At 39.1% G+C, this 72,089-nt stretch overlaps 1 protein-coding gene across 2 annotated transcripts; it reads right to left on the bottom strand.

The window, feature by feature from the left end:
• Positions 1-18,684: 18,684 nt before the first annotated feature.
• LOC109911061 (LIM/homeobox protein Lhx2) lies at positions 18,685-46,840 on the bottom strand. 2 transcript variants are annotated; one of them, XM_020510304.2, is made up of 5 exons: positions 46,709-46,840; positions 44,970-45,172; positions 42,031-42,389; positions 26,628-26,833; positions 18,685-19,029 (listed from the first exon to the last, which is right to left on the bottom strand). In XM_020510304.2, the coding sequence occupies exons 1-5, from the start codon at positions 46,823-46,825 to the stop codon at positions 18,739-18,741; spliced, it is 1,176 nt and encodes a 391-aa protein (XP_020365893.2). In that variant the 5' UTR covers positions 46,826-46,840; the 3' UTR covers positions 18,685-18,738. The 2 variants fall into 2 exon arrangements, with proteins under 2 accessions (XP_020365893.2, XP_048469652.1); XM_048613695.1 differs by having other exon boundaries at positions 18,685-18,978.
• Positions 46,841-72,089: the final 25,249 nt, after the last annotated feature.

Here is a 72,089-nt window from a genome sequence, read left to right as displayed (position 1 = left end):
CCCACCTGGACCCTGACCCAATCCACTCCCGTCCCCACCCCTGCTCCCTGATTCAACCTGCTTCCTCCCCCGCCACTCTGTCCCCGAGGACACATCACCCTTGTCACCCTCCAACCCCTGGACCCGAGTCAAACCGTCTCTTCCCCAGACTGACCTGACATTGCCCCCGGGAACTGACCCCCAACCCACCACTGCACTTGGCCTGTCCACCTGGACCTTGGATCCGAAACCTACCCTCCATACCCCACCTCTGATAGACCCAACCAGACAAACCTCCCCCTTCTCCACCAGGCCTGAGCCTCTCTGCATCCCCACCCCGACTCCCTACCTATGGTTCCCTACCCTCTACGCATTTGACAACATACTCACCTGACACCTTACTCAGTGCCAGCTCCACTTCCTGGTACTTGGGCACCCTACCCACATGGCACCATACCTACTTGGTACACTGCTTACCTGGCACCTTATCTCCCTACCTATCTGGCACCGTACCCTCCCAACACCCAAACATCATATTTATCCTGTGTATTTACAATTTGACAGCGGCTTACTTGGACGGTTCTGCGCTACAAAACAATTGTCAGAATGGAAGTACAGCATCACAGTTCTGAAGGTGTCCCGAGTGGAATCTCCTCTCAGGAATGCAGAACTTTCTTTCCTTCAAAAAAAAATAGATCTGTTTATGTGATTCCCACTCCTAGTAAAGTCTGGCCCATAATCTTTATTGAAATACAGAGAACGAAACTGGAAACAGTTTAGCTGCAAGTCTAGACTCCCCATAGCCATATTCAGTTGTGGGGGGACATCCTTACTCATGTGCTTCAAGTGCCTTGCAACGATGATTAATGTTTTATTTCCTTTCCTAATAGCTTGCTGTACCTACGTGTTAATTCTCTGAATTTCTTCTACAAATCCTATTGATAACCAAAATTCAACAGTTTCTCACCAATTGAAAAGTGTTGTCTTTTGCTCTTTCTACCAAACTGAATAATCCCAAATTTTCCCACATTACGCTCCATCTACTACCTTTTTCCACTTTCCCTTCTTTATTCCTCAATCTTACCTGATAAAGAGAGCTCTTCGGCAGGAGCAGCTTCGATCGGTTCCGGAGCAGTGGTGATATCTTCAGAGGTGGCCTGGCTACAGAGTCAGTCAGTCAGCCTGTGAGGCCTGGAGTGGGACTATCACTTCCTCATGAAGTGGAACTCTGGAGGCAGCACAGCATGGGCTGGGAAGCCAGAGTGGGACATTCTCAACAGCATGCTGTGGGCTGGGAAGCCCAGAGAGGGACTCTGGTGGGGGCATGCTGTAGCAGAGGAGGAGGGAAAGTTGGACTCTCTTCAAGTTACCATTTTTATTTTGTTGTAAGTTAATGCGAATGATGCCTATGTATGGTGATGGCACACACTTTTCACTGCATCTTATATTGAATACACGTGACAATAAAGGATATTCTATATTCTATTCTTTATTCTCTTTTCTATCTCACAGCAGACTCTCCATGGCCTATTTGCTAATTGAAAGGAAGGTCTGCATTTCTATAGCTCCCTTCATGGTTTCAGGTGAGCCCAAAACATGTTATTACTGATGAAGTACATATATTGCTGCAGGGTAGGAAATGTAGCAGCCAATTTACGAGTAGCAAAGCCCCACACAGAACTATATGACGATGACCAGATTTTTAAAGGTTTTTTTTGAAGGATAATATTGGTCAGGATCAACGTTTAAAGGAGCCAGTTCTCCTATACTACCTTTCCTGCCTCCTGCCTTTAGAACTCTGCCACTATACATGGAGATCTGGAAGGACATTCCGCTTCTGTTACAGTTGACTGCATCTTACTGTTGTGTAATTTGAAACCTCAAAACTGTCATCTGAGAAAAGAATTCACACCCAGTCCTCTCACCAGGGTGACTGCCTCTAATGATGATTCTTGTATTGCATCACTGCATCTATTGAGTGGCTGTCGTCCTGTATTGCATTCAGACAGAGACTGGGGAATGGGTCCCTGATGTAGTCTCTTAAACTATTCTGAGCATAAAGGTGTTCTGCCATGAAATGGATGTTTCCTTGGAGCCTCATATCTGTAACCCTGTCAGATACGACTTGCCTCAAGTAACATAATAGGAATTTCTGTCATACCTTTCTGGCTTTATTTATCTTTCGAGAGCACATTTCCCCTCAACCTTTCTCAAAATAAAATTCATATTCTGACAAGCAAGCTGGCAATATTATTTAAATGCAATCTCTGATCATTTTACCAGGTATATGCCAAGGATCCGAGCTAGTGAGAGGCAAGAACAATCAGGTCACAATCTGGAAGCACCAAATTGTCATATGTTCTCTGTAAGGAACACTGCAATCCTTTGCCAAATTGGAGACTCTAAATAACATACAATCAATAGGCTCTACTGTTTTGTGCTGGGTAACAGTTTTCTAAAGCACTAAATATTGTGTTGTTTATGAAGGTACAGTCTTTACCTGTCAGCATGCAATTCAACTTCCATTACTTATTCAAACAAATGGCAAGTTGGTTACCCATGGAGGAACCCTTATTTATATTTGAACTTGAATTAAGGCTGTGATCTCCACAGTGCTGGCCACTGGTTCTGCTAAAGTTCACACAAGGTTCACTGTACACGGGCTTCTGGACACAGCAGGAATTGTTTTACGGAGACAGCCTGCAACATGCTCCTGCAACACAGCTACAAGGGGAGGTGATGGCCTGGTGGCACTATCATTGGACTACTAATCCAGAGACCCAGGTAATGTTCTGGGGACCTGAGTTTGAATTCTGCCATGGAATTTGAATTCAATAAAAAAAAAATCTGGTATTAATAATCTAATGATTACCATGTTTCTGTTATAGATTGTTAGGAAAAAAAAAACGTTTGGTTCACTAATGTCCTTTAGGGAGGGGAAACCGGCATCCTTACCTGGTCTGGTCTATATGTGACTCCAGATGCACAACACTGTGGTTGACTCTTAACTGCCCCCTGGGTAATTAGGGATGGGCAATAAATGCTGGACCAGCAGGCAATTTGCGAACCAATAAAAAAAACTAATGTTTGATCAAACCTGTTCCATGAGACTGTACTTGTCATTTGTTTTTTTCCTCCTCTGTCGTAGCAGCTGGAATATCAGAGTGAGAACGTGAGGCCTACATAAGAACAGGTTCATCAAATAAAATTTGCTAGAGGTCCACCAGGGTGTATTCAATATTCTGTTGACCTCTGGGGCACTTGAATCTGTTACCTTCTTTCTCATCCAGGTGGAGGTCCATCATATCCTGTACTGTTGCAAAATATAAAGTTCAATTAGATAGCCACAGGGCATCGACAAAAGTGGCTACAAGTATACATAATAATTTCTTATATATCTTATGAAAGCAAATATCTACCTTTCTCCTACCAGCTCATAATGTAACCAATTTTGGCAACTGAACATATAGGAAGAGGAGTTCACCTGTTCCACCATTTAATAAGATAATGGCTGATCTGTAGCCTAACTTCATATACCTGCCTTATGGCGGTATCCCCTAATAGCACTAGATAGCACATGAAACATCACAGCTGGAAAGGCTTGCATTTACACCGTAAGAAATCCCAAAATGCTCCTCAACCAATAACATTCTTTTGAAGTGTAGTCACTGTTGCAGTGTATGAAACTGAGCATTGTTCAATAAAATGATAAATCTTTTAGTCTTGCATTCATCAGGAAAGACAAGAATACCCAATCTCAAAGGGAACAACAATTTTGATTTAGAGATAGTAGGAACTGCAGATGCTGGAGAATCCGAGACAACAAGGTGCAGGGCTGGATGAACATAGCAGGCCAAGCAGCATCATAGCAGCAGAAAGGCTGACGTTTCGGGCCTATTTGATTTGATTTATTACTGTCATATGTACCAAGGTACAGTGAAATATGTTGTCTCATGTGCTTTGCAGGTATATTGTACCATACAAGCATATCAGGGTAACAGAACAGAGTGCAGAACACAGTGTTACAACTGCCGAGAAGGTCCAGAGAAAGATCAACCTTAATATGTAAGAGGTCCGTTCAACAGCGGGCGGGACTCTGTTCTTTTATATTGCTTGTGAATGGGGTTCCAATTGGACGGTAAGTCACCTCTGATTTTCCCCAGAGAATGCACCAGGAAACTATCATCCCTCACATTTTCATTTAATTCAAAAAAGTTGTAATTCCTGGACTTGTTCCTATTGACTGCAGGGGACAGACCCTTGCATTTGAATGTATCTAGCCTCTGGCAAATGTAAGTGAGCCACGTCACAAGCTTGACTGATAATTTTAGATCTATTTTATATGCATTTCTTAGCATGTTCTGGATTGTGCAGTAAGTGTTTTCCAATTGCAGAAACACATCTAAATTTAGACATTATGTTCTGAGATTTGCAAGCAGACGATGCCCAGTACAGTCAGTAATCTGTGTATTGCGAGCACCTGCAGAGGCATGCCTTTTGACATGATCAACCATTGCTTGAGATGTATGAACTAGATAACTGGTATCAGTTGGCAGTGAAATTCATATGCCACAGGTTTTTGTGAAGGTTCATCCCGAGCAGCTCTGTAACGCAGAAGTCTATGCTCTACGGTCTGTTCCCCAGGACAGACACCGACACAGACATCAACTGCCCCTGCAGGACCATCAGTTTGTTGAAAGATGCTCTTTGGTCTGCCTGAAACTTCCAGAACAAGAAGTTGACCTCAACCTAGTGTTGCAGACTGGCACATTCCAAGGTCCAGAACTATGTGCTGAGGAATGCACTAAAGCTGCCACCAAGGCGGAGTGGGGAAAGGCCACTGTCTGAAGTCTTCCTGCTGAAGGTAAATGGGGATCTGTTCAGATGTCAGACCCTCCTAGTGCCTCAATGCATGTAAATATAGTATTGTGTGTGCATGAGAGGCCTTTGGTTTGTTGGGATAGAGTCAAATTCAAACGCTTGTTTGTTTACTTGATATGCAACTGTACAGAACTGAATTGCATTTGTGGCAATGTATATATAGAAAGAGTTTTTTTATGAATAACTTATATTTTTGAAATCTAAAAAAAATTATTCATTGGTGTGGTAGGCCAAACATCCTATTGGCTTCACAACGGCATCCTCAGCCTCAGCTGCATGTTGTGTGGCAGCAGCCATCACCTTCTGGGTGGCACTGCCACTCAATAGAACTGCCCATCCATGTTTGGCTGGCAACTATCAGTGAGATCTATGAACTTAGCCATGATGGCACTCCTGTTAAAGTGCCCTAAAAGGATCTGAGGCAAGATCCTCTTCTTCCTGGCTGGAAAATTTCTTATGAAGATGCATCTAATTGAATTTTCCTCATTGAACTGTTCATTTTTGCAATGACTTAAGGAAGCATGTCACTGGAATAGAATAGTATATCTGCTTGCACATTCAATTCTACATCTATCCACTATATCACCATGGTTTCCAGAGCTATACAGCTACGTCATTAACAACCACACAACAGAACTTGTCTTCTGGATGGAACAAAATATTTAAATTCAGAAATGTGTTGTGGAAATAGCTGGGAAAAAAATATATAAAGTGTTTAGAGAAGTAAAGTACTATATTCTTTTTGGTTTTGGCCTAAACTACTGATAAAATAATACACTGTTTCATTTTAAAAACCCAAGTCGAAATACAATAATCTCCTTCAGGATGTTACATCATGGACTAAATGTTTAGATTCACAGTGAAATTTCAGCAGTTCTTAATTTTGCAATGCAACACAAATACAAAACAGAGGACACTGAGCATCATATGAAAATGACTTTTATTCGTTTCTTCATAGCATAAAGATACAGCAACTTGTTCCCATGTCAAATGTATATAGTCTTTAGTTTCTTCATATCTGCATGACTGGAAAAGCACATACTCTCTCTTCCTCTCCCTCTCCCTCTCCCTCTCCCACTCACTCACTCACTTACTCTCACACACACACACAAAACCAACAAATAGCACAGTTGAGATATTATTTTCCATATTATTCACTGCAATATCAGCTGTGATTTACAGTATGTTAACAATTCACAAAAATACTCAATGTTCAACAAACAAGGAAAATTCATACACTGCACACAGCACGGGAGCATCATTTTTTATGTTGTGACTGTAATCAAGCAATTTTCCTAATTTATGTATTAAACTGATAAATAAAAAAGGGCAGATGGCTGATTTATTTAATTCTTAAAATAAAACAAATAAATACTATTTCTCAAATCAACATGTTGAAATTAAATTCATTTTGTGAGCTGCTGTGCATCAATATTCTCACTGTATGAACTTGACAAGAGTTGGTCATTGTATTTTTCACCTTATACAGTCTCAGCTCAAAACATTAATCAAAGTAAGTTTTCTGTAAACTTCATTGTCTCTGCCATTGTGTTAAGTTTCTGTTCGTTTTTTATTTTGAATGCCTCTAATAAATCTTCTGAAAGTCAATATATTGACATTTTCTTCAAATATTTGAATAGTAGAAATAAGTTGGATAAATTATGTAACTATGCTTTGGAGTTGGAATATCAGCAGAGCAATATGAAATGACCAAAACATTCCAAGATGAAAATCTCTAAATATGAAAAGTTTTTTTTCTAAAATACCTCTCTCATTGTGTTCTAGTTGTCACTGTTCTGAAGCATTTCTTACAAATCCACTCACTAATTATTGCACCATAGATTTTATTCGCAGTCTGCTTTGTTATGCAAACTAGTAGAAATCTAGACATTCTGTCAGACACATGCACTGGTCATATTTTAACGGCTTTGACACAATCTATAGTAGTAACATGGTGCCATAATATTGGGATAACCACCAACTAGTCCAATGAATATCATTCACATTTTCATTGCTTTCAAATTCCATCAGTCAAACCAGTGCAAAATACTTGAAGTGATACATTTTCATATAATCCTGTTTGGATTTTATCGTCATTAACAGTCCTGCTCTTTTCATTGCTGTCCTTAGATTCACTTGCTTCTAATTAAGCTTGTTAAAATCACCATTAAATCAACGTGCTGTCGTTAGTGTGCCAGTTATGAGGTGGTGGTAACACCTTCAGGGCTAGTAATGGCCACAATGTCTGAACAAAATGACATAATCACCATAATTATCAATCCACAAGACTAACTTCAATATCTACACTTTATGCCTTGAATTCATGGTGTTCTTCTATTGACCCTCAATTTTCCACAATCTGTCTGTGCTGCTGAAATACTAATCCTTGCTTTCTCTCTACACATTATTTTCTGCAGCAAGTCAGTGTCATTCTCTTTATCCAGAAGTTTCTAATGTTTAGAAGATCAGAATATGATCAGGTACAGTGTTATCATAATGTGTAAACCTCATTAGTACAGTCACCAAGAATATTCCATTTGGAGTCTTTCATGCTAGTATAGATGTACCTCTGTGGATAGGCATTGCAGATTTATTAAAATTTGTTTTTACAACAGAAAACAAAGAAACAAAATCTAATGGCAATAATAAACAGCAACATTCCATATGGCAGGATTTTTACCATAATGGTAAGAATTTGAATTGTCAGCTTCATGTCTTACCAATGTAATGCATGCTACAGTAAACATTCTGGCATTTGCACAAAGTCTTCTTTCACAAATAGATCTGTGAAATTTCTCAAGATAGCTCACCAGCAGACCTATTTGTTATGTGTAACTAAACCTGGATTTTAAAAAGATTGAATTTTCCTAGGTTGTCTCAGAGAGCAGCATTAAAAATTCTTCCAGTCAACAGAAAGAGGCAGAGTACAAAAAGGGAGTAATCCAACTGACCACAGGTTAAACAAAGCATTTCCCTTAAATACATGAAAACAAAGCTCTTTTTGAAACAAGTTCTGATGATTTAAGTCAAAGATCAGGCAAATTCTGCATTGGTTCAGGGCCAGTGCTCACTGTCTGAATTATTTTTAAACTCTGCCTCCTAGTATAAAAACCACTGAGCTATTCACTATACCGTTAAAAAGCATAGTTCAGGTTACCATTTAGCCTTGCTTATAAATTCAGCTCATCACAGGGAATTACCACTTTATGTCAGCTTCACCCACTATCTTCCAGAACAAACATGAAAACTGATCAACCATGTCACTGAATTAAATAAAGTCTTCTGTCATCCCAATGCCTTCACTATCAGAACATTTAAGGTTGTAAGAAGATACTGCATTATTGGAGTTTTATCTGAACTAATTTGACAAATGTGGAAGGAATGATATTGTACCATTAAATATCTGCAATGGACTTTTTGCATAATTATATGTGAGTTCTGTTGATGCGATAAAACTTGAATGACTGCTGCCAATTCACTAATAATGGCAATATAGTGAATTCAATCAGTATTTTGTTTACATTATTTCTGAATCCTTCAAATTTTATTCCATGTCAATGAATAATAATGTTTGTAGTTAATGAAATTAGTAGCTCCCATGGAACAATCTGCAAAATCCTTGACAAAGCAGCAAAACAAAAGATTAACCAACTCAAAGCTGTAACAATTTACCAAATTAAGATCACTGAAGGTGATTATCTATCAAAACACACACTTGGTGACTTCCTAAGTAAGAGAGTCAACTGAAAGCAACTAATGTGTTTGCTGTGTTATTTTCAATTGATTGTTTAGGATTGTAAAAATTAGCACTTTCAAAAAGGATCTATTTTAGAAAGCAATCAGAATATGAAGTTCACTACCACACAAAGTAATTGAGGTGAATAACAGATGTATTCAAGGGAAAGCTAGATAACAATATGATGGGTTTTGATGGATTGAAGTGGAACGAAATACATGAGGAGCATAAACAATACGTGGACATTGGTTCCAAATTAAATATTAGTAATACTTTGCAACGTCAGCCACCAAATTGTCTATCTATCCATGAAACTTTTACAAACAAGACTTGAGGCACAGTTTTACTTTCCATGAAAGTGAGAAGAGAAAATGATTTGGCAGTTGACTGTGGAGAAATACTGACCCCAATTCTCAATTAAGTGCTGGGAGGATATTTTCACAACCAAATTGTTCAGAGATGTTATTACACAGCTCAGGAGTAAGTGGGATATGAACCTCCTGGCTTAGAGATAGGGACACTAGAACTATGCCACAAGAGCCCTCAACTGCTAGGAAAAAGGTCTATTGGCACCTTTTCAACTTGCCCAGAATGAAGATCCTTAAATGGTAAATAGTAGCCGCTTCCAGGTTTCACTTTACCGCTGGTTCAATTAGCTGCCTTCTTGGGAGAAGTGGCTCCTCTACAAGAGCCACCTGCCTGCCAAAGGAGATGGGCAAACCTCCATTTTCCTTAATCAGAGACAAGTTCGTGGGCAAGGGACTGATTGCTGAAAGCCACTAAACCTTACCAGTGATCTCCTGAGCATCTCTCCCCACAGACCCAAAACCCATGAGACCTGAAAGAAAAAGTCACCAGTGGATCAGTGGAAGTCTAGACCATCCCCCTGTAATGATCTCTAGGACTAAGAAACTATTGGATTCTGATTGGTCAGTAGTTTCCAATAAGACTCGATTGTTGTTGAGGATGGAGAATCCGTCACCACTGAACACTCCCTCGCGCACTCTCAGGCTGTGAAATGTAGAATCTTGGCCTTAGGAATGAATCAATGGAGGTAGCTTTCAAAATGGAATAGAATCTATAATGAAGTGGGCAGTCCAGTTAATTAGCTTACCACCCAAGCTGTGAATAAAATCATTGGCCGGAACCCATTTCTCTATTCCATATAATTCAAACTCACGGCCAAGCATGATTACATTCATTACTCTATAATTGGTTTCATTCCCAGATTTGAGGTAAGTTCAAAATGTCAGATTGCCAATTATCCAATAACTTCCTTTTTGCACTGGGGACCAATGGTGTTCTGTCTGATGTGACAGATAAATGTGTGTTTCACTGTGCTTACAGCTCAATACAAGTAAAAATACAAACCCACAATACACATTTCAGTCTTAAAATACATCTTAAAACAGATCTTTACGTGTTGGTTATTTTAAAACTTCCTCTAAAACTCCAAGTTTATTTATTTTATCTTTTTATTGGCCTCTTATTCAATGCTGCATCCTATCTACATCCCTATTAAAATTCCCCATATCTTACACCATTCCCTGTTTGGAAATATGAACATCTGGTTTACTCCATGATCTCTATCAACGCCACACTGTAACTGGGCAAAGAATTTTGATTCATTTTGTACTCCTAGTTTGGGCAGTATCTTGTGTCTGTTGACTGACCCACACCCATCCCTCTCCCCAACAACAAACCAAGTGAATATGTGGTTTGAACAAAAAAAAGAAGAAAGTAAGAAAGATTTGCATTCATAAAGGACAGTTTATGACTCCAGAATGTCCCAGTGTTTTATACAGCCAATGAGCCATTCCTTTGAAGTGTATACATTTTTTCAATGTAGATAACAGACAGAAAGCTGTTGCATATGGGTCTGAGAGGGTCAATACTTAATTGAGTGCAAAAAGCACCACCCACTGTGATGATGTTAGGGAGGCTTGGTGTAAGAGGTCTTGTGGGAGACAGACCTAAGGCTAGCTCCTGCCAACAGTCTTTGTAATAATGTAAAGCCTACCTTTATAAGCCATAAATAATTGCTGAGATGGACTAGTCCATATCTTATTTACTCCACAAGACTTTTGTTAAATCAGAGAGCAGCAACCCTTGCACACAGCAGGTCATGAAAACCCCTAAAGAACTCACATACTATAAAGATATGACTGGCAGTACACACCTAATCTGTTCACAGACATGTCTCACACATAGCAATTTAATAACGGACACATAATCTGCTTGCTAGTGACGGCAGTTGCGGAAACTATATTGGAGCGAAAGAACTTCCATGCCCAGCTTTGAAATAGTGCCTTGGGATCTCTAACATCCAGAGAGAGGATGGCAGCTAATGTCTTATTTGAAAAGTGGTCCCTAATACTGCATAGACTATCAACATGGATTATACGCTGGGGACAATGGATTGGGGCTTCAACCCCATAACTCCCCCAAATGTATTACCATTCAGCATCAGACAACATTAATCAGATGAAAGGCCATGGAAAAAATAAGATTCTGAAAGCATAGAGTCTGGGTCCCTAAAGTTCAGAAAATGCTGTGAAGGTGGGGCAGAGGCTGATGAAATTCTAACCTCCCATGACACCAGGAGATGGTCAGAAGGGGAGGGTGTTGAAATTTCAAAAATGGGAAAGGCAATCTGGCCAATCCCAAATGCCACCACTTTCACTTTTGACAAAGCGGTTTGGAGGAAGAGTAACTAACATGCTCTTGAGAAGCTAAATATGCTAATATGGCTTAAATTTCACCTCAAATTTTAGCAGGTGTTTAGACTTAATAGTTATGGATCAAGTCTCCCAGGAATTGGGAAACCTGGCACCTGAAGGAATGTGGGAATGATAGCATCTAACAAGAAAGTGTTTTTCCAGCACAGTTTGAATGCCAATTCCTCTCCAGCCAAAACAAAAGCAAACTTGCTTCCTCCATCAACAATCTTCCAACCTGTGATATGTTCAACCCTTTCATGTTCTCACTCTCACCGACAAACTATCCAGAACACTCTATTCCAGCACACGCTTTCCCATCTGACAGTCTGGCTGCCACCCATAACAAAGAAAATGAAAAAACATAGAAACAAATTAGAAATTGCTGGAAAAAATCAGTAGGTCTGGCAGCATCTGTGGAGAGAAAGCAGAGTTAATGTGACCCTTCTTGAGAAAGGTTATGAAAAAAACTAAGCTGGTTGGACAACAACCTCCACTCCCCTCCCACCCAGTTTCCCTCCTTACAAAACAAAACATTCCAAATCAAAAGCAAAAATTAGACACAAAAAAGTTCCTTCTGAGCTATATCATGCATGGTGACTTACTACATACAAGTCACCCCTTTAACATATTGTGCTTGCAGTAGAGCACAAAACAACACAATTCTTGAGAATTTTTTAATGAGTTAATAATTGCAATTTTGCACTCATGTAGACTTTCTGCAGGATTTTTACAGTCCAACGTCTTTGAAGAACTCTCTGCTTCTACTTGTGGTAAGGGAATACCCGAGTAAAAGTTATCAATCACAGTTATGCATTGCACTTAATAAAGGACATAATTGGCAAGTTCCAGTTCAGCTCAGAATCAGTGTTAATCCTCTAACAGCCAAGCCCCACCACATTTCCAGCTGACCATGAAACAGTATCTCACAAAGGTTATGAAGATCCTTGTAGTGAACCTGTCTTGCTCAATCCCATTCCCTAGAGTTTCATTCGAAATCCAGGGACATGACATTGAATAATATGCAGTGTAGAAAGTAGACAGCAAATACAACCAAAATACAACTATTCAAGTAACGCATCGCTGCAATTAATATATACATTTCTGTTCTTTGATATAAAAACAGGTCAAATATATTAAATTACACAGTTCATTCATGTTGACTTGGTGTCTTCTGCTGATGCTACAATTGAGTCTGCTTCCATTAGGTATACATGAGAGAAAAAAAGTACATTTCTAATAACTGAACTACACCAGAATATTATACATCAAAAATATCCAGTGGCGTATTGATGCACGAGTATCTTATGTTGTAGTCAAGAGGGAAGATTTAAGCAATACAAATACAAAGCTTGTGTTTTTCTTGTTTTCTTCATTTCTTGCAGATTTAAGTTTCTCTAAATATTTAATCATTTTGTTCACATTATCTAAGCACGGAAAGTTAAAGTACCATAAAAATAAAATTATTTTTTAAAGTTGTAAATAGACATCTTTTATATAATTGTGTAACCTCAGCAAAAATGTCTTCATCTTCCAGTGTAAAATAATATTACAAAAGTGGAATTATAGAAACACACAAAATGAACTATAGCTTAATGTTCACTTCCCTTTCCCAGTTCTGCAGCCTCAATAACATCCTTCTATTCCTCTAAATTTATCATCTTTTGGTTTCTGTTTCCACTACTTCATGCGATGCAGTTATTCTAACACAGCAACTGGGCATGTAAACTGTTCCCAATGTGCAACCAACCGACAGCAGATAGAGAAAAGCTGCTTGTTGACCTGCCCATGAGATTGTGACAACCTATGAGCAAGCACTTTGCTGTCAGATTGTTTCTATAGATGATACTATTCAGATACCGAGCTCTCTGTTGAGGAATTTCCAAAAAGGGACCCCAAAACCAGTTGCTTCATAGCTCTGGGCTCTAGCACACTAGGAATCTCGCCAACTGACCCAGTTTCAGAAACTCTTACTGGGACTTTGGTTCAAATAAGATACTTCTGTTCTCAACGGTTCGGTTGGCTATGAATTCAATGCTCTTGGGCTCTTTAGACCGCTTTAAGTTACACAGTTTTGACTGATAGATAAAATAATTAATAATAATAAATCATTACATCTCATGGGGGAAAGAAAGCAGCATCACATGTCATTTAAAAATGTGTTTTATGTTGGCTAACCACGGAATGCCATTAGCTGCAGTCATGGAGGGCCACTAGTTAAGGCCGGGGTGGGAACCTATAGATTGGAGCACACTGTTCCAATGGGTGGAGCATGTATGAAGGGAAGGATGTGGAGGCACAAATTGAGAAAACATTAATTTGTAAAATGCACCATATCTGCAAAGATTAATTATCCCTTCATCTAATACCTACCAAAACACTGACAATGAAGAATTTATCTACCAATGCTGTTTCCAGCCATACTAAACAAAGCTTTTATTAACTGAAGTCAGATCAATATCTATTTCAGTGTTGTACTTTAGTATCAAGGGACCAACCTATATGCATTTCTTTCATGACTTATTGGAGCTTTCCCGAAACAGTGTAATAAATTACATGATTTACACAAGTGCAAAATTCTAGTCAGTTCTTCAATGCAGCTAGAAATCTAAAAATACTAAAGCCAACTGAATTCAGACAATAAGAACTCTTTCATCACAAACATGTGTGAAGACTTTGATTTATTAATCAAAAAGCTGCCTGAGTATATTTACCTCATTCACTGAAGATTGGACCTGTTTTAATGAGGACAAATTGAAAACCAGGTATCTTTCAGAAGAACTGAGAAAAGCATGCCCCAGTATTTAGATAAAGAACAATAGCTGAGCTCTGTCATGGGTAGTTTATTGTATTATGCCACTGGTTGGATCTAACTGCAGAAGACTGTGAAAGAACCTACCGTATTATTATTCATGAATTCATTGTTGTTATTCTCTGATAGCACATTTCCCATTTGGGAGCATTGTTTGCCTTCTACTTTGCAGCAAGAGCAAGTATTGTACCTTTGTAGCAGTCTTTCTTTTAATTGAAAAAATGCCCAGCAAGCATTTTACATTTTTTCAACATCAATATAGTAAACTAATATAAGCAGCTCACTTTTCAAATGACCTCTGTCTTGAAGTCACCTAGTTTCCAGTCTTAAAATTTTCATTCTTTTAACGATAGGACATTTCAAACTTCGGGAATGGCAGTCTCAATTGGCCCAAATACTTGCTCTACCTGCAAAAAAATCATATTTACAAATTGGTTAACCCCTAAATAATGTCTAATCTTTTGCTTTAATCTAAGTGCTTTCATATCTCAAGAAAGAAAGAATGCAATGACTCTAATTGAATGGGACTTATGTTCTTTTTTCATCTTGTAATTATATCACATATGTCATGTTGGGTTTATAGCTTCAATCTTTTAGCCAGGGGTGCCTTTCTGCCATAGGAAACATGCCCACCATTTTTTCTTTGTATGAATTACATGAATTTGTAGGCAAAATTCATTGCCAAGAAAACACTTGAAAAATGTGAATTACGTTATGCTAATTTACACGTGTCAACAAAAATGGAGACTGTTTAATACATCACATTCAACTGTACAAGAATGTGTACAGGACAGTACAATTGGTATAATAGAAAATGTACAGCATTCAAAGCCAGCGTGCTTCTCATAATCAGACAAGACCAAGCATCAAAACAATAAAAAGGGTCAGCAAATTCAGTAAAGTGTATGTTTGAAATTCCATAGTATCTTCGTAAACCTCTGATCACATCTCTTGTGTAACTTGCTGCTATAAATGTATTTCCAGCTCCCTCACATAAGTGAGTCAAATATCTTCTCAATCATTACTTTACCTGGTTCATCCAATTTTTTTTCATTTTTTTAAAGAATGCTAAAAGATGTAAATATGTCATCCATTCTGTAATTGACGCATGTTTAAATAATCCATAATTTCATTTTTATCATGAGATACTGATACCCACAGTACTTCCAATTGTTGGCAAATTGGCTTGAGTTTACCGCGAATTCCTGTAGTGTACACTGCACATACTGTACCATAGTGCATTCTAACAGCTGGTTCACCATTGTGAAAATGCAGAACATATGAGTGTTGCTGATGCTATTGACTCCTGACAGCTACCAAAACATGTGAGTGAACCACTGCCACTCATGTCACTGGGGGAAGTAGCCTCTTCACTCTACAATCAATGTTTGTGATTAGAAAGGGAATTGGGACTTCAAACAATTACGTCTCACATCGAAAATGGCCCATTGAATTTTTATACATGTGAAGTCACAATCATCTGGGCAGTGAAATTACCACTCACATTCAAAGAATAAAAATATAGAATTCCACAAGGTGGTATTTACAATATCCACACTTTCAGTAGAATGTTCTTTATATAATATTATTTCCCACTGTACATTCTGCCAAAACTCTAGTACTTTTCATTTTAACAAATATTATTATTAATCATTTTATGATCCCTGGCAGCTACATCCCAACAGTTATCAGACTTCCTTCATCTATAAATTGGCCTGTACCTCTATTTAAAACTAAAAGTTAAAGTTGTAAATGTAATTAGCTATCGACACAAAGAATTCCCTTGACATGCATTTAAGGTCCTCCAAAAGGAATTAGCATATGGCAACATTGTATTTAATGGTAGTTTTATTCAAACTAAATGCTTGTTTCACAGTTTAGAGCTATTTCTACATTACAGACACATGGTGTTAAGGTGGCATCTTATGTTTTGGATACCCAATACAAGCCTGGCATCTTTTGTCATAGCTATTTTCTTGTAGACTGTATGCTGTTAAAACTTCTTTAAACAGGAGCACAATAACCACTGAGAAATGAAAACCATCCCAGTAAACACAAACACAACCTTCTTAGATCTCTTGTATATTTACATTAAACTGTGTTCTTATTTTTATTGAATGCCAATTAATATATTTAGAACACATTGAGCTTCCCACAGGCTTACAGTCACTTCGCAATCAGTTTTACCCCCTCCAAAATAATACCTAGTATGGCAGATGCCTTCAAAAAAAGCAGTCCTTCTTATTCATTATCATCCAACTCTTATACAAACTTAAACTTAAAAAGTTATTTACCCATGTAACGACTTTACAAAATGAGCAACTGTTTTCCCCTATCTCTCTAAGGCCTTCTTGTTCTAAAATTATTGGAATTCTGAGGACTTGGAAATTCAAGAAGCTGAGCACTAGTTTCACAAGCAGGCACATAGGGATTCAGGCCTATCTTTCAAATCACTTCAAATTGCCTGGAGTGAGGATTGCAGTTCAACAGGAAATCACAGAGAACTAGTGAAATGGTTTGTCTCAGACTTTGGGGAACATTTGACAGGTCTGTCCTTCACACCTGCCTCCTGCTGGCTGACCATGGAACAGCATAACCAGCAATCGCAGCAGTTTCACACACCACATTGTTCCTTCCATCCCAACAGAAGGAATTTGCAGTGCTCAATAAAAGCAGAGCCAAAAGGAAACACAAAATTGACCTTCTGTGAGTTTTACGTGCCAAAATAAATCCTTTGTCAAAATATTTTGGCAAAATGGATGGAAAGTGAAGAGTTAATCAGCAAAGTTTGCTAGTAAGATTTTTGAACTGAAAGAAAACTTTATGCAATTAGAATAACTTCTACCATTGGCAAAAGACAGCACAGTTATTGTTCCAAGATATTCACATTTCATTCCTGCTTTTTAAGTCTTGGTAATATAAAGTTATTAAATCCAATGTTATTATTTTTAAACATAAAATTTACCACATTGTGGTCTTTATTTTCTGAACAAAATAATATTTTTCACAAAGAGCAGGATGGTCTATGAGAGCTGTGATTCACTGAGACTAATGCAATAGGTTGCATGCATCCCCTCTGCTACATAAAGCAATCACAAAATTGTTTTCAATTGTTCCATATAATTAACAATAAGTGGAACCATCCATTTGAAATTGGATAAACTACTTCATAACTGTACAGTAATGCCACTGAAAGAGGAAATCCTGTAAATACATTGTCGATAAGAATCATTGAATTGCTGTCTTCCAAGCATTTTGTATGAATATGGGGTTGTACATAAGGTCATCAGCTAATGTGAGTCTGAATGATAATTTCATTGCCCAGATTGAGATAATTTACTGTCACAAATCATCAGTTAATAATCCAAGTGCAACCAGTGTGGAAAGGTAAAATAGATGAACCCTAAAAAAGGAGTGTTATATCACGGATCTTGCTTATGGACATTCCTTTAGAGTGGCAAAAACCAAAAGGGGTGAAATGGGTCTATGCCAGCTGCAAAAACACAGGCTCATAGTGATTCAGCTGCCTGTTATACATTGCGTCTGCTTTTTATTTTCCATTAACTTGGAAAATATTCCCCAGATTTTTAATGTCAAAACAAGTAAATGTGACAGAATGACTTGGAAATAGCTCTGTAAATGGAGTTTGAATTTTCAATCTTTGAACTTCAATACGAAGAAGATTGGGCAGATTGAAAAAAATCAGCTGCTAACGTCTACCTTTTATTGCTGGCATTATCTGATTTCACCCCCAGACAGCTTTGGGCTCATTAAAGAGGCTTTTCATGTCATTGAAAGCATTGCGGTCTGCTATGTTAGCTAAACTGGGCACCCTGTAGTATTTTAAACTTACTTAACAATCCCCAGACATGAATGCATTAAATAATGCAAAACAAATGTACATGGGACAGAAGCTCAACATCAAAAGGAAATGACTGGAGGTTTGATTTTGAAACAGCCCAATGAAATCAAATGCTACCTTCCCAAGCAACAGTTAAAGACCCCTGAATTCGCAGTGATCACCGAGGTATAACAGTTACCCCAAATGAATTCAAAGGTGCTTTGACACACTGCAACTCTTCCTAGCTTTCAGCCTCAAACTGCGATCCTTGAACATTCAGAATATGTTTTTTCCCTTTTCGCACTTTAGCATAACTTTATTGATACTGACCTTTTACTTTGACATTCTAAAAAGGTTTCTGAACCTTCGATGTAGCAGAAAGACAACTGGTAAGAATCAGCCCCATGAATCTGAATTGAATGCAGATGCAGTCCGTTGTGTGTTTATAAGACAGTGTTTAAGGCACATGACAGTCTTTGAAAACTTAGGAGTACACATAATTCCTAGCCAACTTTATTGAACGGTTCAGATTTTGATTTCATTCCCTTGATCAGTCCACAAAATTGTACAGTTACACAAAAGGGCATCGAAATTAACTCTGCAAAAGTTCTCCGCAGCTTGTAAACTTTTTTTTTCCAGAACATTGACTTGTCTCAGTTTTCAGTACAGATCCATAGTGCTGTTAGTCAGTTGTACAAAGCATCTAATAAAAATACAGTTATAATTAAACTAAGAATTTCCTCTTCTCCATAGGAATCATGTAAAAGAGTTCTCAGAAAAGGTTTGTGAGAGTAGTTTGTGTAGGGCTTCGGGATTCGTGGGCTTCGAGGCTACCAGGCACAGACGTCAAAACTGACGTCACGGTTGGCATAGAAGGGTTAGTCAAGTCAGTTAAAGTAGTAGAAGTGCTTGAAGGGCTAAGAGAGGCGTTGGAAATTTCTGATGCTGGGCCAGACGGCGTTGCTGCTTGAAGTACTGTACCATCAGATGCTTTATCAACCCCTGCATTTTCCTGACGTAATAGATTCCTTCTGAATTTTGCTCTTGCATTTTGGAACCAAACCTGCAAACCAATTTGATGTAATATTGTACCAGTTTTGAACCCAGAGAGATTTTAAATTATGTAAAACGATCGCAACAGAAAATATATTGTACCTGTCACATACCATATAAATACTACACTTCTGAAGATTCTAATCTGCAAGATTAAATTTTGAAATTCTACCACCTTTTTAAATTAACCTCTGATTAGTTTCTTGCTTTTTTTTTGCAAGGACAGCGAATTAAGGGACATTCTAAAAATGCATAGATTTAACTGTGCAATGGAGAATAGCAAAACAGATTCCACGAAGGGGATTCTTTACCAACAGAATTCAATTTAAAGGAATTGAACAATTATAGGGGTCACTCAGTGATTACAAAGTGTGCCAAGAAAACCTTAAACCTTTTATAAAATAAAACAGATACTGCTGTGACACATTTATTTCTAAAAGATGTATCTCTTTAAGCTCATTTTTTTAATAAATTGAAGAGTCACCAAATTATACCAAAATAGTGTCTACTCTCAGCTTTTTTCTCTATAGTTATGGTCTCACAGATATGTGGAGCTACTTTCAACAAACTTACAGTCTTTAATTCCTCGGTATTATTACTGACCACTTCACTTACTATTAAAACCTTAAGGTTCTAGGATAATGATAAGTAAAAATTGAAGATTCCTTCCCTGGGCTTTAATTTAATATTTGCACAGTTCCAATTGTTAATTTTTGTTTAAACAGTGTTACTTAGATAAAAGCTAAAGGAAAATGTGAACTAACTTCAATATAAGTGCCTGTACTCGTATTAACATCCATTTCTATTGAAAGTAGCCTTCACAAAAAGATAGTTTTAAATCCTTACCATAACATTTAAGTGATAAATTATACTATCACCCACTAGATTATTAAAATAAAAGTTCTGTCTGCATAGATGTTGGTTGTTGCAATCCAATGACAAACAATAACAATGACCTTGCAATTCTGTGCCATAAGTAAAATATGTAACCTGTTGTCCTTTTCAGTAAATAAATACATTGGGCACACCATTTCAATCACCAGAAGCCTGATTCTAAATTATCATTTGATTCTATGCATGTAAAATTATACCTTCATGCCAAATTAATGTGCGTAATATGCGTAATAAATTGATATTAAATGTTGATGAGTTGTATCCCAGGGCATTTTTTGATGAATATGTCTCAAGGTAAACAAAAATAGTTAAATCTAAACGTTGCAGCATGTTCTGATATTGTGAACTGCAGGCATTTTGGAAATAGACGTCCATCAATTTCATCTACAGTGCATTTTCCAAGCAGAGAGGGAACAGGGATACAATAAGTCCTCCAACATTGACACAAGAACCACTGAACAACCCCTTTAACAGGCAATTCCCTATATTAGTACTGTTTTACTTCCTTAGCATTTGAGAACTGTTTTATCTAATTACAACGATACAGATCAATTTAAACATGACAACACACACACACAAACACATAAGCATGCAAGTCATATAAAAGATGTTAAATTCTGTGATTTTCAGGCAACCCATTTCAAATCAAGAAAAATATATATGTGTGTGTATGTGTACACGGGGCTTCACATATTAAAACAATCCTTGAAGTTGTGTCTGGTTCTATTAATCCAGTGTTTGAGGCCAGTAAACTTCCAAAAAGTTTAAAGAACTCTGACATTATTACAGTTGTAACAGCAGTATATCAGGTGTCAATGAGATCCCACAAAAAATACTGCCTCATGGTTAACAGCAGGGTTATATTTGCCTACAATAGTTGCTTTTCCAAAAATTGCAACAGCTTTTGTCAGAAGTGTTCCTGGACAATTACTTCCCACTTTGGGAAAACAGATCACCAAATTAGCCATTTCACTGATCACCAAATTAGCCATTTCACTTAAGTAGAGAAAAAACAATCAGATACTCCAAATTTCAGAATCTCATTGGTTTAGCTATTTTAAAATATTTTAGAATATAAATACAAAGGTGATTTAAATTGTATTGGTCAAGTATGAATGACATTGTTTAAGATGTCCTTTTCTGATCTTTTACTGTGAGACTTGATGAAGAGGGATCAAAAAAGATTTATTTTATTACAGGTACTGGCTTTAATTTCTATTCTGAAAGAAGATACTCCTCAGAGATTATCTTTTTATAGCACTGATTTTTTTCCAAAGGTGGTTAAAATTCCAGCAATTTAAAAATACAGCTCCCAGAGAAAGAAAGTTAACAAGCAAAACTACTTTTCTATTCTATTCTACCGATGAAACAGAGTAGGGGAAAGAATAATAAGGTGAATAATAGTCAGTAAAAGGGTCAGTGTAGCATTAGTAGAAGGGATTGTGAATATAGAAAAAGAGACAAAGCTTGCTACATAGATTGCTAAATATAAACAGCCACCACATCAACAAGACAGAACAAGGGTTCAAAACATTGGAGCAGGATTTGGGTACATTTTGTCAATTCTCACCTTGAATTCCTCCACATCCCACCCTGACCCATTAAGTTTAAACATATTTATTTAAAGGAACTATCCATTTGTGACTTGGGGGTAGATTAAGCTTTAAATCTAAGTTCTAATGTTCACATTTTAAGTATCGATTCCATGTATATTTCACTTATAATAGAATTTTGACTATTTCACAGTTAAAACAATAACGATCAGTATTACAGAAAAAGACACATTTTGTTGAACCTTTTCCTCTTGTACGCATCAGGACATTCACAAGGTATACCAATGTAGGTAAAGAACAATGTTCTATACTGTATGAAAGGAGTGGCTAACTTTTTCACACGGGGGAGCACAGTTCACTTTATCTCTTCCTTCAGAACAGGTGAGCAAATTTAAGGAAGAAAAGGGCTGCTACAGCAGTAAACATCTTCATCAAAAAAAATTCAAAAGCAATAATTTGATAACTATAAAAGCAAGCAATAGAAATTGGCTTCAAAAAATGCCAGGCAGCAAAGCTTAATAACAAAACCAATTTTTGCCCTGTTGGTTAAGAAGTGGAATGCGAGAAAAAGAATAGATGAGCCCAAACAGAGAGAAAGTAGGGCAGACAAAGGAATGGGTAAAGGTCAGCCTGGGAGAATGAATAGCTGCTAATAGGGACCATTAATGGCTGACAATGGGTTATTTGTGGCAGCAGCCCATGTGTTGACCTTCAACACAAGGTTTCTTCACCTTCCCACAGATTGCTTTGCGACTCCCCCCTCTCCCTTTTTATCCCTCCCACACTTTTATCCCTCTCCCTCTGTTTCTCTCACCACCTTCTCTCTTACACTCATCTCCACCCCCCACCCCCTCACCAACACCCATTCTATAAACTTTGGCCCTCTCTCTTATCCCTCTCACTCTATTTGTCTTTAACCTCAAGAAAATAATCCATTGGGCTCTGCACTCCAAAAATTTCCACCAGCACCACTACCGCACCATTGAGATGAACATGGCCACGTTTTTCTTTTCTAGAGAGACTTGCAAATTGGTAAATGTTTTTTTTTAAATGAAATGAAAGGAAGATTGACGGGAGCAACCAGACAGCTTGACTATGGTTCTCCCCAGTTCCATCGCAGTCCTATTCATTGTTCCACTTTGCCACTGCCTTCACCCCATGGTGCAATCCTCATCTCCTGCTCTTCCTCCCCAAGCCACAGACTCTATCCTGGTTCCAGACCCAGTCTACAGGCTCATCACAATAGCTCCAGATCCCAGGCTGCTCGGTGCTCCTCCAATCACACGTTGGCTTTCTCCTGCCTTTGCTGCTCACCAGGAAGCCTAAAGTAGCATAAACAGGAGATAATAGCCACTGATTGGAGGAGGTTGTCCTTGGAAAACTCTCTTTTTTAATTCACCCGTGGGATATTACACATCACTGGCTGGACCATCATTTCTTGCCCAATCCTAGTTGACCTTGAGTAGACCTGGCGGTGAGCTGTCTTCGTGAACCACTGTAGTCCACGTGCTGTAGGTAAAGCCGTTAGGGATGGAATTCCAGGATTTTGACCCAGCAACAGTGAAGAAACAATGATATATTTCTGAGGCAGGATGGTGAATGGCTTGGAGGGGAACTCACAGATGGTGGTGTTCCCATGTATTTGCTGCTCTTGCCCTCATAGGGGGGCATGGTGGCTCAGTGTTTAGTACTGCTGCCTCACAACACCAGAGATCTGAGTTCGATTCTGCCCTCGGCCAACTGTCTGTGTGGAGTTTGCACATTCTGGCTGTGTCTGTATAGGTTTCCTCCGGATGCTCTGGTTTCCTCCTGCAGTCCAAAGCTGTGCAGGTTAGGTGAATTGGCCATGATAAATTGCCCACAGTGTCCAGTGATGTGCAGGCTAGGTGGATTAGCCATGGGAAATGCAGGGTTACAGGGATAGGGTAAGGGTGGATCTGGATGGAATCTCTTCGAACAGTCAGTGTGGACTCAATGGGCCAAATGGCATGCTTCCACATTGTAAGGATTCTATGATTCTAGATGGGTTTGGAAAGTTCTGTCTAAGGAGCCTTGCTTAATTTCTGTAGTGCATCTTGTAGATAGTACATACCATTGTTCCTGACCATCAATGATGGAGGGAGTGGATGTTTGTGAATGTGGTGCCAATCAAACAGGCTGCTTTGTCCTGGGTGGTTTCAAGTTCCTTTAGTGTTTTTAGGGCTGTACTCATCCAGGCAAGTGGGGAGTATTCTATCACACTCCTGATTTGTGCCTTATAGATGGCGGACAGGCTTTGGGGAGTCAGGACGTGTGTTACTTGCCACAGTATTCCTAACCTCTGACCTGCTCCTGTGGCCACTTCATTTATATGGTTAATCCAGTTGAATGAATTGTAAATCCAACCACCATGAAAGCTGGTGATGGGCTATACATACACCATAGGCCATAGCTTGGGCACTCTAATGTATATGAAGTGAGTGCTGATTGGTTGGCAAGTGGACTATCATTGGTAGATGCATTGCCATGGAGAATGCTCCAGATGGACGATAACTGACCGTTAACTGCCAAGCTTTCTTTAAGTTTAAACTAAGCAGGTTGACGCTAATTGATCAAGGCATGGGTCCTGAAGAATGAATCAAATTTTGTGAAGCTGAAACAGGTGCAATGTGTGTACACACTCCTTTTGTCTTCCGAGGACAGGGCCCTGTCTATTAATATATCCTGGGTATTGATACGTCAGTGCCAGTGTGATGCTAGATGTGTGGGTCATACATGCCAAATACTGGCACGGACCATATCAAACAGCATGCACCTCTGGCTGTTCACAACAGGCAAGGTACTAATGTACACCACTAGCCTACACTTGCAAAATTCGCAATACAGTGTCCAACATTAGATGTGATTCTGCGATTGTTCAAAAAAATGCAAAATAATACCAAGTGTGCTCATAATTACTTTGACGACTAAATTAGTACTGTCATTCAGGCTCACAGTGTGGCACACATGTGCCTACTTGAGGCTATCCATATTAATACACAGGGCCTTTTTGTTTGTCGATAGAGAGAACATGTACACGCAATGCACCTCTTTCAACATAATAAAATATGGGACAACTGTTCATTTCCCAGGGCAATTCCTTAGCCAGAGTTGACTTACATGGTTTAAATGTAAACAAGGCTTGTCAGTTAAATGTCAGTCAACTAACTGGTATATTCTCCAATAGCAACAGCTCTATTATTCAACGTCAACTTGTCTACCAATCAGCACTCTCTTCTCAAACAGAATAAAATATGACTCTCCCTTCACAGTGGACAACTTGTGAACATCCTGGTGAGTTCAAGATGAAAAGCTTCAGCAAGATGTATAGTTTTGCAGCAATAATTAAGTCGGTACTACCCAATGACTATCTGTAAAATAACAAGGATTGACTATTTCTTGTGGTGTATTATATTATGATGTTCATCGATTTCCATCACAAATGGAAACATTAGCTGCCTACACATTCCTTGCCTTCCCTTTCCTGTAGGACTGATGGCCCTGTACTTACACTGGATCGGAATGTTCCAAAACAAGCCCTGCATTAGGCTGGGTGCTTCAAAGATTTAATCGCTGAGTGTTTGCAAACAATAGAGAAGGTCTTTATGTAGATTTTTCCAAACCAAACTGGATTTGACTTCAAACAGCTACCAGGAATTAGAAGAGATAGTAAGAACTGCCGATGCTAGAGTCAGAGATAACACAATGTAGAGCTGGAGGAACACAGCAGGCCAGGCAGCACTGTGTAACTAGGAATTAGAATCCTGGATGAGAATTACAATCCTTAATCTAGGCAGGTTCAAGTCAGCTATAATGATTCTGTCCCAGGTAAATAGCAAAGGTAGTACAAAGCAAGGGCTGACTCTGGGATCTTGCTATCTGATCCATTTGGTTAGCTGAATTTTTTCTTCCCCCGGGGAAGACTACAAGGCTAAACAAACAGTTTGACCCTACCACCAGACACAACCCTTTCACCTGCTGTTTTTCCATTTACAGACCCACACTTTAATGATATATTTCACATCAAACACCAACTCTTACAGCACAGATGGAACTACAGGCCAGAGATCAGCATGTTTTATAAGGGGTTTGGCCAAAGTAATTAGTGTACCAAAAGACCACCCCTATCCTGTACTGCAATAACACCATCCCTATCTCATTTCTGCACTGATATCATAGCCCCATTGCAACTCCCAAAATGTTATCAAATTAAAATACACATTTATCAAGGAAGAAATGTAAAGAAAGATTATAAAATGGTGTCATTCTTAAAATGTTACAGCTTTTTGTTAATTGATATCCTTTCCTCTAAATTTTACTCTTACCCCTGATCTGCCAATCTGAGTGGCACCTCTTGTTGAGAGATATAATGCCACAGGCTGTGATTGCCATTCCTAAGGGATGAACCCAAACGGTGAATCTTAGTGGACTATTTGGTCAAAGGGACTTCACAGCTCAATCCACCCGTTCCTCAACCAACATACACTCCAACAATAACTGCTACACAGCAATCAGGAGCGGCAACTCAAGCTGGTTTTTCCATTCCCTCGTGTACAGGTCACCAGTGTCAACTGCAACAGTCTTACTGCCCTCCGTGCTGAAAACCACACTGATTGTGAATCAAATCTGATACTTCCCAATTTGTACTGCTTTGTCCCACACTATGCCATGTAGTTACCTGCAGAAAACTGAAGATGGTAGAAGGAATTAAACTGAATTGTTACAGAATATTTCTGAGGAGTCTATGAGTTCTCCTTTCAGCAAAAGTAGTGATTATTCCCTTTTGTAAAAAGTTTGTAAACCAGATGAAATGACAATTTTGTAGTAAGAAAGAAGGTCGGAAGTAACTTTGTCATTGCAAAGGGCTTGGATTGTGGAACAGGTTACATGGGATGGCCCCTGAAATGGGCAGTAAAAATGGGTCTAAAGGAAGGTTCAATGTACCTCTGCACACTTATGTGACTGAGAAGTTAGACCAAATTACCATTTATGCTTGGAAAAGTGCCATACATGCGAGGCCACGTTAGATTGAAATATAAATGTAATTACATATTATCCAAAAAACCAGTGAGGTTAGGAGAACAAAAACAGACAGATTGCCTGAGAAACAGAATTTCAACAGTAATTCAACAGAGGTTCTCACCTGCAGAACTCGCTTTGTAAGCCCTGTCTTCTGTGCTAGCTGTTTCAGGTCCTTGGCATCAGGATTGTGATTAATGGCAAAGTAAGATTTCATGGTCCTCAGCTGGTGGTGCTTGAAGGAGGTGCGCATGCGCTTTGTCTTCTGAGTGGGAGGGTACTGCTGTTCTCTGTCCATGTGGTCACCGTCATTTTCATTACAACTTAACGCTACAAAATATTACGAAGATATACTGTAAATTTAAGAAGAAATTTTGAAATGAATGTGATTACTGCTTAAAACTCTATTCCACTGCTATTTTATGAAAGCATTGACCTTTGCATTATTGAGTCATTTACAATCCCATTATCACTTAAAGATCCACTTGGTTTCTGATTAGTTTTGACTTTGAACGTTTGTCTGAACAACTGTCACAGAATGGAACTAAAATTTTTGTTTCCAAAATAAAAGAAACAAACTGGTTTAGAGTTTGTTGTAGACATTGCACTAATTTAAAACCAAATAATTATGGAAAGCCCACTGCTATGATTTTTTCTGTTAAATTCTCCTTCCCTCCTGTCATGCCTGTGGTGAAATGCCAAAATGCAATGCATATGACGACCGACCCACACCTCATCCAGGTGCTCCAATCCTGATCCTAGACCTTGAGGATTAGGTGTTGGCCTTGGATCCAAACCAGTCAGCATGGTGGTGAAGCAACTGCTTCAGGGTCAGTTTGTGCTAACCTGAGGCAAATTCAACTTTGGGCCTCATTAAATAAAAGTGGTGAATTGATTACCCCATGCAGCTTGTTGACTGACAAACTCTGGCTGACTCCGATGCTGGGCCAAACCTGGAAATAGGATCAGAGCTAGTGTGGGAAAGAGAAAGGGTGGCACTGTAAAGTCAAGTGTGGCTCTGGAGATGGGCAAGACTGGGCTAGGAGCAGTGCCCAACACACCTAAAGTGGAGGGCATCACCCAAATATTGTAAGTCCAGCCACCACTGTAGGCCTGGGAAATAAGTAATGGTAAACTGAATTTCCTCCTGAGCGTTAGATGGATTTTTGAGGTGAAGGCACATAACTATTCTCAACCAACATGGTGATTCTTTCATTGAACCTCATGTTCAAACAATGCAATATATCATATAGGGTACTCTTTGTTGGCTTATCACCTTATCAGGAAAATTCAAAAGTATTTTCTAATTATTATACATATGTTTCCACAGCTGGATCGTGTACTTTTAACAACTTACAACCAATGAAGATGTATTGAAAATTCATGTCTTCCACATTAGAATAATGCACCGATGTATAATATAATAGATGTTAAAAATGCAAGAAACAGTGTGGAAACACAAAAGCCATACAACTGGAAAACAGGTTTGATCTTCTGACCACAAGAAACCTAAGGCCTTCTTTTGCACATCTCATTGCAACAAGCTGCTTATAGAAGTCCAAGCTTCGATCAACACATTACCAGGCTTCCTGCCAATTTTCAAACATGCAGAATTTTGAAATTTTCAGAAATTTGACCTTATTGCATATGTTGTGATTAGTGCAAGACAGAGCTGTGTGACACATCCCTCTTTTCAGTAATATCCAAGGTAATAGCTAACAGTTGGAAATACCAGTAAGAACTACTCATATGATTCCTAACACCATTGCCCACTGCACCCAGCCCAGACAGAAGGCAAGCCACTACTTCTCAGACTTTGTCAATTTCATTCTGGCACAAGAGAACACCCAACTATTTTCCCTAACCTTCCTTGCTTCTGGTGTTTAATAACATCTTTCAGTGTAATCAGGAATTGCAATAGGATGGAATACTCCCTCATTCAACTCAGCTGTTTACTGTAACATTGAATCAGACAGCCACAATCAAAACGGTACGCGATTCAAAAGATGAGAGCACTATCTTCATCATAAACAGATGAGATGTTTCAAGATTTTACATCACAAAATGATGCCTTCACTTATAAACAAACAAAATAGATTCCTCAGCATTTGTTGTGGAGTGGCTTCTCCTTCGATATTATCATAGGTTTTGGTGAAGTTAGAGAGATTATTTCAAGATGCTATTTGATCTACAATTGAAAGTAATTACATTTCATTTTAACTTCTTACGAGCTCCACAGGAGTAAATCCTGGAATCTGTGGTAACATTTTAGCCTCTGAGTTAGGAATGAATTCAGGCCCTGCTCCAGACACCTATGATGAGTGCAGACCACAGTTCAGGCTCTGAGTCCTGCAATAAAATCCATCAAGGAACAGATTTAATTGTTGTGCATAGTATCCTGCACATTGTGTGGGTTTTGATAACCCATGAAACTTATCTTTCCATGCAGGACTAACCACATGAATATAAGCAGGAAAGAAGCATCCATATCTGCCTGGTCCTTTCACTATTTAACATTCTTCTTCAAATATAGGACAATCTTTTCATCAATATAGATCATTTCTTGTTAAACAGCTAAATTTTTTTGCATATTTCAATTTTGTACTAGTAATTGATATTTTAACATTGGAAGTTTTCATGATCCACAACTCAGGCATATTAAATATATGAGAAACCAAGGAAATTGAGAACACGAGGTCTTATGATCATCTCCTTTATTCTACTACAAATGGTGTAAATGTAAATAAATGTAATTTCATAAATAAAAATTCATAAGTTCCAAGTGTAAATTCCCTTTCAATTATAATATTGCAGAGACCTTGCAACAGATTGCAGCTTTCAAAACTTAATCAGCTGACAATATTAATATTACTTTTTAGAAAATACCTTGCAACAATTTAAGAAAACACAGAGACAATATCTGTCTGATTCTATCTGAGTCAAAATCTAGCTGAAATGTAGACGTGACAACTGAAGCACAATAAAAATATACATTATTATTAATAAATTGAAAGAAAAAGATCTTCCACAAACACAGAAGTCTGCAATATTTTTCTGTAAGCAGTTCTTCAGGAATATAAACTGGACAAAGAGGTGACAGTGACACAATAGATATAAGACAGTGGGCACGAAAAGAACTTATCAGTTTTTCTTTAGATTCACAAAACTATTTCCCACTGAGTTGTGTAAGAGAGTAGAAAAACCATCTGCTCCCAAGATTTCGCCACTATCATTATGGTACAAGGGAGCACCCAATAACAACTTGCTCTTTGTTTTCCTTACTCTCATGCATTCCCAACAGTAGTGACCTTTTCAATAGCTCCTCCCCTTTGTTTACACTTGCAATTATAAAGGTGCTACTTTCCATCACTACCAAACAGCAGCAGCAACCTTGCCAACGCAGATTTGTATCTTGAGTTATTGAACATATTTTATTAACTCATGTTTACTTTGTTATTTTAATGTCAGGAACTGTCAATAGAATTTCCATAATTATATGGTTTTCTCCTATGTTAACAGAAAAACTCTGCATATTAAACATTCACACTTTCCACTACTGATGCCCAGTGGCAGTAGTGCAGGTCATTCACAATGTGCACCGCAGCATCTCACAAAGGCTCCAGTGACAGTGTCTACCAAACTTATGACCTCTACCACCCAAGAGAGCAGGGCAGCAAATGCATGGAAACACAGCCGTCTACAAGACCTTTTTCAAGCAACACGATAGGTGAATTGATGGCACAAAAAGAAGTAGACGGGTATGATTTAAGAAGATGCAGCTGCAGCAGGTTAGAATCGAATATTTAAAGATATTCAACATGTAGGAAGGTCAGCAAAAGGGAAAAGAAGGTAGGGCAGTGCTGCTAATCAGATACAAGATCAATGTATTAGTGAGAGAGGATCTGAAATTGGAAGAAGATGAATAAGCTGTTTGGATGGAGCTAATAAACAGCAAGGAGCAACAAAAATTGGTAACAGATCTTTATGGGCCACGATGTAGTAGTGGTAATGTCAGGCCCAGACTTTAAATTAGGAAATAAGAAGTGCATGTAACAAGGGTAATGCAGTATTTGCAGGTAACTTCAATCTACATAGAGACTGGGTAAATTAATGAGCACCAATGCTGTACAGGTCAATTGCTTGGAAAGTGTATGAATTTGTTTTCTAAAGCAATATTTTGAGAAATCAGCTAGGGAACTGGCTACTTTAGAATGTGTATGCAATATGGAAGAGTTAATTAAAAATCTTGTTAATGAAGAGTGACCATGATAGCATTTTCCATTAAGGTTGGAAAAGAAGTAGCTTAATCCAAGATTACATAATAAATCTAGGCAAAGGAAAATATGAAGATATGAAGGGCAAGTTGGCTGTGGTGGACTGAGGTAACACATGTAAAAATGCAATTACAGACAGGCAATGGTTAGTATTTAAAGACTTAAACATGGTTTGCAACAAACTGAATCCCCCACTATCAACATCCTGGGGGTTAACATTGACCAGAAACTCAACTAGACTCCCCAAATAAACACAGTAGCTACAAGAGCAGGCCAGAAGCTAGGAATACAGCAGTGAGTAACTTACCTCCTGACTCCTCAAAGCCTGTCCACCATCGGCAAGGCACAAGTCAGGAGTGTGATGGAATACTCCCCACTTGCCTGGATGAGTGCAGCCCCAACAACACTCAAGAAGCTCGACACCATCCAGCACGAGACAGCTCATTTGATTGGCACTACATCTACAAGCATCCACTCCCTCCACCACTGACGCTCAGTAGCAGCAGTGTGTACTATCTACAAGATGCACTGCAGAAATTCACCAAAAATCGTCAGACAGCACCTTCCAAACCCAAGACCACTTACATCTAGAAGGACAAGAGCAGCAAAATTATAGGAACACCACCAGCTTCAAGTTCCCCTCCAAGTCACTCACAATCCTTACTTGGAAATGTATCATTGTTCCTTCACTGTTGCTGGGTCAAAATCATGGAATTCCCTCCCTAATGGCATTGTGGGTTAACTCACAGCAGGAGGACTGCAGTGGTTCAAGAAGGCAGCTCCCCACCACCTTCTCAAGGGCAACTAGGGATGGGCAAGAAATGCTAGCCAGCCAGCGACACCCACATCCTACAAACGAATAAAAATCAATACTTTCCTTTAAGGCACAAAACTCAATTGGAAAAGTGAGTCAATCAAGGCTAATAAAGAAAGTTAAAGATTGCATAAGACCAAAGAATGAGGTTTATGAAGTTGTCAAAAAGTACTAAGCCTGAGGATCGAGAGCATTTTCGAATTCAGAAGAGGAATACAAAGAAACTGACAAAAAAAAGTAGGATTATAATATGAATATAGATGAATAAGAAACATAAAGACAGAATGTAGAAATTTCTATAGGTATATAAAGAGGAAAAGATTACCAAAGACAAATGTCTATTACAGACAGAGCAGAAAAGTTTCTAATAGGAAAATGGGAAATGCAGAGAAAGCAAATAATTACTTTTGCCTTGCATATACGAAAATACAAGAAATCTCCCAGAAACAATAGATTCAAGGGAGTTGTGAAAATGAAAAACCAGAAGTAATAGTAAAAAAGTAGTATGAAACAAATAAGTGGGATTGAAATTTACCAAATTTCTGTGACTTGATGATCAGCATTACGGAACATTGAAAGTAATGGATACAGAGATAATGGGTGCATTAGTGATCATCTTTCAAAATTCTATATATTCTGGAACAGTCCCTGCAGATTGGAAGCTAACAAATGGAAATATCACTACATAACAAAGGAGGGAGAGAAAAAATGGGGAGCTATGACCTGTTGCCTGATGTCAGTAATTGGGGAAATTATACAATCTGTTATGAATGATGTGACAATTGAACACTTAGAGCAGAATCAACATGGATTTATGAAGGGAAATCATGACTGACAAACCTGTTGGAATTTTCTGAGGATAATATTACAAGATTGGATGTGATGCATTTGGATTTCCATAAGTACTTTGATAAGGTCATACACAGGAAGCTAGTAAACAAAAATATAGCACATGCAATATGTGGTAATATATGGACATGGATTGAAGAATGATTAATTGAAGTAAAACACTGAGTAAGAATAAATGTGTCATTTTCAGATTGGCCAGCTGTGATAAATGGGGTATGACAAAAATCAATGCTTATGTCACAACTATTCACTTATCTATATCAAAGATATGAATGTCGAGACCAAACATAATACTTCCAAATTTTCAGATGACATAAAACTAGGTGGGAATGTGTGTTGTAAAGATGGTGCAAAGTGGTTTAAAGTTGACTTAGGCTGAGTGATTGGAAAACAACATGGCAGATGGAATATAATGTGGATAAATCTGAGGTTATCTACTTTGGTCAGAGGAATGGAGATGTAGAGCATTTCTTAAATGGTGAAAGATCGTGAAGTATTGATATCCAAAAGGACCTGGGAGTCCTTTTTCATAAGTTACTGAAAGCTAAATGCAGATTCAAAAGAACTAGAAGGCAAATGATATTTCAGCCTTTATAGTAAAAGGATTCAGTACAGGAGAAAAATGTTTTGTTTCAAATGTTTCAAACCTTGGCAAGACTGCACCTGGAGCATTGGGTGCAGACTTGGCCCACTTACTAAAGAAGGATATACTTGCTACAGAGGGAGTACAATGGAGGTTTGCCAGATTAACTCCTGTGATAACGGCACTGTACAAAGAGAAAAGACAGACATGACTGGGCCTGTATTCCTTAGAGTTTAGAAAAATGAGAGCTGATTTCATTGAAACTTACAGAATTCTTAAAGGGTTGGACAGAGTAGATGCAACAAGGATGTTTGGCCTGGCTAGGCAATTCGTAACCAGAGGGCACAGTCTCAGAACAAGGAGCAAGCCATCTAGAATGAGATAATGCTGACTCAGAGCGCAGTGAATCTTTAGAATTCTCTATTGCAGAGGGCTGTGAAAATTCATGATAAGGATTGATAAGTTACAACATATTATTGACATTAAGAGATGTCACGACAGCTTGGAAAATGGTGCTGATGTAGATGATCAGACATGATCTCGTCTGGGAAAGCAGTCTCGAGGGGCTGAATGACCTACTCCTGCACCTTTGTTCTAAGTCACACATTGCCCTGAATTTCAAGTATAGCACGCTCATTTACTGCATTGAGGTCAACATCATGGAACTTCCCGCCCAACAACACAGCGGGTGTACTTACACCACATGGATTGTGGTGATTCCAATAGGTGGCTCACCAGCACCTTCTCAAAGGTATTTAAGGATAGGCAATCAAGGCTGGCCTAGCCAGTGCCACCCACATTTCATAAAAGAATGAATAATGAATAAAAGTTAATTTCCTTGTATGTATATTGCCACATGTAATATCTGTATGATTATGATAAAAGGAAATACTTACTGATACTTAAATATCATAGTAATCTATCACCCTTAATAGATTTCTGCTCATGTAGCACATGCTTCATAGACCAGTAAAGGCTCCAATCTATTCTCTTCAAATGCTCAGAATTATATATCTTTGAAGCCTTTGATCCTCAAATTAAAGACTCTGTGAAGACTTTCTTTCCAGCAGCAGTTGAATGCAATATACTTTAGATAACATTGTTCTGTCTTTACTATTTCATAATTGTTCAAGACAACTATGCAACATTTCGTAAACAATGGCTCAACTCCAGTTTTCAATTTCAATGTGAAATAGTATTTGTTAAGATTCATAATTTTAAAAGTGGTGGTACTGTATTATAAAATTAAAAAGATAATATGATGGAAGGTCTGGAGCTTATTGTTCAAGAAACTAAATATGGCAAAATATCATCAGAAAGTGGAGATTGTACAATGATTTGATAGAGGTGCTTAAAATTTGATCAGTGGCACAGTGCAAAAATAATTTTGTTTTGGTGCTTGAGGGATATATCATATGAAGATTGAAAGAGTTTTAGGGGCATAACAGGAGTGGTTTTCTACACAGGATGTTCTGAGGCTGTGAAATGTATTATTACAGTTAGGGACTGATTTAGACATAATGTTAACACTAAGAATAGGTTAAATTGGCACTTGAAAGTAAGATTCATAAGGGGACATTAGAACAGGCTAGAAACATAGGAATAGGACTTCTGCTTGTGTGGGTTATTAATGCTAACATGGAGTAATTGACTGAATCTCCCAATTTAATTTTTATGTAAAATTGTGTCCCGGTGCAAGTTGCTGCTAAACATCTTGTTTACTAAAAGTGAATTGTGCACAATAATTGAAACTAAATAAATAAGATGATACTGTGTTAAGAGACTCCTGCCTGTTTTACACGTTTAAGATTACTATGAAATCACTGCAAATTTTCAAACTGCAACTATTTTCAAAGTGAATGAAGAACTTTTCTTGTGGTTTTATCATCATTACGTATTCCCATACTAAAGCTATTAAATATGGGAGTGGAAGTAAGCCATTTGGTCCACAGCATGTGTTCTATCATTCAATGACATCATGGCTGATCTGACAATCCTTAACTCCACTTCTTGCCTTATCTCTATGAACCTTGATTTCCTTACTGATTAAAAGATTAAAATATATTTAATGATACAGCCTCAAAAGCTCACTGTGGTAAACAAAATTCCACAGATTGATTAGTCTTCAAGGTAAAATATGCCTCCTCATTTCTGTCTTAAATGGGTGATCCCTTGCTCTGAGATGACGTAGTCTGGTCCTTGACTCTCCCACAAAGGAAAATTGCATCTCTACATCTACCCTGTCAAGATACCGAAGAATCTTACTTACTTCAGTAAAGTTTTGTCTCACTTGTCTAAACTCCAATGAGTATGGGCACAACATACTTAACCTCTCCTTATAAGAAATCTTCCCATACCCTGGGTCAACCTAGTGAACCTTCTCTCAGCTGCCTCCAATGCCAATAGATCTTTCCTTAGATAAAGGACCCAAAACTGTTCATAATATTCCAACTCTAGTCTGACCATTGCCTTGTATAGTTTTGTACAATGAATCATTTAGAACTAAGGAAAGCAAACTATTGAAAAATATAATTCCTATTATTTTTTTTTCTAGACAGTTATTCTCAGCACATTGTGGTTTGTACAGTCATAACACTGATTCTCACTCATCACCCTTGTACTCCTGCTAAAAACCAGATCCTAGTGCCTTAGAAACGAACATCAATGAATCAAAAATGTAGGCCAAACTTTTCTGGACTGACCTGAGTTACAATAATATGAATTTCTTTACAGCAAAAAAAAGGACTCACAACAATGTTGATTGGTCTGATTCCTGATTCTAAGCTGAGAGATAATAAGAAGTATTGCAAGTACTGAGCTGTTCTTGAGTTTACCCTCTGGTCATTTTTAAATCCATAATACAAACAGAAAGTGCTGGGAAAACTCAACAGGTCTGGCAGCATCTGTGGAGAGAGAAACAGAGTTAATGTTTTGAATAAAATTACCCTGCTTTGGAACTCCGAAGAGTAAATTTGACTCAAATGTTAACTCTGTTTTGTTCTCTTCAGATGCTATCAGACCTGCTGAGTTTTATCCCAGAGCTTTGTTGTTTTGTTTTTTATTTCAGATCACCGGAACCTGCAGTATTTTTCCACGTTCTCAACTGAAAGATTTTCATCCAGGAAGTGTGCCTCTACACCCAAATGCACTATCAACCTTCAGGCTGCCATTACCAGTTTAGCTTCAGTGGCCATGTGATAACCACAATGGCCATTCAATTTATTGCTCTCATGCAGAACTACCGAGATCTGAAACCCAGGTAAGCAAGAGCTCAAACTGACACTGTTCCAATTTGTGGGAATGGTCACTGATGTTTTAGTGATATCAACCTGGGTCACTGCAACTTTAAGAAAGTGGCTGTGACTCATCAAAAGTTGTGTGCATGCCACATCATTCACAACTACTGGCATCCATTTCTTTGGCAAGCAATTACATTATTCAAATATCTTCAGACCAACCAAAAGGCCTCACAAATGGCCCAAGGATGGATTTCATTGTACTTGAGAAGACATTAAGTGACATGGTTCTGAAGACTATTTCTCAGGATAAATGGTTGAAAGGAGAACAGTTTCATTTATTTATTATTCACTGTAATTTTTTTCTATTTATAATTAAATGATCAAATAATAGCGTCACATTATTTCAAAATGAACAGGTAAGTGTAGACAGTTGTTTTCATACTTTTCCCAATGTTTAACAGCATTAACTTCTTCCTGAAATGATTCCTTTATGCTGGCTAGTGTTGGAGAGATCTGCATTACGAGAAAATGCCAAGATCGTAAAAGGTTTAGTGTTCTGGCGTCTGATGTTACTGCTGAGAGCTACTCTCGAAGCCACAAAATGTAGAGTTTCCTACTTATAATCATTTCCCCATATTCAAAGAGTGCCAAATGTTCTTAAAAAGAAATGCTGTTGTCATACAATATTAAGTGTTCAAGCCAGGCTCCTGGAAAAGTGTTGCAATCTGCTTTGATAGAAACGACATTTTCTGATGTATCTACGGTTTATGTTGTTATTCCCGGTGACAATATTCAGTTCGTAACAACTGATCAAATCATTACAAAAAATACCTTATTCAGAAACTTGTGCAAAAATCATCAAATCCACATCCTGAGTTATTTCCAAGACAGGGCGAAAACTACACACAGCTTTGTATGATCCATCCAGAGTTCAGAAAAGTACCGGAGGTTTATTTTGTTGGAATCAATTTTGAAAATGGTATTTTGTTCTTACATTCTAAGAGTTTGAACAACTGTCGATTGTGCTGTGGGACCGGCAGAAATACTATTTTAGAAACCTCAAGGGGGAGACAGTGTTCCAAAGCCGATGTGTTCAACTAATTTTTTTCATTAGGAATCATCAACGAAAAGACATTGACGACTCCGTTGCAAGTGTGAGATATGGGCAGATTTTTTTTTAAAAATTATTAAAGTTCCTTTGTACAGTTCATAAACGCTGGTTATCTGATTCTCACGATTCCCACTTTGGGGAATTGCTCTGCATTTGATGTGCCTCAGTATAAAACTAGTTGCTGTTCAATTATCGATCGTGCATTTAAAAATTAACCACGGTTCACCACCTAATGATCCTGCAATTTACAGCCTGCTGTTAAAAAGCAAGTGGAGGTGTTTGGACCGCTGTGATCAGGGAGTTTCCTTTCAATTAGAAAAGTTCAAAGTGTTAAGAGCCCCCGAACGCAAGCAACAATGCTGAAATACATGAATACATTAATTACACTAATCCACAGATTTTTCGTTTGCATTATTGATTCCACATGCCGACAATATACAATTAAAGCTCCAAAATTATAGAAAACACTGGGCTACCTATTGTGTTTTAAAAGCCTTCTTGTTACTGCATACCTTTCAAACAACTATCAACAATGCTGCAAATCAAATTGCTATAATTTGTAATCTCCTGCCTTAGTTCGCATTAGAGCAGAAATGTACGTCAATGTAAATATTATTTACATTTTTTTTGAAATTCAGTCTTGCATTCAAAAACTCGTTTTGCGTTGGTCTGGCGCCGCAGTGTTCCAGCAAGTGATTTTTTATAGGAATGGTTATGTCACATGACGAGGCTTTAGATTTTGTGGATCTGTTCCAACCTGATATAATTAAATATTGAACAGAAGGTGAAGGCCATAGGTCTTGTATGGGGGATGAGACTTGTTCAGTGTCGGCACCTCATCAGTGCATACAAGGTGGACTTGCCAATCCAACAATTGCAAACTGGGGATATATTAAAAGTTTATTGCACAGGGAAAGCGCTCTGATGCTAGCAACTTTCAGGATTTAATAGCAAAGGCGAACTGGGTATGAATAAATATTTTACTTACTAGGGAGGGGAAGGGGAGGTGCAGGAACTGCACGCTTTTCCCTTCACACAAGTTTGTTTCTCTCACTTCCGATCACTTTCCCCCAATTAAAATCAATAGTCGGCGATAGTTCTGTTCTGGGTCTCTGGGGAACAGGGGTTAATAATCGCGCCCATAATGCGACAAGAGAAATACGAAGGGTTTCAATGAATGTGGAAGGTAACACTCATGTCATCAACTACAAGGGTAATTTACTTTTTTCTGGATATTTTATTGCAATGACCAACATTTAATGTTGTCAGCCAAATCAAAAAAAAAATCTATTCGGTAAATACTAAATACAAACAGTGTAGTCTGTAAGGGCATTAAGCTCATGGAACTTACTTCTGTTTATCTGTTCAACTACCTTCACTGAAATTGCTTGTCTCCTTAGTTAAAAGGAACAACTGGTGCTTTCTTTTTTTCTTTTCAGAATTGCAATGCCCAGTTTACTGTGTACCAACAAGGTGTTTAGCGATGGAAATATGTAATTATTAGGCAATGGATTCATATTAGCATAATTGAAGCCTGTTAGTGGGAAGAGGTGAATTAAGTAATGCTTTAAACATGAATATATTGACGAGTCAATAGAAAATCATTACTTTCAACCTTACTGTTGGGAAAGACGTTTAGAAAACAAAATTAAAAGCTTAAAACTACGGAAGGATAATTTTACAAAAATGGCAGTACCGTGAAAGCTTATCTAGAACCACGAAGTTACTTTTAAATGGCATATTTATCAAACCAGTCCAGGGTAGGTAGATCAGAAACAGGCGTCTTTTTCAACTGGGGGAGGATAGCGGGTGCTAAATGCCTAAAAGCAGTCATTGGGGAGGTAGTGCAGGCTTACAGCTCATTGACTCACAATAACTTGTGGCAGCATATAACATGGGGAAGCCTGAATTCGTGTGCCATGTTTATTATTTTCTATGAATGACTATTAATGATTTTCCCAGCGTACAGACCGTCAACGAAAAACAAAAAGTATTCACCAAGATTGTAGATTTTCTAATATTTCATGAAACTCGCGTTGTCTACAGCACTAGTCTTTCCCCAATGATTAGTGTTGAAAGAGTTTAAAATGCGCAGTAATTCGGCTTTGCTTTTTGCTTTAATGCTCGGCACAAATTAAGTATATGATAATTAAATAACTCAGATTTCGAAACAGTTGATTTGAAATTGCGTAAAATGGTAAGCGGTGGAGTTCAGGTTAGTTACAGGATGACGTCCTGCTAACGGCATCTTGAAGATAAAGGGCAGCTTATAAGAGTTAATTTTCAAACGTAGCAAAGGAGGAAGAGCCAATCCGACGCTCTTTAGCAATTGGCATTTTTTTTTAAACTCACTGGGAATCCGCTGAGGGACTCGCAGTTTTGTACAGGTGTTTAGTTCTGAACGGAAAGCTTGTTCCACAAGGTTTCACCCATTGATTTACTGACCCAGAAATACTAAAGGCCTCCCGGAAAGCCGCCAGAAAAACAACTCCCTTCCCCCACTAATCCCCCCCCCCCCCCCCCCCCCCCTCCGTGATGGGCAAAAAATTAAAGTGTGAAAGAAGAACATTGGCAGAAGGGGCGTTTGAAGTTCCGGCATCCATCTGAGCTGTTTTCCACTTGTCAGCCTCCATCTTCGTCTGAGATCTGGCAAGTACCCCCCTCAGTTCAAATTCTCTAAAAGCTAAAAGCTTAACGTTGGTAAAAGTTACAAGTAAACACTTTGAAGGGAAATTGGCGGCGTTTGGAGCAATGAAATGTTCTGAGATCATTATTGCAAGACGTTTCCATCCAATCAAGTTAGAATGTGGATAGACTTGTCTCCGCAGAAACTGGTGTATATGTTGTTGTCCATTTCCACTGAGTGCCACATGTGCATTTTAATTTAATACTGATACCTGTAGATTTCAGGGGTACTGTATATATGAGGTGTCAATAGTTGTCATAATGTCACTGAAGAAAATCAGAACTGGCAACGTTCCACTCAAATTTGGAACCCGACACAAAATATGATCAAAATACCTGAGGGGCGGCATCCCCTTTTTTGGAGATTTCTAAGCGGCCCTGTGAATTTCTGGAACATTTAATTATTGAGACAGAGAATAGGAGGAAGGGAGGGAGGAGGAAGTGTTCCCATTGTAAAGCTCCAAAAAGGAGTCGATTCAAAAGGTCAGCTCTTTCTGTTTGGCCTAACCCTTTTCTGTAAGCCAGTCCTGGTTCCCAGGATTGAAGACACACATGTAACTCTAAATAAAGATACCCCAGCACCGCCTACACATTGGCCTTGCTCACCAAACACAGAAACAAAAAAGTGTAAACTCGTTCAGATGCGCTTCTAACAAGAACGTCACAAAACTAAACATATCAACCATTCCGGCCAGATGCGAACTCCTTTCGATAGTGGAGATGCACTTTGTATGTGGGCATGTGAATGTACAAAAGCTCCCTTTCCTCCGACTTCCAATATCTCCTGCCTCCAGCGATTGCCCTCCCTGCCACCACGGAGAATTTGGGAATCCAGGTTACAATGGGAGAGAGATGCTGAGGGATTTTGAACGCGCAATATTTTCCACAACTGCCACCCGTGTTAAAATAAGCAGCGGGGTGTGTGTGTGTGCGGGGTGGGGTGGGGATGAGAGAGACACCTAACCGTGTTTACATTCCAAGGCTCCACAGAAACATTTCTCAAGCAGCATTGGAGGAAAACAGACCCTTGGCAACGTTCCGCACGCAGAGAGCTAGGCTGCCTTTAAGAAATGTCTTAAAATAAGTTCAGATAAATACTTCCCAACACAAAGAATCCAGTCTGCCTATTATTCAACGTGAATATCGTGCATGAGGCCCAATTATTAAAGGCAGCAATTCACATGAGCCTTCCCGAGCAGTCTGAGATGCTGAGGTTTGGTGGGGGGGGGGGGAATGCAGGGAGAGGTTAAGGTACTTTATTCGCTTCACTATCAGTCTGGCGCTGCAATGCTTTCAAATAAAGTGGCTCTATTTTCAAATAAATACGTTCGCCTCGTTTTGTTTTTTTTCTTTGTCGAATCAGTTTTGAAGCTGGCACCTTTCATGTGACACAAACAGGCTGCATTCCCAAAGCGCCCCTTGCCAGCAGCGAGAACTCTCCAAACATCACATTACGCTTTACTCGAAGAGTTGCCGCCTGAACAGTGTATCAGTTAAGAAGCGGCGCAGTATAAATATCTAAGTAAACAAGACATGCAAAGGATGTTGCTGGGAGTCGAGGCTCGAAACCACTGCGGGAGGAAATGGGGGAGTGGGGGGAGTGGACCCCACAAGTGGAGGCTCCTATTCTGAAGGGAGGGCGCCAGAGGCTTCCCACTGACAAAGCGATAAGACTGACCCTGTTGCTGGGATGGGGACATGGGATTTAATCACGGCCAAAGACACTATTCTTTGCTTATGTTTGTCACAATTCGAAGCCACAAACCGTAGGTTCAAGCACAGGAGTTAGTTACGAGCTAATGTTTCTAACTGTCGTGTGGATTGCTTCATTGCTGTCACAGGGCTAGGGGTTGGCGTTAACTGGGCTGCCCCAAACTCAGACATTGCCTCAATACAGACAGCAAGCAGTCCCATTCTCAGGAGCCAGTCGTGGCCGGTGAGGCTGTCAGGGTGGGAGTTCAGAAAGTCCTACCTGTGTTGTAAGCTGTCAGGTCAGCCGCCGGTCCTGGGCTTTTCCTCTTACGGGGCCGTCCTTTCTGCACAGTGCCCATGCCGTTGTAGAATGGCAGGCCCAGGGCAGCGCCGCTCTTGGCGCCCACGTCCGTGTGATTGAAGTGAGCCTGAAATTCCCCCTGAATCAGAGTCTCGAAGTGAATCCTGCAGTACACCAGGCTGTCCTTCATGCCAAAGTGATCCCCGGTCGCCAGCATCTTGTTGCAGGTCGTACACGTGAAACAGTTCAAGTGATAGACCAAGTCTCTAGCTCTCATCACCATTTCTGATGCTGAGATGCCCAGGTGACATCTGGCGCACCTCTGCACGGAGAATCTCCTGCGGTGGGGGTTGGAGGGGAGGAGGGTGTAGAAAGGACAAATATTAAATGTTGGTACCTCTTGTCGAATCAGTTAGAGCTTAGCATACTTTCAGTATCGCTGTGAATGTTCCGTCGCCGTGTATAGAGTATGAAAAAAAAACAGGCTGTCTTGGGAATGCATTTTTAGGTTAGTCCGATACACTCACCTCTACCACGCCCCTTCCCCCCCCCCACCAGCCCACCCCCCTAAACAAACAGCAACAGTGCCCCTAGTCCACCCTGCAAGTTTTGGTCGCTAAAGCCAGTTCCTGTCCGCGGTGTTGGGGAGTTTTGCCAGCTGTGATGTGAACAGGTGACAATATCTTCCCAAAATGAACCCTCCGAAACTGACGAGATGCGTTTGTTTGTTTCTAATTGTCGGTCAGAAATGTCCATTTCAAAATCATTGCGAGAGGCGATTGGGTTTGTAATGCCATCCTTGTGTGGTGAAGTTCTGACCATCTTTAGGTAGGGTAGACACTGTCGAGGCAAAACGTTACAGAAAGCAGTTTCTGCTGCACCTTCTGAATCTTATCCCGTCTTCTGTTGTACAAGCATTGATTATGGGTTTTTTTTAAAACGTCATTTTAGTACCCAGATTCTACCGCTGAAATAAATTTACTTCGTTTTACAATCGGTCGTTATTTTGATAGTAAGTTGCTCCTGTGTGGAGTTCAAAGGTGAAACACTTGGTAGGGTCCATTGGAAAATTATTTTAAAGTCCAGATTGTAATGCCTGAACCTTTCGAATGCAGCTCCACTTTCATTGACCATTCAAATAATTGCGAAACAAGCATTTTTTTTCAATCAACTATGACCTACATTGGGAAAACTGGGTGCTAAATAATTGCCCACAAACTGTAAGTTTTCTCGCCAAAGACTAGCATAATTTAATTGCATTACTGTTAGTTTTCGCCGTTACAGTCTCAACAGAAACACATCGATGCGATCCATGTCCATTTTGCATTATTTGTCTCCTATAACATGTCAAATCTGTTTGGCTAATCCTGTGTCTGTGAAAGAACATGCGCTCCTGAAATCAACACCAGGTTTGCATTTGGCGAGTTGCTTTAAATTTCGTGGCGCGGTCCTTTAATTGGAAGATCATGCATAAAACATTACGCTCGGTGCAAAACAGCATCATTAAAATATTAACTGTTTAAATGAACTATGCAAATAAAAGAGAATTCAGCAAAATTATTGCACGGGACAATCTGACCATTCCCTGCCATATCTCCGCCATATAGCCCTGACCTTTAGACCACCATCAGCTCCCTGTAAGAGTTTACCGAATTCGCACTGAATGCGGATTTTGTTAATTTAAATTATTGCTTTATTTTTCAATATTGTCATTCATAAACATATATGTATCCCGACTTTCGAAGGGTCTTGGTTTTCCGATTATCTCCTATTAATGCGGGAGGGAGCATTTAGCTTTTCAGTGGCTTACAATGACAATACGGAAAGTTTCTTTTAAGAAAATTGAATCATGATCAACAGCAACTAGTGCTTAACTTGCCCTGAATGTTCAGCTCCTAGTTTAAAGAGCTTTATTTTTTTCTCTCTCTCCTTCCTTGTCGAATATTAATGGCTGCAAAAGCTATAGCGTGAACTGTTCAGGCAAAACAGAACAGCGCACGTCGCTCTGTACTCGCTCCAAGTTAAATTCAGGTAATAGGTCAGTAATAGTTCATTGTCCATTTAATACTGTAAACAACCCAATACAATTACAACTGGCTAACCACAGGTTGGTTCATGCTTAAACGGCTACGTTTCTTTCATTGTCGTCTTCATGCATTGAGAAGGTGTGTTTTCTGCCAGTTTATTCCTACAGACTTTTCCCGACTGGATGTTGTTCACTCCATGATTTTTAACCACACGAATCTTAAATGCCGGCGTTACATTTTATCGAATGCCATTAGAACATAATTAAACATAATTGGAATACGAACAGAACCCCATTTCGCTTTCTATTAGACCCTATTTTCAACTTTTTAAATGCTAATATCTTCATTTTTTAAAAAGTGTAAAATTAAATCCTTCGGGAGTGGGTTAGAAGCCTCTTGGCAATTTATCCCTGTGCCTATATGATATTTTCGGAATTATTTCTCCCAGAGATAGTTAATCCATTTGCGGTGTTTGATCGCTATACTCCTGAGCAGCGTGGTAGGACTTTGTAGTAAATAAATCTTAAACCTTGATATCTCATTATATATAAAATATTTAAAGAAAAGGCCCTACGTAAGCTATTCCAACCCAGTCTGCCATTTGAAAACAACGCTCCCAGTTGCTTCGGTTTCAATGGGTAATAAATATGGTTGTTTGTTCTGAAGTACTTTTTGTTTTAAAAAAAAGTCATTAATAGACGCACCGGTTGCAGACAAGGGTGGCGGTAAATGTGTATCGTTACTTGTTTGCGTATCAAGATCGACTACTCAATGTACTTATTGTAAAATTCCAAATATTCTGCCCGGCTGACTGCATGCAAAGTATTGGGCCTCTATTTTGCTGCAGGTTACAGTTGACATTTTGACTGCTTTTTAAACATATCTACGTACCTGTAGTAATCTTCTTTGCAATAGATGCTGCCATCCTTGGCGAAGCAGGTCAGTTCGGATTCCAGGGCCAGTTTGCATTCACAGCATTTGAGGCAGCGCATGTGCCACTGTTTGTCCACAGCCAGCAGATAATAACGGTCTGAGATCTTCCCCCCACAGCCTGCACACAGAGCCGGTCTCTCGTTACTAATGGACGGCATAGTCTGCAAAAACACCAGCAGGATACACCCCATCAGCACCCACTTTGCAACGCACCAGAGATTGGATTACAATTTATCATCAGGGAGAAAGAGCAAACACCAACCATTAAATCAACCATGATTCAGATAATTTTTCAAAGGGACACAATGCGTGGGTCATGTCGCCTATTTGGTGCATACATTCCAATGCAGTGTTTTTGTTTTCCAAATGATACGGCCCGTCTTTAAAAGAAGTTGCAGGATATACTTTAGGAGAAGTTGTGCTGCCTATTATTTAGTTTTTAGCTAGCCAAACGGCTAATTATGTCATTCGTCATAATTGCAAATATTCGTTTCATTCTCGCACCTGGCCGTATTTTGAGAATCGCACATGTACTCACGCCGGCCCTTGAAATACTATTACATTCAAATTCTCACGTACATAACAGAGGAAGAACTGCACCAGCAAGTCAGGTCTACCTTCTCTGTTATACACAAAGACCTTTGCTTTCTACATTCATCATGATGATAACTGCAGTTTAAAATCGCTTCAACAACACTCAAGTGCGGGACATTCCTACAACCAAGTCCACATCCCAAGTATTTCGCGTACATATAGTTTCCTATTTCTTTTCCAGAAGATTAATCATACTCTCTTGCAATAACTGTCAAGTTTAAAGTCGCAGTTTTATGCCATGTGTTAGTATTTATGAGACAGGCCTTTCCTGACCAATACTCATCCTGAAGTCAATGCAAGCGACTGAACCAGCCCATTACAGACAATTCTTAGTAATTTCGACGGAAGCGGTGTGAAACAAATCTGTCCGACTGAAGTCAAATCAAGTGTGTGTATTCTGTTAAACCGTGCGAATCGTTTTAAACCGCATTCTGAGAGTTTACTTGTCAATTAGGTTTGCCAAACTGCTTCCAAATTGACTCAATTTGATAGATTTTACGAAGTTAAATCAGTTTTGTTTTATTTCTTCCTTCTAGAAACCTGAAACACAAGCAATATACATTCACATAAAATAGCTTCAAAAATATCCCGATCTTCTTCAGTTATAGCGTACCCACCGGCTTTAATCGCTTTTGAAAAATAAATCTTCATCAAATTAAAAGGAGAATACTGAGTCGTATTTCCGTGAGTTTTTTAATGAAGTTTTTGGTTTGGTTTGGGAGAGCAATTTAAAAATAAAGTTGGGTTACACAAATCGGATTTGCTCATATATCGAGTTTTCTTTTTTAAAAAAACTCGTTAGAAATCTCTAAAGTTGCTGGATCATCCGTGTACATCTTTATTTAAAATCTAATTAATTATACCGCCTAATTTAATCACGCAAATCTGATACACACTCCAAATGAAACTTAGTTATTTCTTTGTGACATTAGACATTTTCATATATATTTTAAGTTATTATGCTCTCAATTACTTAAAAGAAATAGGAATTAAAACACAGAACTTACTTCGTGAAGCGTAGATGCATAAAATGATTTTAAATAACAATTGCCCAATCTCAGTGCAGTCCTCTATAGATTTTTTGTTAAAGCTCTGTTGCCTACCGTTTCTCTCTCCCCCATGTCTACCCCCGAGCTGATTCCTGGCTCGTTCTTGGATCGTCTTTCCATCTCCTCCATAACTCCCTGCATTTCACCCCCCGAGATTCCGTGGAAAAGCATCGCTGACTGACGGAAATTACACGTGTCTTGTTCAGATTTCGAACCCAGAACTTCCATAAGACGCAGACCTAGCCCATGCATTTAGCCACAGTTCTCTCAATCTCTTCCCTCAATGGTTTTGTTTTGAAAAGACAAGCGAGGTCAAACCACAGCTCCGTTCTTAAAAAGCGCAGGAAAATAAAAATAATCACGTTACTTGGAACCGTGTTTTTAAGGGGGAGGGGAAAGAAGTCCGCTCTCTTTAAACAGCTCCCATGAAGATGTGTTGCCGTTAGTTGATCACAGAAAAAAAATACAGGGTTTGGTTTTTGCAATGTCTGATCTCCATGCAAAAGAAATGCTGCAGACTTGAAGGCTTGTTGTTTTTACTAAGTTACTCTTCTGCAAAGCACAGCCTTGTGTGAGTAATTGGGGAGGAGGAGTTCGCTCTGCATTTAGTGTAATCCTTTAACGCCACCGACTTGCAAAGCGTTTTTCTTTCTCTTTTGATTGACGGCTTGGAGCAGCGCGGACTCCGCGCCTTTTCTATCAAGACGTACCGTCGCCGCCGCCGCCCTCCCGGGTACCTATTGGCTGTCGGCACGTCACCTCCTTCCTATGATAGCAGCGTGTACTAAGCGATTTCACTTTTAAAGGGAAACTGCTTAAGGTGCCCTGGACCAAAAAAGAAACATTTCCAGAGTTCAACGCTTTGCACAGAGTTAAAGGCGAAGTCCCATAATGAGTGAGTTTCATTGTTATCCTTTAAATCAATCTCAAGCCTATCGCACGTGTACGCTTCTTTGCTGCAGTGACCCCGCTCTCGACAGCCCCTTTCCAAAAGATACCAGAAAACTTCAGCTATGTCGAATAAACAGAAAGCAGAGACTCCATCAGCTGTTATTTACAGTAATTACATCGATTGCACAAGGCAGGACATTTCCTGGCAATATACAGACCAGAATTGGGACTATAAAGTGTCTTTGAGTTATCGATTATCAATTGCTTTAAATTGGATTAGAATGGCTAATTCAACTGACCGACACAAGCAAAGGCAGGTGGACCCACGGATTCAACTTAATTTAACCAATCCAATTCTTCAAGCGCATTTTCAAAGACTCCCTTTAAAAAGACAGTACATTACAGCCAAGCCAAGGATCCACAGCACCGCTGCAGTTTTCTCCCGCAGGCCAAATACACATTATCCTATAGACTTTTCAAGTGATAGTTAGCTCGGAACAGGACATGTATCCTGTACCAATATGAAACCTATTTACATTAGCAATGTCTGGCCACAATGCTGCATTTAAGAAAATTGGATAAAAGTTTCAACAACATTTACAAGTGTTGTGAACTGTGAGGAGGATAATGACGGACGTAGGTGGAATGGGCGGCCACGGAGCAGATGGCTTATATGCAGGGAAGTGGCACATGTTGATAGGAAGAAAGGGGGGAGAAATTCATGGTGCTAAAGGAGGTGCAGGACCAGAGAGACCTGGGGGGATATGTGCACGGTGATGGTAGCAGAGAAAATTGTACAAATGGTTATAAGACATGTTGGAATTCAGGGTTTACAAATAGAGACAGGCAGCACAGAAGTACAGAAGTTGTGATGAACTATTATAAAACAGTTGTTCGGCTTCAACTCGCTTATTTTGTCCAAATCTCAACTTCGAACGGGTTTGAATGCAATTATGGAGGAACAGGAGAGGATTGCCTAGGCTAAGAAACATCCTTCATCAGGATAGGAGATTGGAGAAGCTGAGATTGTTTACCACAGAGAAGTTGACAGGGAGAATTGAAAGTGGCTAAAATTACGACCAGAGTGGCTCGTGAGAATTATCCCTCTTGGAGGAAGGATAGAGAACCCGGGGATACTGGTGGAAGGTGTTTGCAAAAGAAGCAAGGGTTACATAAGGAAACGCCCTTTTTTCCCGAATAGCCAGTCGTTCGAGTCTGAAATTCAATGGCTGAGAGAGATTGGCCGGAGATTCAGCTGTGGCTTTCAAAAGGAAATTGGATAAGCATCTGAGGAAGAAATACATTGTTTGACTGCCCAGGCAAGGGTCTCTTTCAGAGAGCTGACCTGGACACGGCGGGCTGAATAGCCTCTTTCTGTGCTAAAATCACCCTGTGCTTTTATGATAACACGAAAAATACAGGCAGCGTCGTTTGCTATTTGTTAAGGAAACGACACCACTTTAAGTGCAACGCACAGACTTCATCCGCCTCGGTTTACAAATCAGTTTCATCTTATGGGTTCGCGTCGTTTTGTTTTCAATATTTTAAACTCTATAGGCAGGAGCAGTTTACTTACCGAACTTGCTGATTTATTGTTCTAGCTTTGTCTTTAGAAGTATCTTTTTGACAATACCAACTCATATTACAAATGATCTGATACAAGTTAGTGCCAGATATGTACATAACTCTCCAGAAACAGTATTAATTCACTACTAATCAACGATAGAATCTACAGAGCGATGTCTCAAATTCACGATGTAACTGATGGTTGGCTATATACTTAAAAGGCATTTCACTGCAAATGCAGCGTTATCCTTTGCTTTTCCAAAGAGCAATGAAACTCAGATTGAATTGTCTGTGAATTAGTAACTGTCAAGTTTGTAACTACCTGTGGTAGAATATTGCACAAAACCTTGCGCCTTACTCCATTGGTGTCAACGTCATCAGTCTGGTCTCAGCGGCAGTAGCCAGCCAAAAGGGATGATCAAGTTTAGGTGGCAGCCCGTCTCGCAAAATATTGTATGTGTGTGAGAGACATAAATAGATAGATAGATAGATAGATAGATAGATAAAACGAGAGAGAACAGGAGACTGTGTGATTGAGTTATTTTAGTATTAACCATTTTACAAAATCATGGTACATGGGACAGAGCAAAATCTAAAAATGTATCCCGGTGTATGGCGCATCGTCCAGTGATGATCCAAACGTGTTCTTGTGCATGTTGCCGAACAAGTTCAAGCTTTACTATTTAAATAGTCATTTCATAAAACTGTTAAACCAACCCGTATGCATGCGTTTAATTACAATAGCATGCTGACAGGATCTGGATTAATGATCGTTTCCATTTCTCAGGACAAAACAGGGGACAATCAGTAGATCATTGATACTTCAGAAGATTATGTTGCTTAATGCAATTGGAAAGGAGCTATGTGACTGACCGATTAAATCATTGTATGTAAAATAAGATAAAGATATCCTGTGTGTGCCTGTAACCGTGTGCGCGTCTATGTGTGTATATTGCTGGCGAGACCCATATGTCGCAAATTTAAAATGCAAATACCTGTAGTGCACCGTAATTATTGTCTGTGGACGTATAAGTTTCGTCATTAAACAAGTTGTTAAAACATATTTGAATAATCCTGAGACATTACCTCTATACTTACTCCTGCTTCCGCTGTAAGCCTCCATTTCTGACAGATGAAAGTTTATTCCCTTTTCGTGACAAAGGACGCTGGTGTGCGCCTATGGGGCAGCTTTGAATACGTCGCAGGGGTACGCTGAGGCAAGTGAATGTGCTGCACCTCGTCCTTTCTGCAGCTTTATCTCCCTCCTACCCTGAGGGCATGCGGTTCATCCTGAACTAGAAATCATTTTAGCGCTCCCAGTTTAAATCATTTCTTTGAAGTATACAGTAATTACAATTTTAAACCATCAAATGGAATATAAACATATACGTTCGCACGGTATTTTCCAACAGTGAAGATTTTGAATCCTACAGTAACTGAAAAAAATGAGTCAAACGTTGGCCCGGTGCCATGTTCTTGTTAAATCCCCAAGACGTGGATCCCAGGCGTGACGTCTGAACTTTTTTTTGCATTGCAATTAAAATAATTCCTATCGGAATATTCACACGACATGTATTGCAAATATAGCTGATAGCGCCAACCATTACACAGAACGCACGGTGGGTGTGGGGGATCTTGTCTGACACCAGACTACAACCAGATCGCCTTCAAAAACAGAAATAATCGTGTTAGTCCAGGGAACAGAGCGTGCCCAATCAGAACAAGATTAAACTTGGAAATCAAGGCTTTCTACAGTGATTACAAAGAAGCCGGGGGCCATACTGGATACAGCTGTAATTCAAACAATAGCTAAAGTGAAACCAGCGCCACATCTAATCCACAGAGTCAAACATGTATATACTGTATGTGTGCATTTATCTTGCAAATCGTATTTGTCCACGGTTCTGCCTCTCTCAATTTGCAAGGTCATGGTTGCATGGAATCCATGTGTAGAGACAGGCCTTGACCGAGTTTCTGCTGCCATCTAATCCATGGCGCTAACTGTGGATGGGCATTCTCACTGTTTACCATATCAGGTGAATCGTAGTTTAATATTGTAAATTTGATGACATTCAAATATGCTCTGCATTAGCTTCCGCCGCACATAATCACACACAGCTTAAATTAGCTATGGACTAGTAGGTTTAAGAAAAACAATTGAAATGTATTCATTAAATTGATTGACAAAGGCTGTTCTCACAGTAATACAGGAATGTGTGTATTGGTAGGTATTGATAGTATAGACCGTGTTTGCAGGTTGGATTTCGTGCGACGGGTAAAAGGTGACAGGTGAACAAATCGTAGGCCTGGAGCTGCTAGAAACAGCCTCTCTCTGTAAACGTCACCATCTCCAGTACCATCTGCTGTCAGTCGGCTACCACACTGACACACAAAGGTACCAGCTTCCAACCAGCAACCGTGACTAACTCCTAACAATAGAATTCAAATCGCAGACTGCTTAATCCACAGGATCGAGGTTTGCACAGATAACTGACAGGTTGTAGATTAGTTACAATTATCTAGCGAATCTCTTGATATTAATAGATGACATAGCTATCACTAAATTCCTCCCTCCTTAAATGATTTTATCTGAATAGAAAATGCAAGTACTTCATTTCATCGAAATTGAACTGTGAATTAAAACCTGTAATTGCTTTAGGCTCCTAATATATTGCTTGATGTTGGTTTTGTGTCTTCATACATAGTGATTGACAAGCTGTAATTAATCATCGTTATTGCTCTTGTACTATGCGTTTATTTTGAAGCGCTCATTAGTAATTTTTTTCCAGTACAATAATCTGGCGTTTTATTTTCGTGCGTATTTTTGTCTAAATCAATTGATAGGATAATAGATTAAATTGCAAATAATATGCTTACACGAACTATTTAATGGTACATTAACGGCACATTTTGATCGCTGGCAACCTCTGTGAATAATATTTAGATTTCCAGCCCTATTTAATTCCCTCTTCCTATGTCTGTTTGTTAGGCTCATCTACACTACACTTTGCCAAACATTCGCCTCTCTCCTCCTGTGTAAGAAACTATTCGTAATGATCAGTAATGGAAAGTTGAAGTGATTATGTCTGTTTGAATTTAGAGACCCGGCTGGAGAGGAGAGAAAGGGGATGTTAGCACTGACAGACAGAAGAGATACCACATTTCACTCCAGTGAGTGGCATCGTAATACATGTTTATCAACTAAACGGCCGAACTTTCTCAATGTAAACACATCCTAAAAGCACTTCGGTATTATTGCAGTCACAGCTCTACTTTAGACCAGCAATCGGAGCGGGTAGGGGAACTCAAATTGATTCTCCAAAATAAAGTCTTTAAACGTCTCGGGTCTTTTACCTGCGAGCAGTCTCTGCTCACTCGGTCAGTTCTCCACTTCTATCCCACTTCCCAAGTCTGAGTGGAGGGAGTGCTCAGGTTGGGCTGCAGGAGGCGCTCACAAACTTGCAGAGGCTGCACGATTTGCACGGGACTGTCCCTCCACACAATTAAGAATTGTTACAGTTCTCATACTAATGGCTCGAGTTGAAATTTAGCTTAGTTTTTAAGTAATTGACCTCTTGTTCCCAGAGAAATGTGAGAGGAGTTTTTTTTTGTAACTGTACAACCACAATGCAAACATTCGGATTATTTACTCTTGGTAAATTTCAGCAAAAAATTTAAATTAAACAATACGTGGATGCCGGCCCATGTGTGGCAGGAGTGTGAAACCTACTTACTTTAATTGTTACTGCGTACTGACAACTTCATTTGTCATGGTCTCAGTGCCTATATTTCATTTCAGAAGATGGATCCCAAGACGTGAGGAATGCGGGTTATGGGAACTCTACATGACAATGTACAATACTCCGTGAGCTCAATATCACACGTAAATACAAAATGAAGAACCGGTGTAAGTCATAAATCATTTTCCTATTACCACTAGCGTGTATTCAATATATATTGTGTTAGCTAAGACGAGTTGGCTTGGAATGTGTCATGAGCGGAAGATTCCAGTTCATTTAAGTTCCACTTGTTCATGCTCTGAATTGGCTGAGGTCTATGATACAGCTCAGTGAGTTTACAATAAGTGATCAGTGTCTCCCTCACTTTCTGAACGGACCTATACATAGTTTCCATTCACTATGAAAATCAGATTAAACCCTCCCAATGATATGAATAATTCATGTTATTTTAGAAAGACGACATTCACAGACTCGGTTGTTTCTTTTAAAAAAAAACTCTGAACGGACAGCTCCGGTTTTGGAATTTCAGTTTACCCAGTGTTGTGAGGAAATTGATTCTGGGTGTTGATTTCTCGGCCTGGGCCAGCTCAGCCCGAGTTTTCCAGCGCTTTCCCACTTCAGCCGCCCAGGCATAAATAGACAATACTGTAAGAACCCTTCCTCTGCAAAATAGTTCCCAGTTTGTTTTTCTACAGCATTTTCTTTTTAAAATCTTCCAAGCAGAGCATATTTTGCTAATAAAACTGTTTGATTATAATCGCATACCACATATATTTCATTCCTGACTCAATTAATATCTATTAATTAGAAAATGCAGCTTGTTGAGATGGTTGTCAGTGCTATTGCATTTCTTGCATCATTCCTCCTGACAGTTACCAAGATCGTGAGTATCCAAATACGACATAACCCTACCTCTGCGCGCGTGTGTGTGTGTGTGTGATTCACTGGGGACAATATCTGACTGGATTGAAATATCCTGCTACCCCTCCCCCTCCAGCTCTCTGTATTTAACAGTCCAAAATTATCATACGCCAGGATAATAAGAAAAAAAACGCCCAGTCTGATTTAATTAGATGAGAACGTTATGATCTGGATAGTAACGATTTGTCCTAACTAGGTAATTTGATCAATCATGGAGCCCTACGAACAAGTCAAAAAGAGCGCAGCATTTACAACTAAAACGGCGCTTTGAAAAAAAAACCGTGTAACTATTTGAGAAATGCAGGAGATTCGCAATTCCCGATATTTGCACCAAGGTATAACAAGGATCCGAACTGTGTGATCCACCACATTGCCAGTACTCGCTGATAAACTCAACCGCTATCGACTACGTTCCTACAACGATCAGACTTAGTTAAAATCAATCTTTTAAGGCAAGTTTACAATAGGCTGCTAATAAGACGGAGACGATTTCATAATTTCCTTTCGACATCAAAAGGATTCAAGACGCTTAATGTACTCTCTCAAGGAAATATTATGTCGCTCTTTAAGTAAAGAATCCCCTTTTTATTTGATGTGTTTCTGCACGTTTTCCTTTTTTTATGAGCAGAGTTATGAGGTTCGCTCCAGGGAGTATTCGTCTGCGGGAAATCTGTCTACAAATGAATTTTTTAGACGCAGAAGTGTTACTGGAATGTTCAATATATTCGCTTTCTTAGTTAGAACAGCACACACCGGTATCTAATTACCCCGCAGGCTCCGGGAGCCCAGCATTCTGGTTTGAAGCAACAACAAAACGGCGAAACGATGTTGTTTCTCCTTCGAAATGATGCTGTTGTTCATCTAGCCTGATTCTTAAAATCATCCAGTTAATGGATATGGGAGGGTCGCTTCCCCGATCCTATTGTTTGGTTTGAAACATTTTCAAGCGTTTAAAACAAAATAAAGCAATTGGAACTTCAAAATGGTCCAAATCTATTCAGCTTATAATATTCCCGAAAATGTGAGCGCGTGGAGAGGTTTTCAAAACCCAGTTTCAGTTCTGCTTCTTGCGACCACACTAATAGGTTTCCAATCCGGTGATATATACAAAGCAAACAACCGGGAACTTGTCTTCATCCCGAACAATTCCACATGGAACCGGACCGCTTTATAAATTGCTCCTTGGGGCTTGCACTTTATCTTGACGTGAAGTGCATACTTCTTTATTTCAGAATGTCGTTTTACACAAATTTATTATTTAAAAAAAGTTTGTGTTCCAAATCATGAAAATAAAGACAAAATGAAGTTGACATCTACATTGCTATATGTGTGACTTCGCGTGTTTAGGAATACCTGAAAGGTTTTCAATCCGTAAGAAATAAATAACAGGGACGCATGGCAGGGTCAAGATGTGTACCTTTAACTCTGTTAACGCCATAAGAAGTTAATCGAAGCGAGAGTATAGAATGTTAAAAATGATCACTTAAACATTCAGTGTTGTTTACACCAACTGATTCGGACACATGTCTGTCAGCAGAGAGGTTAGAAAAACTTCTAAAATGCTTTTGTCCTTGAGAAAAAAGTCTTATCCTTTACGACACGCACGTTTTAACGTGTATCTTATTCATTATTGGTAATAATTGTAACTTCCTATTTTGAACGTCTAAAAAGTAAATCTATTATACTCGAGTTTCCTTGTCCCACTTCTCATTAAATTTAGCCACCTGCAAAAAATATTCCTCACATCAACCCTGCAACCAAAAGGTCGAGAGCTACATCGTGCCATTAATTAAAACTCAATTGAACACTTAAATGTCGCGCTTGCCTCATGATAGGGAGAAGCCAGCCAAAATGTCCAAGGGTCCGCACACATAAACGCTTTTAAACAAAATTAGAAAGTACACTTCACACATTATTCCAAAAGTACTTTTAACATCTTTGCACATCAACTCAAGGAGCAATTAACTGGTCGTTTCATTAATTAACTACTCCCTGGTAGATTTTACTGAGGGCAGGCCATTACACTCCATTGTAGAAAGATGTGAAAAGAATAGAGACGTATTTAATAATTCTCCCAACGAGAAAAGGAATGCGGCGAATGACTGAATTTGCGGTTTGTAAAAAAAAATACTGCTGCTTTGATGGGAAACACGTCAACATCTTCCACGGGAAAGTAGATTAATTAAGTGCCAACTCAAACATAAAAAGGTGAAAGGTCAATTATACGAGTTGAGTGCGATTATGACCATTTCAGTACTGCCCAACACCATTTCAACACTGTTTATGTAGGAGTGGGTAGAATTCAAATCAAAGTATTTTGTCAGTTTTACAAATCCAAGCTGAAGACAACCGGAGGTGCATTTAATTTGTGATTATATTCTTGTTTCGCCAGACCACCAGTGTTTTTCCACATTATGAAACTGACAAGGACTGTGCGGCAGGAATCCTGTTGCTGTAAGAGCTGAACCAGTTTGGAGCCGAGCTCGAAAGGATCAAGTCTAACACAGTTTACTTACCTCAGCGAGAACAGTTTAAACAATCAAAGGCTGTTTAACCTCAAACGGCCACACTGCTTTGAGACTTGGTAAGTATGTAGAACCAGTAAGAGCCAACTTCTACACTCCTTGTATGTACAGTTATTTGTGTTAATCCGGATCATTTTTACACCGATATGAGGTGATAGAACATTTCGACAGGTGTCTTTTTTGCTACTGGTAGTCATATTATCAGTTTAGTGAAACGGCGATGTGTTTAATCCCACAAAGTACATTAGTTATCACTGATCTCATGAATCTATATCAAAGCTCAATGTTTTATTTTCATTCTTCAGAATAAACTTTCAACAACATAATTTATTTCACTTTTGTATCGATAAGAATCTGTTCAAGTATTTCTAGATGGCATCACTCAGTTTAATATGCGACCCAAAGATATGTGAAATCTCATATTTGGAGCTTATGATTTAGTTTTGAATTTTGGCCGTTAGAATAAGATGCAACATAAGTAGATATTGGTTGTTTGCATTTTAAAAGGATTCAAATATCGATATGATGTAGCAAACATTGAAGGAAAAGGAACAAACATTTAGAAGCTAATTTTCCAGATGCCGAGTGAAGGAGATAAAAGCCTTAACATTGGTGGGTTTTTAAATACTCGCTAAGTTAAAGTACACAAATTTCAATTCAATCATACACACATATACTACATGTGTAAATTTAGTACAGGAAAAAGTTACTTCTTTTACTTGGAAATTCATCCGAAATGAATAGGAACGTCCTATTTTTGTTGGTGCAAGAAATTACTGACTGTTTACTTGTTTTGCTGAACAAGTAGCTGAACTCACACACCCACCACAGGAACCAATCTATTAAATGGTTTTGTTCACACCTCTGACCACGTGTACAGTGAAATCTACACTGCAACTTTTAGTGCAAGCCACCGTTTGGAAAGCAGCTCTTTATGTTAGTGGTCGAAACAGTTCATTTATGAGTTTAAGGCACAAATAGCTGTTACGGTGACCACCGACGAACCCTGTTGTCAGCGTATTCTGTGTTGGGAGATGTCTGGTCAGCTGACTACGTCTGATCCTGGATGTGAACAAGTCTGTTGTAGTAACTGGTCCCTGTTGTACAACAGATTAATCATTAATTCAGCCTGACTGACATCTGTTGACCAGTTGTTACCTCTCTACCCTAACAAGGCGACTGGGCTGACGAAACAGTTCAAGCATATTGGACTTTATAATCATTAGTTACTTTAGTTAATCAATTGAGAAGACCTGACCGGTCAAGCCATTAATACACAGTAAACCGGAATAATTAATACTGTCTGTTAACATTGCAAGGGTGATATGGGTTCAACTATATAGAACACAACTGTGCCATTGATAGATTGAAGTTTGGATGCTAGCCAATGGGGAGCTATGGGTTGACCATGGAATTAGACACGAGGGATTTCTGTAAAGCTCAATATATTCATAGTAATGGAGAGAATAAGATGCAATATAAGTAGATATTGATTGTTTACGTTTTTAAAGGATTCAAATATCGATATGGTGTAGCAAGCATTGAAGGGAAAGGAACAAATATTTAGAAGCTAATTTCCCAATTGCTGAGTGAAGGAGGTAAAAGACTTAATCAAACATCGAGAGCAAGCGGACAGGATGAGTTCTAAGAGTAATCAATGGTGCGAGACAATTGTAAACATTTGTGTTCCACAATTTGCATTAAGAGACCTGGTTTAACTAGTGCTCCGCACCTGCTGCCACTTGCTGTCGTAAAACATGTCATTTGTTAGATTTTTGAGACTTTTCTTCCCTCGGGTGAGGCCAACACTAATTCAAATTCTCCGTTAATTTCTTTACGTATACATAATTTCTGATTTTCGAAATCTGTGGGTAGATTTATCTTTGCCAATCTGCGGATCCCTGCATAATGGATGTTGTTACATTAGCCTGGTGGTAATGCCCAAACCTAATAAAAGGTTAAAGCAAGCATGATTTTATTGTATGATGGTGTGGGAAGGCGTGAAATGCAACATGATGACTTTCTGGACCATAGCCAAAGTCAATAGTGAGTCACTGACCATAGTTTTATATTAATAACACAATTAAGTCATTACTCTGTGGAGAGGTTTGCAATACGAAGACCATCTTTCTGGCTGATTCACTCCTTTACAATCATAATCGGTAATTCATGACGTTGAATAGGTGTCTTTCCAATCCATCAAAAAGACAGTCCAAGTTGTCAGCAATTGATGTGCCTTATACTGTCTCATAATGTGATCTATGCTGCACATTTTGGTTGTGACATCAATTCATTCCACACTTGATTCATGAATGCAGTCCGTGGATCAATCAGCAAATTGGGTTAGATGGCCTACTTGGATCTATTATATTTCATGCCTTTTATTCTAATCATTCACAAGAACCATTTTCCCGTTCTATTCGTACTACGTGATACTTATGTCAATGTCAAGATATTGAAGCCACAACAATCCACATCCTTAAAGTCTACTAACTCCCGATGAAAGGTGTCAGAGGTATCAAGTAGAGCTACCGGGTTCAATCACTCTACAAAGTAATGCGTCGAACATATACCAAACCATAGCATTTTAATCTAAGAAACCATATTTGAAAACACATTGGTAGGCGTCTAGGCCCGAAACGTCAGCCTCTCTGCTCCTATGATGCTGCTTGGCCTGCTGTGTTCATCCAGCCCTGCACCTTGTTGTCTCGGATTCTCCAGCATCTGCAGTTCCTACTATCTCTGGTAGGCCATATCTATTGAGTTAGTGTAATTTTTAATGACAAGTACTATTTGGTGGAAATCTGACAAACATAATTCCAACTTGTCAATGTGGCACTTGATTCCAAACTTGTGTTGAAAGATAGGTTTGCATTTGCAAAAATTGATCACCCGGGAGAAAGTTCATACTGCAGTGCATTTCAAAACAATTGCCTGATCGCACACTTAACGTGGATCGCAACATAACATCTTGGACAGGAACACGTTGTGAGATGCTGCTACTGGTCACAAACTGCAATGTTATCCAATAATCCGTAAATTTAACACCTTTGTCTGTGACATAGTTCACAACCTATAAGCAATTGTATCGTTCCATTGATGTTTAACATATGCCAAGAAAGAAAGCAAACGTTTACTTTTTTACTTTATGTCTTCCAGTATGCCACTAAGTTAAAGAGAATAGTTTGCACCTTTTGTTAACTGGTTTAACCAACACGAATGCTATTGTGAATGAAACTGAATATCCCACTGGGAAAAGTGGACTGACCTCACTGTACTCAGCCTAGTTTAGAATTTCTTAATTATAACAAACACTGATATTTAATTTCGGATTTGTAACACATTAACGTGGACTTAAAGTTTCTACAAACCAAGTGTAAATACAAATGGACTTACAAAAAGATAATGTTCTCTTTGAATTTTTTTTTACAAACTTCACAACAAATCAATTCTCCACATCTGCTCTAATATGGTACATTGCCAAGTTTAGCTCCTATGTAAGTTTTAGCTTGCGTAATATTCAAAGGTACATTTCACATCAGACTTAACTCTTTAAAATAGCATATATCTAAACATCTTTAGCTGTTATAAAATTACAAAATTCAACAGAGAATTGTGCTTGTCTGAAACTCAACAGTTCCATCATTTGTTAAACATTGAAAGCAAACTCTTTAGACAGTTTATAATAGGCAGATTGTTTCAAAGTTCTGAGTGGTTACCCACCGCCATTTCGTAATTAAGGATAAAAGAAGTACAGTAGGTCGCAGTACGCATAATGTTCTTTTATTTTCAAATAGATTCTCACTAGATTTCTTGTTCTGGACGAGATCTAAAGCAGCACACATTCAATGAAAGTGTTCGATTGCCTGTGTTGTATTAACATTCCGACAACATACGTTGGTGAATCAAAGATGACAACTGTAAATATATATAACTATAAATATGTCACAGGAGATAGACATTGAAACGATCGAGATACGGATACGGTATTTCTGGGAAAGCAGAAGCATGCAGCCTGGTCTGCCCTGACAGTGGATATGGCAATGCTAATAACGGGAAAGCGCTATAGGAGTAAGTCAAACTATCTGGAAGCGACATTTGGATAATTAGCCACCATTGTACAGAGAATCAAGCGAGCAGAAAAACAGAACAAAACCCAAAAGTGGAGTTGCAAAACAAAAGAAACCTCACCAAGCACAGGATTAACCGTTCTAAAGCGATCTAAATGCTTTTGTGTTCCAAAGGTCCGGTGCCCACTATAGTAGCCTTCGTTCGGTTTGAACTACCTTATTTCAGTTAAAAAAATCACGCCAAACTGATCTTACAACTGCAGCAATACATCGGATCATTACTTTTAACTTTCAAGTATTTTACAACATTCAGTTTTATCCTGACAGAAAACTGCACTTAATGCATTGACTCAAATATTGACAATAGAATGGTCTGTATGCCCATGTTTTGTGCAATTACCGTCACTGTTTATAATTTCACATCTATCTGTGTTCTTAACGCTACTTCATGATGTTGAGGATTAAAATCAATAACCTTAAAGCGTCCCCGGATCTACATAATAACACTGCAACTGCTTAAAGATCGGCCTCGTACTACACGGACCTCATGCAAATTAAAACATGCAGAAGGCGTTATTGAATAAATACATATTTAATACATGCACATTCTATCAGGGCATCATAACGTCTGGATGTTGGTTTATACATTATACATCATTCTTATACACAGGATGTCTGCAGGCGTGCATGAAATATGATATTGCAACATTCACAAACGATTAATGCATCAACCAAGCATAAATTAATCACTGGTGCTAAATCTTCACACTCTAATAAATTTGCAGTTGACTCGAATAACATCACGCCACCATTGGATAAATGATGCCTTACCGCCAACCAGTCTCGTCCTCTGCACGCAGATTTCCAGACTTGGTGTCCTCACAAGCCTGTAACCTGGTTGTTTACGGGCACTTGGACTATCTACTGTTCGATCTTCACTAACTCAGACGAAACGCCACATTCAGCTGTGATCTAGAGCCTCACTCCCTTTATAATCATTGTGTATAACTGACCTCTGACCCATCCGCATCGTCAAACTCCTTGGTTGCATCAATTCTTCATCCATTTTTGAACTTTATAAAACAGGATCGGGTGACTTTTTCCTGTTAAAAATGTCTGCGACAGTCAAGTCAATCACGTTTGATCATGATCTAGGTAACGCCAATGACAACGTACCTCACATTCGTCAGTTTTTTGATTGTAGCCTGCACAGTACAAATACTCGGTTTATATCTGCCGACTCATTTGACAACAATGAGAAAGACGTTTTATAATGGATTGTAATTAATCCTAACAACTGCTTTGCGAGGTTTCAGAGAACTACCTTAATAATGGTTGGTACCGGGGACAGGGTGTTTAACATGTTAATGGTGTTGAAATAAAACGTACCTCTTTTGGTATAATTGTTGCACAATCACACTGTCTCGGAATAGCAAAAGACCCTTTGCACCGCCCGTTTAATAAGTTCAAGACATGCCCTTTGCCTTTATTTCCCTTAAACTCACTCAGTGGAAATCAAATCCTTCCGATGAAGTGCTATTCCGGAAACGAATAACTACTTCCACGTCGGTTGCGTCTATTAACAGGAAAAATCATGTTCGCCCTATTATGACAAATGGTTTTTATTAGCTTTTTATAGTCAGTCACCTCATCTAGCAAAGCCTCTTGAAAACCAAGCACATGTCCTTTCTAACGGCATTAACCCGAGGACAAACATCGGGTCGTTAGCGAAAATAAAACGTCGTTTTGTTTTTAAAAAGAGATTTGCAAACTTGTAGTTATGAGTTGAGCTGATACAAACTGGTAGAGGAGGACACCTGGCAATGTCTTTAAAATGCGCGCACAGGCAAAGACAGAAAGAGGAGTAACTGCAGCTAAAAAGAAAGGTCTGATTATTACTATCAGACTACTTGATGGACAAATGGCTGTTCCTTTGGGGTTTTGTAATTGGTATTGATTCTTAATCTTGTAACAGCTTTTATTTTATTTACGCAATTGAGATAGAGTTTATTTTCTGCCACACGAATTGTCTTTAATCTATCCTGTCACAATCCACATTTCCAGGATGTAAATGAACACTTCATGTGCCCGGTTATCCCACATAGCCTTTCCCAAAGTTCTGCGGTGTCATTATTGTGAAAACAGTCTGTTTGGAAGTGACAAGAATGGTAAGCACGTACTTCATTTACATCATTCATATTACATGAACCCACTTAAAGCCCCAACGTATGACAGCGCTCTTTCGCTGTAGCAGTAATGTAAGAGAAGCAGTTCAGTGCTCAGGCTGCTTTACCTGCATCCATCCCAGGTTGGCATATCTGATGGAGCAGGATGAGTCGGTTTAAATTACCACTGGCTCTCCTGTGCACAAGCTGATGACCCGAGCTCTTTCACATGATGCATTAGAAATGACATTCTGATGATTGACACTTTCAGAGACACTCTTAAATTCATGTGTTGCAAAACCGTACATCATTTGGCACCCTGGCATTTCTGGCTTTAATATGTTTCAATGTTTTCAAGAAGTGACTATGCATGTCGCTTTAATGAACTTAAAACAGAATCACTAACAATATATCAACACAATTGACAACAAGTCATACATTGGGGCGGCATTAGAAATGTAAACACGTCTTCGAATTATATACTATTAACTTGCTTAAAAGGGCTATCTTATTTTCTGTGATTATTTTCCTTCGTTGCAACATTCTATTTAACGTTTCTTGTAGTAACGATTTGAAATTACATATAGAATTATATTCATAAAAACCTAAACATTTGGTGTTTGTTGGAGTTTTAATTTATACAACACATAATCGCTGTTGTCCTGCATTTAATTGGACTTACAATTGCCAATAGCGAGATGTTAATCAAAATAAATTGGTGTTAAACAGTAAATCATTAAATCTGTATTGCAATGTAAGTGTAACTAATGTGTTTTGACTTAAAGCAACTGAATGCAAATAATGAATCTGTCACTGAAGATGTGCTCATTAAATAAAGCTCGGTGCACCAGGGTCCGTCAGATAGAAATTATACTGTCACGTGTGTAAGGGGGAGCGGAGGAGAGCTTAACATAATAATATGTTAAAAGGGGAAAAAGTCAAGAAAGACGGCATGGAAAGAGAAAGCAGAATATGAGACAAAACATTTCTTCAAGAAATGCGCTGGATCAGTATCTGAGCTAAAGGGAGCTTTGGATATTAATACGCACATCTGAAATTACACCGAACGAAATGGCCGATGCTAACATAGAATCATTCGACCTTGAATTGGTTTTGAAATTTCCTAGAGAAGTAGAAATCTGAAAACGTAATCCGATTTTGTTATAGGCCAAGTCGGAGCCAGTCAGCGACTGCTCAATGACACACAGTCCAAAACTCTCGACACAATGCCAGTGAGAGGGAACACTACCGAGAAACTTTTCCCCGAAGACTACGCAATACTTCGGCAAATATAGGACGCTGAAGTTTTTTTAAATTAAAATTGATGACCTACGAGCCATTATGGTTGCAGTTACTCCGAGGTTTCCACATTTTCTTAATCTCCTGCCTCAGAGTTACATTGCTCACCAGAAGACCAAATGCTCTCAGGGATTATAATTTGGGTTTCAAAGCAACCTCAAGATTGGAGTGGAACCGTAGCAATCTCTTTTGCCAGCAGGTGAAAGATGATGTTATTCCTGTGTTCTCAGTTTCCGAGTTTGTACAATAATGTCAATCTTGAACAATTAGCTTCGCCAAAACGTAATCACTACACAATGCAACTATCCTCGTTTAACAATCGACCCTAAAGTCTATAATTCTGTTTGTCAATGTCTTTCTCTGCTCTTTACTCCCAATCACCATTCATCAATCTTTTTTCTCTGTCAGTTTTTCAATAACCGTTCAATATGTTTCTATGTGCTGCGAAGTGGCACACGTATAATATGATCTTACCCCAGTTTCATCTGGAATTGCTTCGAAATGTAACTTTACAAACGTCGATTCGCAAACTATTTTGCGCAGACGTTGAACCTTCGCATTTCCGACGTAATTTTGCAAGACATTAACTTGCTTGATTTTGAGAGGAAGTTTGCCTTATGTTTTGTTGCAAACTTACTGACAATTCAACTGGAAAAGATAGCCTTGACACCTACACTTCTATCTGACTGATAATACAGTACACAGACAGCAAGAATTCATTCAACTTTCTACTTTCTTACAAACATAGATTTCCTTATCTATGGTCAAACTGTTGATATCAACTATAAAAAGACACACCGTTGACGCTGGACTGTGATCTTTACAAGATTCATTGAAATGAATGCGCAGTCTTGCAAACTTTTATATGATTTGTTAAATGTGAAATGTTAAATGTTGCAACTCCCACCAACGCCCCCACCCCACCACCTACCCCTATCTTCCTCTCGCTTTCATCTTATATACTGCAGGTCCATTTTACAATTTTTTTTTGCCTGTTCCTTCCTCCTCATCCTTGCATTGTAAATATCCCTTCCCATCTCTTCCCCGCAGGGTTCTTCCCCAGTCAAAGAGGTTCGTAGTTGGTTATTTCCATCACGCCCTCAAACATGACCAAAGTTATGCCTGGACGTGAGACCTCAAACCATTCTAACTCAGCTGATAGTGGGAGAAGAACGCACTGACTGAAGATCAAGGTGTTAGCCAGTGTTAGCCATGCCACCATTAACACAATCTAGCCAAACAAAATAAAACAAAGAACAGCGCATGTTGGAAGTCTGAAACAAAAACAGAAATTACTGGAGATTTTCAGCAGGTCTGACAGCAACTGGGCGAAGAAAGCAGAGTTAACGCTTCCAGTCCGGTGACTCTTCAATATTTCCAAAGTTGGAGCCCAATTCCTCTCATAAGCTTTACCTGCCTCTGTGAATACATAGTGACTCGATTTTCCCCGTGTATTATAGAACCACTTATTGCCCCATTTCACGCCATGTGGCCTCTTGTGGCTGTGTTACTAACTGTCAGTAACTGATCTTATGGTGCACTGACACTGTCCTCACCTCTAGGTTCAAGTTCCAGCGCGGTGGTATAACAGGTCGATTGAAAATACTTATCCTGGGTCCAGCTAATGCATGAGATTCAATTGCATTTCACGTTTTCTTTTCATAGTTTCGGGTTGGCCTACCGGTAACCAGGTCAGCCTGAGGAATGAACCTGTCACTGCCCATCCATGGGGAAGCCAGTCACTCACCAAAATGTGCTTGTCTTCTGGTAAGCGCTATTTAGAACTCAACTCAGATATTAAGTCTATCCATTTTACAGGTAGCGACACGCACAAAGACTTCTTTCTGAACTAGTCTACCAATTGTTTGGTGGTTGGGTCTTCTTCCTGTGTGAAATGAGAATGGTTCAGTGACACGCGGCTCTTGTCATGTTTTAAGAGGGAACTTCATTCACCCTTGGGCTTTCCAGGGGGCTCAGTTGGGTTGGGATTTTGGTGCAGGAAGAGTGCTGAGGCCACTCAGTAAACCGGCTCACTCTCGAGGATAACAAGGTGTAGAGCTGGATGAACACAGCAGGCCAAGCAGCATCAGAGGAGCAGGAAGGCTGACGTTTCGGGCCTAGACCTTTCTTCAGAAATGGGGGAGGGGAAGGGGATTCTGAAATAGAGAGGGGGAGGCTGAGCCTTTAGCCTCAGCATCTGGTTATATACTGCTATGGGGAGTTTTACAAAAAAACGCAGCACATTCCCCTGAACCTGAACACCGCATTCCATCCCCCCCAAAAAAAAACCCGGAAACCGGTGGCACCCCGCGCCTTGGTGTTGCTCATTTCTCGGAGGTGCAGAGTAAAACGATCTGTGGTTGCTGCCGGGTATGGGAACCTGACTGAGCCTGAACGCTTCGTTTGCAATACACTGTGCTCTTTGAAATCTACAACAGTTGTTCATAGTTGGAGTTTTAGCTCAATTTCTTCACACTATCAATTGTTTTACAGTATTGTTGGGAATATTTTATTTTTAAGCTTTATTTTTCTCATTGATTTTACGGTAATGTTTGAGGGTGGAGAGGGGAGGTAGTGGGGGCGAAGGAACTTGAAAAGTTCTGGAGGAAGATAGGAAGAGAGTCGGATGTTTTTTTTAACCTAAGGACCACCCATGTGTCAGCCTCTTGTCCTCACTCTTGTAGTCAAGAAACTGGGGGAGGGGCCGGCTGGCCGCTGGAATAGGAGCGAAGTAGATTCCTCTGCGACAGACGGTATGGGTTGCATGCATTTAGCAAACACTGACCAACAAAGCGGACAGACTTGGCCCACTCCCTTTCTCAACAATACTGCCCCCGCACATTACAAGAAAGTTAGCAAATGCGGAGCGGCAATTTCATGTGTAAATGAATCCCGTTTATAATTGAATGATATTCTGGCAGTGCGCAGCATTCAAGGGGAAATAACATTATTTCATATATATTTGTGTGTCTGTGTGTTTATACACATGTATAATGTGCGTACTTGCAGCCGACTGCAGTCATGTTGTTATGTTGCTTTAAGCTGACCCCTTGGAAATAAATGACAACTTTTGTGCTCATTGTGCCTGACTGTTCCTGCAGTTTTGTGCAGTGGACTCATACCCGCTGGGAACTCTAGCCTGAGAACGCCCGGATTCATCTTGCAAGTGAAGGTAATCCCCGGAGAATTGACGGAGAGACAATGTATCAGCAGAGAGCACAAAACCGGAGACGAATGGAACCGTGCAGCGTTCACACAGCCAGCCGGCAGCTCCTTTCTTTGCTTATGTTGGAACTCCAAAGTGACAGAAATCAGAAAACGCTTCGGAAGTCTGCCCATCATCACGGGAACGGTGTCTGTAGTTGGTGCAAATAAAAAGAAGTGCTAACACTTTGAAGGCTGTTGTGTAATTACATGTGCTCCAGAATAACAAGTGTTTCTATCGTCTTGCTGTCATCTGGCTAGATTTCCTGACAGTACATTGAACGGTGTGAGACTGCCAAGGTACACAAAAGAGAAATATTTTGTCGAGTTGATAGCTGCAAGGCCCGCCATGTTATGCGTACAGTCAAATCGTAGCAGCCTAATCTTAATACCCTCTCTGCAAGCGATAACCCCGACTTCTGGTCCAGCACACCTTCAAGGCAGCGTTTGATTGAAGAAAATAGATCAGTCATTCCTTTCAAAAAGTAATTCGTTGTGTGAAGTGCTTTGAGACATTTGAGGCGCCCGCACACATGCAAGTAGTTTTGGAAAAAAAAACTTCAACTGCTGAGAAACACGAGACGTAATACAAATCCTTTTTAAAAAAATGAAATTATTCAAACAAGGCTGCAACTGAAAGAGTGAAATATGTACCTTGCAAAACACCAGCCAAATGGATTCAGAATTAATGTGTGCGATATGGGTTAGGACATGAATAGCAAAACGCAAGGATTAATAACAAAAATGTTATAGCCAAGGTTTGCTCCATTTTAATGCATTAGCTCATAAATTTGCAACTTTTCCTTGTTCTGGGAGCAATCAAATCGTAAATGTTAATTTGATATTAGTGACATCAAAAAACCGCTCATCTAGATTCACCCAGTATTAAAAACCAGCAGGCAGCATCTGCGTCATAATTATCTTCAGTTACTATAAGGCGTGAGGGAGATGGGGAAACTTTTGTGTGAATTGGTGCTCCAGGGCAGGCAATGAATGAGTAATTGTTCCACTGCCAGGTGAGCACTGGTTGTAAATAGCACCAACCTGTGAGGAACTGGGCAATGAGTTTCAGATCCCGCAGGAAAAGTGAAGTTACAATGTTTCCAATTTAAGGTCAGGTATCAGTACAGTCTTTTCATACAGATACTTACAGACTAATCTTAAAAATCGAAAGAACTGCGGATGCTGTAAATCAGGAACAAAAACAGAAGAAGTTGCTGGAAAAGCTCAGCAGGTCTGGCAGCATCTGTGAAGGAAAAAAACAGAGTTAACGTTTCGGGTCCGTTGACCCTTCCTCAGAACTGTTGTGTACTTCTTGACTGTAAAAGGAAATCTTGCCACACGATGCCGCCTGAAAGTATGGGCAGAAGGTTTAGAGGTTATGTGAGGAAAAACTTCTTCCGCCCACAGGGTGATGGGAATCTAGAACTGCCTGCCTGTCAACGTGGTAGAGGCAGAAACCTTCATAGCATTTAAAACAATTTAGATGTACACGTGATGCCAAGGCGTACAAAGGCTATGGGCCAAGTGCTGAAAAATGGGATCTGAATAGTTAGGTGGTTGCGTAGATGCGATGGGCTGAAGGGCATTTGTTTGTGCTGTTAGATCACTATGACTCTTAGACTCTAAATCGACGTGTGCATGAAATTGGTTGTCTTGCATCAGTTCAGAAATAGAAGTGAATTCAAAGTTGCTAATTTACCCCACCAAATGCATACATTCACCCTTCACAAATTAAATGCAAGGAACAAAATAACAGGGATTCAAGGGGAAGAAAATCTTCTAATCTTTAAACCCTGAGATCAGGTTCTTACTTTTAAAGTGAATAAAGGCATTAGGAGATTTAGGGATTGGTGAAGTTGGAGAAAATATCCATCAATGTATTATTATGATTATTCTTTATTGTCCCATCATATCCATGCAGGCTTGTTGTGCAAAAATGCTTAATTGTTCATCTAATGAGAATTTAATATCAATGTGGATGTGAATTCAAGTACTCATAATTATCATTTTCTCTTTTCACATTGCCCAGAAGCCTCTATAGTTACTGTTACACCAGCTCAGATGCCAGCTTCTTTTAACATTCTTAAACAACAATACACACATTATGAGAGGGTAAAATACAAGATTTAAGCAGTTGTGGGCTTGCTGACTATTCAGTGGTCTTTGGAGTTAGATCATTTGGGTTCTGCATTGCGCCTTCACAAGTCATGACTTATTACTTGCAATACATGCATTGATCACCAGTCCCACTTACCTTGTTGAATTGATAGCCAGTTGATAGTTTGCACAAAGTAATCCTGGATAGCTTTGATGAGTTTGGTTAATAAATGGAGGGGATTAAAAGAACATATGAAGTCTCGTGAGAACATTAACTTTAACAACGGCATTATGAGAAGTAGTATGTGGCTCCACAAGCCAGTAAGGTGGAATGCCAGCATGTATCTATACACACATAATTGCTGGCACAACATGTGAAAATGCTAAACTCAGTGGGTTGAGCAAGGATTTTCCCATTAATGATGCAAATATATTATAGGATTTTCCAGTTAACACATTGTGAATTGAGATGATGGAATACACGCGCTTAGTCGTGGCAGTGTGGAATTGGACCACATACAGCAAAAAACAAGAAAAAGTACAGAAATGGAAATACTATGATACCATAGAATGAAAACTCTAGCATCACCTGCATACCAGGGAAGTGAAATCTTTCTGTATCTATGTTGTAGTCCTCCATTCTTTTCATCATGATGGCTGCTAGAATAACATGAACTTCACAAATCTTACTTGTTCAGTGAGTGGAAGGGAAAACATAACACAACTGAAAATTGAAAATCTATCAAAGAGAAAGTGATTAAATTGACTTATACAGCTCACTGGAATTTGGAGAATAAAGTTAGACCTACCCTCCTATTGTTGGGGCTCAGTCTGCTAATGTACTTTAAGTGTATAGAGCTGGATATGTGGTAAGTGAAAGCTTTGTTAAAGCAATAATGTGTGATACAGTATCTGTCTCTTGCACCTGTGGGTGTTTGAAAAACCATCTGTAGAATAAATTTTGAAGGAAGAGGTACTCTTCACTGCTGCAGTATGAATAGTAATTTGTGCCTTCAGGAACTAGTTAACACATCTCAGTTATAGCATGCTTACTCTGTCAATGCTGTACTACTGGCCCAGGTAACTGACAGCAATATGATACATTTGTTGCCTCGGGTTGTACTGGTAATCTTCTGCTTCAGTTAACATGTATAACTGCACAAGTTGTTGCAGAATCACATGCTACAAGCTTGGCTAAAATGGCCATTGCACACATTCTCTGGGGATTAAAAAAAATCCCATTGCACATTACTATTTTGATTCATGATACTTCTGTGCTTCCTTTCGCAAAGTTTAATCATCTTCTGAATGGCCATCATGTTTTCTGATATTGCCAGAAATTGAAAGTCTTAAATACAAGTCTTTAAAAAGTTCTTTATAATCAGAAAATGAGCATTTTCCTCTCTCACTCATTACATCAGTTTCAGGATGTGATAGGAAATTAAGCCAGAAATATTAAGTCCACAAAATTAGGTAATTCACTTCCCTTTCTCAATTTAGTCATGAGTCTCTTGCTAAGATGCACACACCAGGAAGATTATCTCCAAATTAACTATCTCTCAACTGAACATGAGGAAGACTTGAGGCATTGGCTTAGGTCCATGCTGCAAGCTCCACTCCCTAGCCACTAATTTTATCCCTCTCCCTGGCAACTGTCAGTGGCTGACCAGACTGTTCACAATCTTGGTATCAAATGTGACACCAAGATTCAATCATATATGAACACCAACAAGACCATCTCTCTCTCTCTATCTCTGGAGCATTAGCCAAACATAACCCTGCCTCAGCTCATCTGCAAATTGTAATTCATGCCTTTGTGGCATCTGGACTTGATTATTCCAGCAGATTCCTGACTGGCCTCTCATGTTCTACCCTCTATAAACCCAAGGTCATCCAAACTTTGTGGCCCATGTCCTAACTTGCACCAAGTCCTGTTCAATCATCACCCACGTGCTTGCTGATCTATCTCGGCTGCTGGTCAAGCTTTGCCTCTCTTTTAAAATTCTCATTCTTGTTTTTGGATTGTCTAAGGCCTCACCATACTATTTATGTAACTTTCTCTGGATGCACAAACCTCCCAATTACCCATGCTCCTCTAATTGTGGCCTTTTGAGCATTCCAAATCTTATCCAAAAGTTGTAAAACCTTGAGCTGTCTATTAAAAGTCTGTCAAAAATGCCCAGAAAAATTGTCCTTCTAGATTTTTATAGAAATTTGTAGATAACATATCACAAGTGAGTGTAATGTAAATAATAGCATAGTATTTAAACAGTTTCACATGGAATATTTTTATATTTCACACTTTTACACTTTAAATCAGTTCTGTCAAATTTACAATAATGAACATTTTTTTCATGTTGAAACCAACATTATGATCAAAATGACACTAAGCTGAAAATATATTGTTGGAAGCAGAGATAATTTTATTTTTTCTTCAACTTTTCCAGTAAAGTTCAAAAGAGAAATTGCTGTAATTATTCACAATCTGTGTAACATAGGGAGCTAACATACAGCTAACCTTCTCAGACTGGTATCTGGAAAACTGTGTCTCATTGCAGGTCTCTCCAGCTCCAGTGCTTTCCGCTATAAATGAGTTCTGTGAATGCACCGTTGGAACCACATCTTGTGCTCTGTTCTTGGTGTGGCAAATATTAGTGAGAGTGTTTGATCTTTTTAAGAGCAGTAAAAACAGAAAAGGTTTCAGAAATTCTCGGAAAGTCCAATAAAATGCTAGTGGCTCTTGTAAAATTCAGCTTTACATCAAGTTGGAGTCATACTGCACTTGATCGAACTTATATTAATGCAAATCTATCTCCTAACTTAGTGTAAATGTATTTGGACAGCAAGATCAGAAAATTAATGAATTAGTGGTGATGTAACTATAGTGTTAATCTTCTACACTGATGTCTTAAGTATCAACACTACCAATATACATGTTATGTCTAAATGAAAAA

The sequence above is a fragment of the Rhincodon typus genome, chromosome 28, assembly GCF_021869965.1.
Source record: "Rhincodon typus isolate 14 chromosome 28, sRhiTyp1.1, whole genome shotgun sequence".
NCBI classification, from domain to species: domain Eukaryota; kingdom Metazoa; phylum Chordata; class Chondrichthyes; order Orectolobiformes; family Rhincodontidae; genus Rhincodon; species Rhincodon typus.
Note: the sequence above shows the minus strand (reverse complement) of the source record. Positions and strands in the feature narration are given on the sequence as shown.

Excerpts from the sequence above, each read along its gene's own strand:
- LOC109911061 (XM_020510304.2), bottom strand. The coding sequence starts at position 46,825 with ATGCTTTTCCACGGAATCTCGGGGGGTGAAATGCAGGGAGTTATGGAG. Across the intron at positions 45,173-46,708 it reads ACATGGGGGAGAGAGAAACG|ACTATGCCGTCCATTAGTAA; the intron begins GTAGGCAACAGA and ends GTGTTTTTGCAG. Across the intron at positions 19,030-26,627 it reads TTACAAAGCGAGTTCTGCAG|GTTTGGTTCCAAAATGCAAG; the intron begins GTGAGAACCTCT and ends ATTGGTTTGCAG.